Source organism: Citrus clementina, unplaced genomic scaffold, assembly GCF_000493195.1.
Source record: "Citrus clementina cultivar Clemenules unplaced genomic scaffold, Citrus_clementina_v1.0 scaffold_5, whole genome shotgun sequence".
Classification (NCBI taxonomy): Eukaryota; Viridiplantae; Streptophyta; class Magnoliopsida; order Sapindales; family Rutaceae; genus Citrus; species Citrus x clementina.
In genome coordinates, this window is record NW_006262201.1 from 14995529 (window position 1) to 15064738 (window position 69210).

At 32.2% G+C, this 69210-nt stretch overlaps 4 protein-coding genes across 4 annotated transcripts; 3 read left to right on the forward strand and 1 right to left on the reverse strand.

Moving 5' to 3' along the window:
* Positions 1–28152: 28152 nt before the first annotated feature.
* LOC18040407 lies at positions 28153–31388 on the forward strand. Its single transcript, XM_006431977.2, has 6 exons — positions 28153–28560; positions 28674–28874; positions 28965–29078; positions 29247–29429; positions 29868–30032; positions 30741–31388. Exons 1-6 carry the CDS (start codon positions 28318–28320, stop codon positions 31095–31097), a joined length of 1263 nt encoding a protein of 420 aa, XP_006432040.1. The 5' UTR covers positions 28153–28317; the 3' UTR covers positions 31098–31388.
* Positions 31389–43169: 11781 nt separating this feature from the next.
* LOC18040467 (putative B3 domain-containing protein At5g58280) lies at positions 43170–47230 on the forward strand. The gene is made up of 7 exons (XM_006431979.2): positions 43170–43348; positions 43465–43539; positions 43615–43713; positions 43853–43914; positions 44014–44173; positions 44280–44486; positions 46759–47230. Exons 1-6 carry the CDS (start codon positions 43280–43282, stop codon positions 44421–44423), a joined length of 609 nt encoding a protein of 202 aa, XP_006432042.2. The 5' UTR covers positions 43170–43279; the 3' UTR covers positions 44424–44486; positions 46759–47230.
* Positions 47231–53625: 6395 nt separating this feature from the next.
* On the forward strand, positions 53626–56766 carry LOC112097962. Its single transcript, XM_024183556.1, has 6 exons — positions 53626–53816; positions 53904–54543; positions 54667–55491; positions 55603–55959; positions 56044–56331; positions 56479–56766. The coding sequence occupies exons 1-6, from the start codon at positions 53626–53628 to the stop codon at positions 56764–56766; spliced, it is 2589 nt and encodes an 862-aa protein (XP_024039324.1).
* Positions 56767–57286: 520 nt separating this feature from the next.
* On the reverse strand, positions 57287–59370 carry LOC18040468 (60S ribosomal protein L10). Its single transcript, XM_006431980.2, has 4 exons — positions 59183–59370; positions 58299–58800; positions 57865–57946; positions 57287–57676 (listed from the first exon to the last, which is right to left on the reverse strand). The coding sequence occupies exons 1-4, from the start codon at positions 59190–59192 to the stop codon at positions 57608–57610; spliced, it is 663 nt and encodes a 220-aa protein (XP_006432043.1). The 5' UTR covers positions 59193–59370; the 3' UTR covers positions 57287–57607.
* Positions 59371–69210: the final 9840 nt, after the last annotated feature.

Below are 69210 nucleotides of genomic sequence, written 5' to 3' on the forward strand. Positions count from 1 at the left end.
TGATATAAACTTTCTAGTCTTGTGCTTACCTTTAAATTGTTGTTGTAATGATCACATTCTTCTTTGATTTTACTCAATTTGAATAAATCTTTTTCTCCCTTATTTTAGTTGCATGCCACTGGGCTAGGGCACTTTATCAGTGACTGTTAAATGAAAATCTTATTGTTGCTGATGAATTGCAATTAAGCTAGAGCCTTCAGCAATGGGAGATCCTTTTCTCCATCAATTATTTTTTGTTTTGTTATTAAGATTTCAAGTTTCATTCTGTGCACACGATGAGTACCGAAAAATTTGCTCTTCTCATCCTTATTTTTCTTGAATATTTTATTGTTAATCAGTCTTTTCCTTACAATTTACTTGCTTGATAATGCAGGCCGGCATATCTTTCTCTTCCATCGGTTCATTAATTTGAGTGAAAAAGGATATTTCCTCTGTATGAATCATATATAATATAATTTGCATTTGCATGTGCAACTTGTTAAATTTTAGATGAAATTTGGCAACCACATAAGGATAATGATATTCCCTTGTCTTTTTATCTTCATCAGTGTCTCCTTTGCCTGCAGTCTCTCTTGATAGGGTACATGGTAGAATTATTTTGGTGTTGACATTTCATACAACAAAAATATTGATATTCACTGGTTCAATCTTTCATTGGAGTTCTTTCTTCCTTCCAAAAAAATATGAAGTTGGGGTAGTTTTTTAAGCTATGTTCTGCATATCTCTGAATATTACTATAAATATAAGAATTTAAATTTTCAATATAAATCCTAAATTATAATATATTTATAGATTATAACCATTAAGGGAAAGAAAGGAATTAAAAAAAGCCACCCCATTCAAATTTATAAGCTAGATGTTCAACATCAATTGATAAGAAATTATTATAAGCAAATTAAAACTGGAAGTCACCAGCATCTGGATATCATATGTATCTATGTATCTATGTACTTACACACACACACATTATCTTTCGATGTTGGCATGCCAACGTTTCAATTTCAAAGTAGCACCTGAAATCTTAAATCATATTCATGCATGATGTGTGTGTGTGTGTGTGTCTAACTCCCTCTAAATATGGGCTGTACAAAGGTTGAATTATACTTTTGAAAGAGCTTCCTCAGTTAGGGGTAAAAATGTGTACATAAAGCAGATCAGCAGGGAGCACAGTCGCTCGTCTTTATTCCTTTGGTCAGGATCAGCCACAGGCATCCCATTCGCATGCATTCAGAAAAAAAATAATAATAATAATAATTACATGCTGCCGCAGTTGCCCCCACCGCCAGTCCCAGTCTCTATGAATTGAATTGGGTTGGAACTTGGACCTATTTTTTTTTTTTTTCCTTTGTGGGTTTGTTGGCATTCGTGATTACACCCTATATCTCTCTCTCTATATATATTTTAAATTTTTTATTAAGATATATTGAATAAAATATGCTAACCCTAGAATTAGGGTTATTCTGCAGCTTAGTGTTATCGGATTATATGATTAATTAATACCTTATTAGGGTACGGATTAATCATAATTAAGTAGTCACATTGGATTTCATCACTTCTTTTCTTGAGCTAAACTCAAAAATAACACTTTGATATGCATATAAAGTAATAAAATATCAATTAAATTGAGTCTTGAAATCACACATAAAATTAAAATAAGCCAGTTCCTTGCTGCGCCTTTCGAGATTGAAAGTACGCTTGAACTTCATTTAAAAAAAAAAGGGAAGTTTCAGAGTAATGGTAAGTGTGCAAATAAAGGCCAGTGCGAGCCATTATTAGGATCGTAGCCTGCATTTGAGAGAAATAAATTTGAGAAAGAGAATACCTTCATGAATTTAAAAATTTTTTATTTCATGAAGTTGCAATTATTCATTGATCGAGTAGAATTCAACTTTAAAAATTTATTTGGAAAATTTTTAGTTTACTCCCTTCAGGTTTACCGTATTTCTACTTTGATAGAATATGCAAGCGTACGTATTGTTAGAAACCCCCCATACTGTTGATATTCGGTTATTTAAATCATTAATTGATCGAATAATTAACTAAAAAGCACTTGTATCATAAAAACAAAATCTCAATGAGATGAGCGGTGCAATAGGTCGTTCAGTCGTTGTGATGAGCAGGGTAATAGGTCGTTGTGATGATAAAAGATCTCACTCTCTTTTTTTCCTCATTTTCTTTTGGACAAAACCAATATATCATGATCATTCTTATCATGTGGTAACATATTTTTACCATTTGCAATAAACTGCAACAATCACAGACATCATTTCTAAATTTGCAAAAAGGCATTGAAAACGAAAGATAGATTTGTCACATTGTACTGCATTACAATGTATTGCATTAAATTATAATACAATGCAATGTTTGATGTGCTATGGACTATATACATATAATATTGTAATATTATTTTGTATTAGTATTAAAATTAAATTAGTATTTTTTAAATTTATTAATGTTTTAGTGTTATAGTATTATTTTTTGAAATTAATTATTAAATGATTATTTTTATACATTAATTTTATAACATAAAATAATTTAATAATATATTATTATAATATAATACAATATATCAAATTTTTAACTTAGGTATAAATTAATTTTTATTTATTAATCCCGAATATAATTATTTAATTTAAATTATTTTTAAGTTTAGTATTTAAGTAAATAATAAATGATTAGATAATTAAAATACTTTTTTTACATATTTAAAGTAAAATAATTAAAATGATTTTATGTAATAAAAGTAAAATAAAGTATCATCATTTGTTTGTTAAATATTTAGGTTTATTAATATTTTATATTTGATATTATTTTTAATTATTTAATTAATATAAATATAAGTTAATATTTAATAAATTTAAATTTACTTTAAATTATTGAATAATAAAAGTAAAATATTAAATTTTAAAAATGATCGGTATTTTATTGCAATACAACCTAAATCTTATTTCTAAAAAGTTTATTTTATACTCCTTTCATTATATAACCACTTTTTCAATACGAATTTACATAAAAAATAATATTTTAATGAAATACAATTCAGTGTTAAAACAAAACATGAAATGCACCCTACAAGCAAACCCACACAATTACTTCAGCAAAACCTCCCAAAAATTAGACAAATAGCCCCAAACAAAACTGCAGGAATCCAACTCTTCATCTTCCACCAGAGGCATGCCAGATCCATATTATTACTTCATCTATAGCCTCATAATTAAGTCTTCCTTGATTGAAATATATATAAAGCTGCTGTCCCACAATCTGCACTATGCATTAGTTCAAATTTATGAAAATTTTAAACAAATTAAGTACCTTAACAAACCATCGTCGTCATAAACCATTACCAACATTTCACAAAATCCATCTTCAGTTATAGCCAATGTCATCACCAGGGGAGAAAAAATATACATTTAAGAAGAAAGTTAGAGTTACCTGGTACGCGGCTCCATTGCAGATGGAGAGTTTCTGAGTCGTCACCGTAATCGCTAACGACAGTCCTAATAACTGGAGCTCTTCAACTAATTCATTTTCTTATGAGCAGCAACAAATTTCTTTAAAGCATTTGCGAGGAACTGAAATGGACTCTGAGAATTGTTGTTTCGAATTTGGTAGATGAACAAGGTTTTCAGTTGAGCTACTAATCTCTGGCTAAAAGCATGCTTCCAGTGGTTATTTGAGTGTCTTAGACACATTAATTCTTGAAAACTCAAGAAAAGGACTCACAAAAGAGAAAATAGAGGTGGCTAACGAGCCGGGTGTCGCATGGCACGTTTATTATCCAGCGGTTATTTGAGTGTCTTAGACACATTAGTTCTTAAAAACTCAAGAAAAAGACTCACAAAAGAGAAAGTAGAGGTGGCCAGCGAGTCGGGTGGCACATGGCACGTGGCACGTGGCACGTGTCACGTGGCACGTGTCACGTGTCACGTGACACGACACGATATGAGTATATTTTGGTAAGACATGTGATACGGTATCACACACATGTAAGCCAGGCGAAGTTTAAATTTTTAAGTATGTTGATCTTAAAAGTACAGCACGATAAGCGGTGGGACAAAGCACAACACATGAAAAGGTACGTAATAAACACGCTTTATTGGTGGACTAGTACGTGACCCGTGAGCTATCAATAGCATGAGGACCAAAATATATCAAAGTAAAATTTTTTAATAAAAAGTAAAAATAAAATATTATGATTTTACAAATATTTTAAAATTAATTTTTTAATATATTTTATTAAATTAATTTTAAGTCTTAGTTTTAAAAAAATTCTAATTGTTTTATGTTTATCATTTATTAAATGAATAAATAAATATCATAGTTTTAATAAATAAAATTATAAATATTATGATTTTATTAATGATATATCAAAATTTTACGACAATTAATATTTTATTTATGAAATCATAACTTAGTTAACAGATATATTTTTCATTCGTCATTTGTGAATAAAATATTTTTTATATTTATACACAAAAAAATAAAATTATGAACGAAATATTTTTTACTTTTTATGATAAATAAAAAGATGCATCTTCATTCAATAAAGTTCAGGTCCAATTATAATATTAATAGTTCAAATAAAATTAGATGTAATTTGCTCAATGTAGTTCAAATAATATTGTTGTGTTATAATTGAATTGGTAATTGTGAAATTAAAATTTTAAATATATAGTTGTGAAATTGTGATAAACTGATAATAAAATGTTAATTGTTCTCTTAATAATTAATAAAAATTATTGTTGTTGTTGTTGTTCTTCTTATTATTATTATTAGATGGGCTGATGGGCTTGGAAAAGCATGTGAGCTTAAAAAAAAATTTTATGGGCCTTTTTTGGGCACGGCACGATACGACATGCCAATTTGCTAGGCCCTGCCATACTGGCCCGTAGGCCTTCATGGGCCTTGGTTTATGCCGGTATGACCTGTTGGCCACTTTAGGAGAAAATATCTCAATTAAGAAATACTAATATTATTGATGAGAGGCTTGTGTGTGTTACCACAAACTACGAATAACAAGCTTATATATACTAATAGCTAACTTAATCCTAATGCTTTTCAAATAAGAGAAATAATCTCACATTCTAATTAGACTAAAATTACAAATATGACTCAAATAAGTCTAATAAAATAAGATAAATCCTAATAAAATACTAAATTTTAAATTGACCCAAATATTATAATTTCTAATTTATTTTATCTAATATGCTTCCTACATCAAAGGACTACTTTGCCATCCATTTATAACCATGGACAAAGCCTAATGTAAATAGAAGTAGGGATGGCTAGTTGATGGGCTGGGCCAGACTTTTTCAAGCCCAGACCCAATTCCATGTTAGTGAACATATAAGAGCTGATTATGTGCCAGCCTGGACTTCTACATATTTTTTAATCTTTTTTAAATTATAATAATTAACAAGTTGTTATATTCTACAATACATTAAAAAAATAACTATTTCAAGATAAAATAGTAAATAAAGAAAATAAAACAAATAAAAACTTGTTGATTTAGCTTTTATTATTGAAATCTTTAATTTAAGCACATTTTTAATTAATTAAGACTTAAAAAAGAGTTTAGTGTTATAACTGTAGGTTTTTTGAATCATCATTAATTTATGAATAAGGGATTTAAGTTTTCATTTTTTTCATTATTTTTGGATTTTAGTTTGTTATTTTAATTTTAATTTTACATTTAAAACTATAGTGTACAGCTTGGCCTGGGTTATTTTTCTTAAGCTCTAGTCTAGACCTTTAGGTGAAAGGTCAGAACGAGCTTGCATGACCTTTGACGGCTGGGCTGACCTTGGCTTTTTTGCCGAGCCTAAACAAAAGGAATTTTAGTAATATGTCCATACTTTCTAGGGAAATTTACAAAAATGGCCATAAAAATTTTGCGTTTTTCAACTTTAATCCCCCAAAGTTTTTTCTATCATAACTAGCCAAATACCCTATATTTGGACTACATTACCCTTGTCACTTTCATCAAATTTACAAAGGCATGCCACTTTTTCAATTCCAGCAAAAGTAAATACAGATTTTCCTCAACAACTTAACAAACCTTCATCACTCTCAACAAACTTCATCATTCTCGATAAATCAATTGCATAATCGAATATATAATTATCAATGTGAGAGCTTCTTAAAATTAGTTTATGCTCTTATACAATGTAAACCTTTAATCTATTAATTTTATCAACTAAATTCGAAATTAAAGTGGGTTTTGTTGTAAATATTGTTATTTTTCATTTATAAAACAATGTGATTTGTTAAAGTACTTAGTTTGAGTTGAAAAATGAAGAAAAACCATTGAAAACACAGAAAAATCGGGCAAAAAATGAAGTTCAGAACAAGTGAGACATGCAAGTGGGACAGGTGCATGTCTCACATAAACGCACTGCATTTATGTGCGACAGGCACCTGTCCCACTGCCTGCCGCACATAAACTCACGGATTTTATGGAGTACATTATTTTGAATTTGATTTGTCTCGTCGTAAGCTTCGAAACGGTATATTATACGCCTAAAACGGACATATATAGCTCAAGTTATGGCTTTCGAAACATAAATGAAATTTGGTGAGACAGGCAAGTGGGATAGGTGCTGCGTTTATGTGCGACAGGCACCTGTCCCACTACCTGCCGCACATAAACCCACGGATTTTATAGAGTACATGATTTTGGATTTGATTTGTCTCGTCGTAAGCTTCGAAACGGTATATTATACGCCTAAAACAGACATATATAGCTCAAGTTATGGCTTTCGAAACATATATGAAATTTAGTGAGACATGCACCTGTCCCACTTGCCTGTCTCACTAAATTTGTTCCTATTTGATAGCTGATGTCCATGGCCGTCAATATGTTGGCATGGGTGACTTTGTAGATCGTATACACTGCCAAGTAGTTGCCCTCCTTAGTGTTTGCCATTCGTGATGAGGACTTTCGCTAAGAAATACTTCTCGTAATACTAATTGTTATGCACACATTAGGTAGACTTATTCCTAAAAGCCAACTTATAAGAGTAGGAGGCCAAGTGCTTTAAACCCACGTATAAAGCCTTACTTAAAAAGGTGGGATGCAATTTGACTCATTATAAATTATTTGAATAAATTAATTATGTAAATTGGTCATGTATCTATCGTAACCCAATCTTTTTGTTCTAGCGCATCAAGATCCATTTATTTTTTAAACATATTTGGGATGGTAAAGCATGGATGCCATAACTATCATAGATCTTGTAGGGATTAGGGACTTTTATTGAGGAAGAAGGAAGAGTGCATGTTATTTTTCACTTAAGGTGGTTGTTTCCAATACAGTGGGCTAAAAAATCGTGACCCAAGGAACCAAAATGAATTGGCACTTTAGTTTAGTTTTTAAATTAAGAAAAAATCGAACTGAAAACTGAATAATTGTAAAAAAAAAGCAAAGGAATTGATGGTGCATTTACTAAACAAGAATAGGAATGATCTGGAATGAGAATAGAAAATGGGAATTAGAATAAGTTGTTTACTTAAACTGTATGAATCAAAATTAGAATGAGCTTCGTTTCTATTGAAATGTTTACTTTATCATGAAATCAGAACGAATTGTTTCAACTTACTAAAAATACCCTTGTTAATTGTTATTCCTAATATTATTTGTATCTATTATAATATTAACAATAAGAATAAAAATAATACTAAAACTAAAAATAATAATAATATAGACAATAATAATAGATAACAATAATAATTAAAATAATAAAGTAAATAAATTTTTATAATAATGATAATGATAACAACAAAATAATAATAATAAGGATTAATTTCATCTTACCCCCTTATTTGATTAACATACTTCAATTCACCCCCAAAAGTATAAAACTTCAATTTACCCCCCAAAAACTGTTAACTCTATGTTAGTTTCAATATCCAAAAGGGTAAAATTGTACTTGTATACATACCATAATAGGCATTAGATGTAGAGTCTTGTGCATATTAAATCAATGTCAACAACACTGTACACATCATATATAAGCCCTTAATTTTTTTTATTAAGTTAATTTTAAAATAAGTATTTTAATATAAAAATATTTTAATTATTTTGAACTATATCACCATCCCTTTGTATTTCACGCATTGCATCTTTTTCACATGGCTAACAAAGAAGCTTAGAAATAGAGCATGATAAGAATGACAAAAGACAAGAGAATTCACTACTAAAAATTGCGTGAAGACCAAACATTGAAGGCTACTTTAGAGATAGAACACTCTTATGATGGTTCAGGTTAGAAATTTCTATTAAAATCCTTTTTTTTTTCCAAGTTGAAGGGTGTAGTAAATATTCAAGATTATGGATGACAATGTTAAGTACCAATAATCAATGTGTTAATGGGATCAATTATTGTTGGATTGACGTTGTAGAAAAAAATTGATGAACAAACCCTAGGTTAAGAAAATTTGTGTTTTTTTATTTTATCAATCATTTTGTTAAAATTAATACTTTCATTTGTGAAGATTTGTTAGTAAAGAGAGGATAATCATGCTGGTGTTGTTGCTACTTTTAATGATCTTGGTGTTAATGAGGTATTTATTTTGTAATTAATATGATTATTTTTATTTTTTTCAAAGTATTTTGTTTTAGGCTAAACTTTATACACCTTTTATATTTGTATATGAAATTGAATTTGTTTTCAAGAAGAAACTATTTTTGGCAACCTCTCACTAGAAATTCATTGAGTGTAGACAAGTGCACTTTATATTACTTATTCATGGTAAGAATTGTTACCAAAACAATTAAATCATCTTGCCTCATCTTTTTCTCCTAGATCATACTCAAGTGATTATCCTCACAAACTTTCATCAAGGAACTTCTCCACCATTCCTTGATTGTGGTACCTACAAAGAAAACATTCACGTTGTGCCCTTTGGTACCCAAATACTCTTGAATCATTGAGTGCTAGCTTTAGTTCATTTTGGAACCCAAATACATTTGACTCCATAATATACATTTCTCTTAACTGGACATCTAAAACTCATATGACCATTTTGATTGCAATAATGACAAACAATTTTATGATCACTTTTGGAGGTAGCCTTAACTAAATAATTCTTATAATATTTTTGTTTCAAGTAAGGCTTATACCCAAGTCCTCCTTTATCAAACACACATTTTTTAGTGCTTAGTAATTTTTCTGAGTTCTTTTGACCATTTGTGAATTTTAACACAATTTCATTGAGCTCATTAGTCTTTTTCTTAAGCACATCATTTTCTTTCATCAATTTATCAACATGTGATTTTTCATGCTCATATGAAGTACTTTATTTACATTTAAATGATGCAATCCTATCATGTAACATTTCATTATCTAATTTCAATTCTTTGATCTTTTCATCTAATGAATCATTACATTTTTGTAAAGCATCCTTTTTCATTTTTCAAGTTATCTACATGTGATTCTAGGTGCTTGTGTGAAGTGCTAAATTTCTCATTTGATAATGCAACTTCATCACACAATGTTTTATTCCCTAATTCTAATTCCTTTATCTTATCATTTAATGAATCAATGCATTTTTGCATGGTATCCTTTTCATTTGTAAGTTCTAGCATTTTCTTCTTAAAGCATGCATTCTTTTTACCAAGTTTCATCAACTCATCATGCAATTCTTTAAAAGCATCATGTAATTCATCATAGGTAGGAAGATCATTTACTTCATCAAGTTCATCATCCGATTCATCTCCAATTGCCATAAGTGCCAAATTCGACACTTCATGAAATTCCTCCTCGTTTGTAGTCTCCTCATACACAATTTCAAGTTTTCTCCAAATTTCATAAGCATTAGAACAATTTGAAACTCTATGAAATTCCTTTTTATCTAAGGCACAAAATAAAGCATTCATAGCCTTGGAATTTAAAGACATATTTTTCTTATCCAATTCACTTAAAACATTCTTCCTAGGAATGAATGAACCACCACAAACTATTTCCCATAGTTCATAATTTAAGGCTTGTAAAAACACTCTCATCCTAATTTTGTTGAATGAATCATGATAAATGAATTTGCGAAAGTATGCTTGTATATTTGCATGATAGAACTATCATTGTGTATAACATTAAATGGTTTATCATGATGCCTTTGTTTGATTTTGATGATTGTATGGTCTTTAATTTTATCTTCTTAATTGTCTATCATCATTGTCCATCTATTATATATGTGTGAATTCATACGCCATTAATTGTATTATATCATCATTCATTTATAAAATTGACATAATTGTTTGATATGATTTCATATGTTTGGTCTTGTATGCATATATGTTTCATGCATTAAATGGCTTATTGAAAAGTTTTAAATATCAAAATGATTTAAAATTAATCAATTTTTTAGGCCAAAAATGAAATTGCGTGTGTTGTACAAGTATAAGAGCTAGCTAATATTCCACTTCCACTCATCCGGAAAACCATTATTTCTTATTGATTTCTCTCGGGACAAATTTCGGATAACCGAATTTTCAATCCAGAAAATCAGATTAGCTTTGGTTGCTCTCGGGATAACATTCGGATAACCGGTTCCTCTAATCCGGAAAACCGAATGCATTTTGAATGCTCACTGCCTCACAACCGGCCTACCGGTTCTCAAAAATCGGCAAGCCGAATTCGCGTGAATGGATTTGTTGCAACACAACTGGATTTCCGGTTAAAGGCATCCGGCAAGCCGTTTACGGGCTTCACGATTCTGCCCAATAACCAGCTAACCGGCTAGGAAATCCAGCAAGCCGGATTCGGGTGTTATTTTAACTATTCATCTTCTCCCTCTCTTTCGGCATTCCGGTTCTCTCTCTCTCACTAAAAGCCGATTACTCCTCACTTGATTTCATTTCAAAATCCATCATTCTTATTCGTTTTCAATCCAAATTGATTCATATAAATTATTCCCCATCCATTCTTGTGTCTAAAATCATCTTTAAAATCTATTTTCATCATAAAACTCACAAGTAATCTTTTATACTTGTATTTGGACTGTTCTATTTTTCCTTTTATTTTGCATTTTGGATTATATGGATGTTTGTTATGATTTTTGAATTATATGTTTCTTCTCACCTTAAGAATTTAATTTTGAAAGATCCATCACTAGGTGTAACTACTATATCATCACTTAAAAATATATGTGAGCATTTGTAATAACGGATTTGATCACTTGTTCTTTAACTCATAATTATGGCTTTTCTTAATAGTTATGTTGATTTTGATGATCTATATATTGGCATATGTTGATTTTGATGATTTATATTTTGCCATTATGTACTTATGTTTTTACTTAAGTTTTGATGATAAAGAATGTGCATTGATAATTACATTGTATTTGATGAAGCTTTGATCTTATGCAATCTATGATTAGTGAATGAATGCATTTTTTGTACTTTATCGATGTATTGTTGAATATGTCTTACTTGTTTTAAATGATAATCGAAAAATAGAGAAATACATATACTTCGAGAATTTTAAGCATATGAGATTTTTTTTTGTTATATTGAAATGTCACATTAGATATTTGATGAGTTTAGTTGTCTTTATTTATAAAAATGTGATTGATAATTATGGAGCTTGAATATTTGGTAATATGCATGCCAATTTGGTAAAGAAATCAAAACCTTTTTGCGAAGAAGAATTTTCAAAAATTCGGCATAAACTTGGAATGATTTGATTTCTTGATGATTTTGGTAATTGATGATTATATGTGCATTGCTTGATGAATTGAAGGAGTTGTTGGTTGGTTATTATTGTTTAAGCTTATATGGAAGTGTTTTTAACCATGTTGTGTATTTGAGAATTTGTTCATTTTTAAGGGGGAGACAAATATGATATGTTTTTTGATAAAATCTTTTCGGTTAAATTTTTAAATTGGCCATATATTTAGGGGGAGCATATAATATGATTTTGGAAAATATACATTTTGAATTTTTTTTATTATTCAAAGGGGGAGACAAAATAATATATCATTTCAATGTTATCAAAAGGAAGGAGAATAATATGCATTTTGAGTAATTGTTTTTTATAATTGATATTTGATTATGATGATGATTTTGATGATTTTGATGATTTTGAGAGAATGATGATTTGATTATATGGGTGTTTTATATGATAATTTCATGTTTTGAGTTGTTGATTCGATAATTAATGGATTAATAGTTCATGATCATTTTATGGTTGATGGATTATATGATGATGATAATTTGTGAGTAATATTACTAAATTTGTATTTGAGGTGAAACTTGTTGTTAGGGGAAGTTTCTTTCAAAATTTCTTCTCAAACAACATGGGTAACAAATTTGCTATTTTTATTCTTTTCCTTTAAGTTTTCTTTTTGATGATGAAGGGGAAGAATAATGCATATTTTTAAATTTATAAAAATTTACTACTCTTTTTCTTTGCTAATTAAGTTTTCTTTTTGATGATGAAGGGGGAGAAAAATCCATGTATTTAAATTTGTTAATTTAGCTAATTGGCAAATTGTAAAAGAAGATTATATTTAGGGGGAGCAATTTGTGGAATCATTCTTTAAATACATGAAATGTTTGTCATCATCAAAAAGGGGGAGATTGTTAACATATATGTTTTCATAATGTTGATTTTGATGATAACAAACAAGATTAAGAATGATAAATCTTTTAAGCTCAAATTATTTTTGTGGAATCATTCTTTAAATACATGAAATGTTTGTCATCATCAAAAAGGGGGAGATTGTTAACATATATGTTTCCATAATATTGATTTTGATGATAACAAACAAGATTAAGAATAATTAATTTTTTAAGCTCAAATTATTTAATATTCTTTTTAAATAAATCATTATTTTTACATTATAAAGGTTTTATATTTAATGGAAAAATGATTTTATGAAATTGATTGTTTTTATTCTTTTTAAATAAATCATTATTTTCACATTATAAATGTTTTATATTTAATGGAAAAATAATTTTATGAAATTGGTTGTTTTTCAAAGTTTATGGTTTAATTGAAAGAATTTTGAAAACTTTGAAATAAACAAGTATTGCTTGAAATTTCGGATTTGGACCTATTTGAAACTATTAAAATATTTTTAGGTCATTCTATAATTTCACAAAGTTTGGGCAAAATCATAATTTCAAAAAGTTTTAGGTTTAACAAAGCATTACTTAGAAATTCTGAAATTGGACCTATTTGTACAATTTCATAACGTTTTGGGCCATAATATAATTTTATAAAGTTTTGGAGTCCAACTGTAAATTTGAGAAATATTTCACTGTAGCACTTACTGTAGCAAGCGGCTATTCGGATTTTGACAAACAGAAGTCTGGATTTTAGGCAGAATCTATCCGAATTGAAAGCGGCTAACCGGATCCTGACAAACGGAAATCCAGTTGTTGGGCAGTAAGCTACTGAGCATAAGCGGAAATCCGGATTTGACAAAGCGGCAATCTGGATGTTCAAAAATTCAAAGTTGTGGCTGTAACGGTAACATTAAGCGAAATTCCGGATGTCCATAACCGGCAATCCGGTTATGACCAAAATGTGCATAACGGTTAGTTTTTGAGCTCAAACTATATAAACTCAAAACCAATTCATTTTTGGTAATCCAAGCAAGCATAAACAAGTGCACACAACATATATTGAGCTTCTATTTCGTAAATCATCATTTGTTGAATCATCATTGAGCTATAATTTGTATATCCACTCTTAAAGAGAGATTCATTGTTGTATTTTTCATTTCTCATCAAATTGTGAGAGTACAAGTGTGAGAAACACTTGGGGTGAAGAGATTGGAGATATAATCTCTTGTTATAAAGGTTTATTGACACCTTGGAAGTCAATTGTAAAAACTTGAAGCCTTGGGAGGCTTGGATAGTGAAATCCTCAAGCGGGTGAGCTTGGAGGCGTGGACGTAGGCGGGGATTGCCGAACCACGTAAAAATCCTTGTGTTTGTTTTCTCTTCCCTTACTCTTTTAATATTGTGCATGATTGAATTTATTGTTTTCAATTTGATTAAGGCAATAAATTAAATTGTTGTGTGGTTTGCTTAGCTTAAATTTTAAAATCTCAATTCACCCCCCCTCTTGGGTTGCCAAGTTAGTATTTCAACAGCTACGTACGAGAGAGGAAAATCAAAGGTCTTTTGAGTAGAAACACTTGAAACTTTCTGCAATTGCACTACACCATCTAATGGGAAACTCTGTGTATCAACAAGGCCCATGCAACACTATATCTAAAAACCAAAGTTGTATTGCTATTCTTCTCAGCTCTAATTTCTAAAAATTGAGTTGACCACAAAGCAATTGTCTTTTCCTTAGGAAGCTACAATAAAATAAGGTTACTCAATAAGAAAAATAAATAGGATATTTGGAAGCTATAATAAAATGTAATTCGATTTTATACAAATGAAATAATTGACCATTAATTAGTTTTGATGAAAAAAAATGAGTTGAAAAAAGTATCTAATTATATATATATAATAATTTAAAATTATCAAACAAAAAACAGGGGAATGGAAGAGAGCCCCTGTTTCTCCTCTGTTTTCTTTTATTATTTTTAAATGGGGAATGGAAAGATTAGATCTTATTGCAAGTGCAAATTTTGTTTCTATTCTAAATGATGCATGGATTAAAATTAAACCTTACATATGCTACCACTATGAAGCCCAACACTTTAAAAAAAAAAACTTTTCTATAATGTTGTGAAAAAAAAATACTGTAGAATATCAGCCTAGCAGAATAATTCTTTTTAATAATATTCAACATAAATTTAATGTTCTCGTAAATAAATTAAGCATCTATCTAATTATGCCATAAAAGCATTATGAGCATTGTCCTGTACTATTTTATTTGAATAAAGATATTTTATCAAAACAAGCTAAAAACCAAATGCTTATAACACTAGTTGAACAAATAATGCAGAAGTTGAAACACAAGATCTAATTGTATTTTGCGTGCATAATGATAAATCAATCTTTGTCTCCTAGTAGAGAATGCATCCAAAAAATCCAAAGTGTTTTACAAGTCTGTAGCATCACAAATTAACTGTAAAATAAGCATGTTGTTTCATATTAATAAAAAGACTAATCCGGTGTACATAAGACTACACCCAAACCTTATCTGATCACGTTCTCTGATTTAATATAATCAGTTTTCAGGCAGTATTGAAGACAACTTCTCTGTGAAGCCCTTCAATATAATTAGCTTCTCTTAGGAGTAGCACCTGTTATTGAACTTAAAATTCTCTTCATCTTCTTTTTCGTTCAAAATCAAAGGTGCCATATTCACAAACAAAGATAATAGTATAATTTTATTTAAAAAATTATACTATTATCTTTGTTTGTGAATATGGCACAAATTAATTTTTTATCCTTTTATTTTCTTTTTCAGAATGAAACACAAAATTGAAAACATAGATGAATGTATAGCTATACTAATGAAATCTAAATTATTAATTCAAAACTAAAACATAATAAAAAGGAAATAAAAAAGTGAAGAAGTGTTACCTAGGCTCAAAACTCTAGCTCCTATTCCTGCAGCCACCACACAATAGCCACTGCCGCTACTGCTTTTAATCTTTTATGTCGATCCCCACCACCATTAGAACCATAAAGACCCGCTTATCAAATCCCAGTCGTAAATACCACCGATTTGCTGCAAGAATCACCAAACACGACTACCAAATAGCAGCAAAACCTCCACCATCGTTCACTATCTTCCAATGCGGTTCACTAGCAACCACCAACAACACATTACTCGTCATTAGCTGTATTTATCTGGTTACCTCCCTCTTCCAGCCCCTTCCCCTTTCGTTGGAATTAAAGCCAAAAATCAACACCGGCTCTTTCGTAATTTTCGATCAAATGCTCGCGAATTGAAGAGAACCTTTAGCAGGATGTCGACTTGTGGCCTATGGGTGGGATTCGAAGGTCAACTCTTTTACTTGGGTTAATTGGTTGTGAATGTAGAAATTTTGTTTGATCGTGAGTGAGAAGGGTTTGAGCTTCTAGGGTTTCAATTTCTTAGGTTGAGAGAGGGAGTGATGAATGTGTTGAGTGAGGTTTTATAACTTAGAATATTTTGTAGTATTTTGCTAAAACTCACCGTTTCAATTCCTTCATTTAATTTTTTACATCATTTAGATTATTGATAAAATTATAACACATTGTTTTCTTTTTCTTTTAATAAAATATCACACCAAAATTTTGGTCAAATACGGTCAAATTAATATTTCTATCATAATTTCTTGATAGAAAAAATTTCAATCACAATTTTATTATGAATTCTTGATAGACAATAATTCTATCACAAAACCATTATCAATTCATGAAAAACCAAAATTCTATCATGATTCAGTCATACTATAATGATATAAGTCAAATCCGTCATAAACTGTCTGTCATCTATTATCAGTTTTCTTATAGTGGTTTTAGATCACTTTGTTCTTTGATTATGTGTATGATTGTAGATGATCAAAAAGCTCAAACTTTATAGATGGAATGTTGCAGCAATAAACTTGCAGAAATTAGAAAGAACTTGCCTGCAGATAAACTAAAACAAGTCTGGATCAGAGAAGATATTGTAGCAATTGCTGCAGTAATCATAGAGCAAATGCAGACAAGACTACCCACATATTAACTGACAAAGTAGTGACATGCGGCACAAAAAGATATGCGATAAGAGGTTTCCAAAAAAGAGACACATGGGCACATGCTTTTGGTTGTCCCTAATTCCAAAATATAAAAAGAGCACACGTGAAAGAAAAATGAGGAGGCCGCCACACAAAACAACAGAGATAATAAGAGAGAGTTAAGGGTTACAGTAAGGGATTTTTTTAAGAAAAAGAAGAAGATTGCAAAAACCTAAGAAATGGACGTCTTGTATTAGTGAATATCAATTTCTCATCTTTATTTGCTTGTTTTTATCTCTCTATGGGAATGTATTTGATAGAAAAAAAATGTATTGTTACTGTTTTATCACTTATCACGAACTAATATTTGATGTAGTTGGGTGTTAAACAAACTTAATGATTATTTGACTTATATATGTGTGTTGCTTAGAATTTACTGTAGCATTTTGTCTTAATTTTACTTATTACAAATCTCTATTTTGGTTGACTACCCATTTAGTGGATACTAGATAAGAAAGAATCTAAAAAATGTCTGACTTGGTGGAACAAATCAAGACAATACATGGTTTTAGATTGGGTTTCCCAAGTTGAGTTAATCTTAATTTGAATTGGGTCATACTTTATCTAAGGTTAGTGAAGAATTAGACATAGGGATTCACCTTATAGGATAACTAGAATCTAGAACACATAATGTTACATCTAATATTAACATAACAACCGGTCACTATTAGGTTGCATATAAATATAAGATATCCAACATGCGACAGATGCATGAAGGATTCTACCCAGTGTTGTAGCAACAATATTGCAATTAAAAAACAGTCAATACCATTAAATGAGTTCAAGCACTCAACTACTCATTTCCCATTGAGTATATCTTTGTGTCTGCCTTGAGATTTTTTCTTATTGTATTATGTTTATTGCATTTTTAATTTGGTTAGATCATTAATGTCATCAATTATTTTATTTTAATTAGACTGAATTTGCACTGTTAAGATTGTTGTAGCAAGTCCTATAACATCAATCCCTATGGATACTCATTATTATATTACTTATTGTATACAATTGCACATTGAAACTTATAGCAATACGCATCAACACCTTCATTTGAACTTCAGCCTCAATCCCAGTTTAAACCTCCACCTGAACTTCATCCTCAATCCCAACCTCAACCTCAACCTGAATTTCAGCCTCAATCCCAACCTCAACTTCAACCTCAATCCCACCATAACCTTAACCTCTTGCTCAACCTGAACCCGAACCTCATCCACATTACCAAGGCACACATACTATATTTGATAATGCATCTATTTTTTAACCATAAAGCACTGAAGATATATTATAAAAACTCAGGCTAGCCATCACTACTATTGAGAATTTAGCTACGCAGTTCATTACTCATACCAAAAAAATTGTTGCTGAAACATCAACAACTAAACTATAATTTGATTGTACCCCATACCCAATGCCTATAGTTAACTCTTTGTTATAGCAAGAAACACCATGTAATGAAGGTGCTGCACCATTTGAACATGAAGCTGCAGACAAAGCTAATGGTTGTGAAACTAATTCCTTCAACCTCTCACAATATAGTGACTATGTATGTGACCTTGAGGTTGAGGATGCTGATGACTTGTCTGAATTTCCTTCATTGAATGATAAGGATGGCATTGATCTTGATAGGGAGGTAGTTGATCCACCAATATCTCAGTTTTTCAAGGATTATCTTTCACAACCATTTTCAGAGGATGTTATCCTTACACAAGACTTGGCATCATAGGTTGACTAAGTATATTCTTCTAAAAAAAAGCAAAGTAATCATTAGCCCTAAAGAAGGCGGTGAAAGTTTCACAAAAAGAAGCTGACAAAAGAAAATTTGCATCTATCAAAATTAGGGCTTCTCAAAGGCAAGCGAGTAAAAGATAAGTTGCAACTGATCCAAGGATGGTTCAAAACAAGAAAGTAAAGGAAACAAAAAAGAGAAATGTTGTAGATTTAGAGCATGTAATGAGTAGACCCAAGACAACCAAGAAAAGGAAGTCAAGCATAAATATGGATTATGGTACTGGTCCTTCATCACGAGCAGTTTGTCATGATGATAAGTTATCACAAACAATATATGATTTCTAGAGATGACCATAATGCACATGATGACTTATTGAATGGATATAGAAGTGACAATGGAGATTATGGGTCAATGCCAGATTCTGAAAATGAGCATCCTTTTAGCAGAATGTCTTATGTGTTGGGTGGTCAAATATTTGTAGATGGAACAGAACCTGTTGAGTTCAGAGTTGGACAAGTATTCAAAAAATTTCAATCTTTTGCATAGGGCTCTGAAGGATTATTATATAAAATAAGGTTTCAGAGGTAGAAGAACTAAGTTTGAGAGAATAAGAGTTGTATGTAAATGTCCCCTTTCAAAGTATATACAACACCTTCAAAGATTTAGACAATGTTTTCAAATTAAGATCTTATATAGCATACACATATGTGAAGGTCTTGTAAAAAATTCAAAGATGACTGTTGGCTAGATTGCAAGAGAATATAAGAATAAATTGATAGGTGATCCAAAGATTACTGTAGGCAGTCTTGTTGATGATCTCAGGACAATGTATAGAGTAGAGGTAGATCCCTAAAAAGTTTATAGAGCAAAGACAAAGATATTAGAGTCAACTGCTAATGGAGATCGTGTTGAAAGCTTCAGGCAACTTTGAAAATATGCTAACATCATCAAACAGTAAATGCCATGAATTTTAGCATTATTTAAAGTAACAAAAGAAGGCACATTTACAGATAAGTACAAATTTCAAAGGTTCATAGTGAACTTTCAAGGTCTAAGAGATGGCTTCAAGGAGGGGTCTAGGCCATTTATTAGACTGGACGATTGCATTTAAAAAGCCCTTTTAAAGGTATTTTACAATTAACTGTCACACTTGATGCAAATCAAAGTACTTTTTCAATTGTAATATATGTTCGCGAGTTTGAAAACATTTAGAGTTTGTCTTGATTTTTGAGGCATTTGCAAGAGCATTTGGTTGTTACAAGGCAACTTACCTTTATGACTGATAGGCAAATATGTGTTCTTACAGTATTGAACTTAGAATTTAGTGGATCATATTACAGATTTTGTGCAAGACATGTCTTCGCTAATCTGTTGAGCTAAGGAAACAGTATTGGAGGGCTGTTAGAACATCAAATAAGAATGCATTCAATGTAACTGTTGTGCAAATTTTATTGAACTCACAAGCGCACGAATCTATTGTAGAATAGACTAATGGTGACGAGTGTCAATCCCACGAGGAGGTGGATTTTAATTGTGTGTAGAATTAATTTTGTAAATGAGTGGTTGGATTTGTGGTGAAAATAATTTGGATTATGCTAAAACTTAAATTAAAATGGCGAGAATAAATTCTGAAATTGAAATTGAAATGGCGAGAATAAATTGAAAAGAATTATATTAAAATGACGTACTTGGGTATCTGGATCTGTATCAACATGCATCATGGGCTAAATAATCCCTATTAATGCCAATTAAATAATGAGGGGGAAATCCACACTTCATGAACCACGCTCTAATCAATATGGTGCTAAGGGCTTATCGTGCCAAATAATAATAACCTTGTACTAGGGAGCCGGTGAAACCAAGGCGGTACTAGACAAGATTAGTATTATTTGTCAACGAGAAGTCAAAACATCCACAAAAATTAGAGGGGAAGAGAAAATAAATTTACCAAATAAAGCCTATGACACATGTTGAGACTTCACCTTCAACCCAAGCTTGAAAGAAAATTAGCCACTCATAATTGAACTAGGGGCAAAATGAAAATTTATTAAAATACGAAGAAAATACGAGATGGAGAGAGAATTACAGAAAATGGAGTCCAAAAATGGATTCAGAGGTATCAAATTAGGGGGGAGAGGCTCCCTTTTTATAAATACATGGAGTAAATCAATGCCATCAGATTAAAAACAGTTTGGACGCTCAAGATTGCTCCACGTCATCAGTCAATAATACGCAGTTTGACCACGTGGATTAACAGTAACACGGTTTGACCCGAGTGAACAGTGACGCGGTTTGGTTGAAAATAATCCTGTGTGATGCATGTACCGTACGCGAGATTTTTGGTCCACTGATATACTGCCACGTCACTATTAACAGTACATAAGAATTTTAGTCCAACAGGATCGTGACACCTCATCAGTCAATGCCACATCATCGGTCAATGCCACGTCATCGATCCGTCTATGTAAACAGTGTCATGAACAGTAACGTAGACAATACCGTACACGTGAATAGTACCGTATATGTGAATAGTGTCATTTTTCATTTTATGCTCCTCCTAAGGTTTTCGACTGTCCTGAGTTCAAAAGTGATGTCCGTTTTGCCGTCTGATCTCTCGTTTATTGTGAAATGACCATGATGCTCTTAAAATACATAAAATACTTAATTAAAATAAAACACACGGAATTAAATCAAAAGAAGGTTAAATACATAAAAGTAAGGGTTGTTAGTAAGACTTGAAATGTAAAATGATGGTTTTCTCCTTTATAAATATATATTTTCTAACACTCAACAGTAACAATGAAAGGCATACAAGATATTAACACTGATGTATTTAAGTAGCTAAGAAAATTAAACCTCAAGTACTGGTCAGTCTATGCTTTTGATAAATTTATCAAATATGATTATACAACGAATAATTTGACTAAGAGTTGAAATACATGGATTGGTGAAATGAGGAAGGCACCCATAATCACTTTGGTAGAGTACATAAAAAAAAGAATGATGAGAGCAATAAATGATAGAAGATAAACTATTCACAATGGAAAACTAATGTTTTTGCCTTCATCAACAACAAAATGAACCAGGCATTTTAAAAGGAAAGGAAACTTAGGATTACACTAACAAGTGATGTGCTCTTTGAAGTTGAATCTGCTACAAAGTCATGGGTTATCAATTTAGAAAAGCATACATGTGACTGTGGGCTATGACAAATTAGTGGCTTACCTTACAGCCATGCAATGCCTTGTATAGTTTATATGAGGGGTACTTATAAGAAGTTTATTGCTCCTTGTTACTCAAAATAGGCATATTTAAGATGTTATTCAAGCATGATTCATCTTTTACCTAATAAGTCTAAATGACCACGTATAGAAGTAGAGGAAATCTTGCCTCCGAAGGTTCAAAGGCCACCTAACAGGACCAAAACATAAGAGATGATTCACTATATGCTGTAAGTTTTGTGGAGTCATTGGCCATAATAATGCATACAAGAAAACAAGGAATATGTTGGTAAGGATGTGGTTAAAACATTCTATAATTTCGTAAAAGCACAAATAATAATGCAAATGTTATTTGATTTTTGCCTTATGTTTGAAAAAACATATGACACACTGGCAGCAGTTTCAAGCTCAAGTGCATCACTTATAGGAGACCATGCTGGTAGGAACTCATAAAATGTTGGCGCTGCTGCCAGTGGCTCTATGCTTGGTGGCTTAGTTCATAGTAGTACCTGTAAAAGTGCATCTCAGCCTAGTAGATCTATATCAAGTTCGTAATGTTATTTTTACAAGTTTGTAATTAATATTTATGATTATTGGTTCATTACTATCAACATTTACTAACTTTAAGTTTTGAAGTTGACTTTTGATTGAGGTTAGATTGATGTTTGTTAGTCTAGTTAGGGGTATTTTGAAGTATGTTAATCTAGATGACGAATTGAAGTTTATACTTACTATTTAAATATATTTTTTCCTCATTAATCATAAAGGCACAACAACTCAGACCTCACCTTTTACATCAACACAAATGTTAGGTAAAGGAAAAATGGGTTCAGTAACTAAGAGAACTACAAGGAATACAACAACAATTCAATAAGGCAAAACAAATACCTAGGACATCTGTAGGAGGGATTCTCATTAGAGAATGTTCAACATTTGCAAGGGTTACTCCTCAATCTACACTAGCAAGATCGAGAGACTTGAAAGGCAAAGGTAAATCATTGCTTTAAAGTGGCTGGTAAGCATGTTAGCTCACTGAATCACCCATATATTTTTCTCTTAAAGGTTGTTAATTGTATTATAAACTGTTTGCCTACTCATTTGTTGTTGTGTTGTTGGGCTATGAACTGCCGTTGCAGAGGATATCAAATTCAGCCAAAATAAAGTAGAGGCAATATCAAACTTATGCTTTATTGTTTACTACTGTACAATGATGTTGCTGATTTTGTTCTTTTGTTTGTGTGTGTAGTTAAGTGTGAAGACAATAGTTATGTTGAAGCTTAATAAAGTTCATGTAATTATTTTGACTAAATTTTTTGGGGTGTTGCAAAGAATATTTGGTATGGATATTGGAGTTCTTCTAATTGTAGCAGGAAAGATAATATAGTTAGCTGTTGTTGAATATTAATTGCAACACTTTAATTAAATATAATATATGTATTACAAACATTGTGATAAGCTTACAAAATGCAATACATGAGCTCTTTTTTTAAATGCCTTGTGTTCTTCAGAGCTAGTTTTCTATCTTTATTTGTTTCTAGCACAGCTAAACCTTAATAATTTCTAAGAAAATTGCTACAAATACAAAATACACAGTATCAACATTATAAGGACATAAAGAAAATTGATATTTTATAACAAAATATTTAGTCACTAAATATAACGAATTAGTCATTTTATATTTTATATGACAAAAAATAAATCGTCATACATTAGTCGTGGAAAGATCATCTTAAAAAGTTCTAGCGACCAAATTATTTTCATTATTAAAAATTTACCTTTTCGTGACTAAATGTTTCGTTTCTAATTAAAGTTTGAAAAGTCACAAATAGTATTAAAAAAATGTCCAAATAGTGGTTTGAAAACATATTTGCAACAACATTTTGTAGTCATTGAATGTTACCTTCAGTGAAGAAAACACTTATCGTCTCTAATTTTTAGGATTTGTGACTATTTCTTTTGTTACAAATTATAATTGTTTATTTTGTAACTAATTATCTTGTATTAAAAGATTGTTAGTAATTTTTTTTCTTGTTGTTAAAAACACTCTGCGACTGAATAATTAGTCTAAACAAGTAAAAGGATTCAAACATCAATAAACCAAAATGTACAAATGGCAGTAAGATGAAATAAAAAGATAGTTAAAAGAAGTTATCATACAAATTCAATTACAAAATGCACAAATGTCAATGATTTAAAGTATTACATTGAGAAAATTGAGAAAGATAATTAATTGTCTTGGTCCTTGGTCTTCATCGATGAATTCCTTAAAGGCCGAGTTACTCTTCAAATGCTTTTTCTAGTTGTGGTAAATAATATTTTCATAAAAAAGTGGAATTAGTGATCAATTAACAAGTCTCAAAACAAAAATTGTTGGTTATAAAATAAGAAAATTATCATTCATATACCCTATATTTGCTCTGTTATCAAAAATACTACAACACTTTGAGGGTGTTTCAATCGTTCACCCTTAGTTGACAAAATGTATCAGCCGACCACCAAACCGTTAGTTGCCGTTTGAAAGTTAACAGAATTACAGTGAATTGATGATTTTACCCTTGAAAATTATCACTTGTATACCCTTAAATTCTCTTTTTATCACTTGTATACCCTTAAATTATCACTTGTATCATATGAAAAGATCAAATTACCCTTCTGACGTCATCATACTTAAACGGCAACTAACGGTTTGGTGGTCAGCTGATACATTTTGTCAACTTAGGATGGACGATTGATACAACCTCAAAGTGTTGTAGTATTTTTTATAATGGAGTAAACTAAGGGTATATAAATGATAATTTTCCTATAAAATATAAAATAAGTCAGGACGAGACTATTGGCTATGATTTCAAAAAAATTTTACAATAAGCACCATTCTTTGACTGAAATTAAAATTGTTTAAAAATCATTTTCTTAAAAAGTCAAATTTCTTGTAGTGATAATTTGCAGCAGCCTTATCATTGAATTTAATTTTGCAACAAGTTTGTTAACAAGTTCCAAAACCTTGTGCTCCTCAGGTACTACCTCATTATTATGTTCAAAACCATCATCTAACAATCTCACTCCTCTAGCAATTATTTTGTACTCTTGCTTAGTCGGTTCCCATCACCTGAAGAAATTACAAGTTTTTCGTTTCACATTTGTAGTACAACCTTTGAGGATTTGGAATAGACTCTGAGATTTTCACCGATACTCAATCACCATAGTTAGTGCAAATTTTGTTTCTAAACTTGATAACTTTATCATTGATTTAGAGCTCTCCATTTTCATCTACATAACCACTCCAGTTACCTTTAGATGATGACATTATTCTTGTTTTTTTGCTTTGCTTTTTTGATATTCTAATGGCGTTAACGATTTTATGGCCACTGAAGTGTGTTGAGAGTCGGATTTAAGACATGAACTTGCCAAATACAATTTTGAATTTTGAATTTTTGTTGTTTCTTCAACCATCAGTTGTTTTAACTCACTAAGATGATGGCACGCAATGTAATATGTTTGACTTCAAAGCCCAAATTCTATTAACACTAATGACAATCCTTGTAATTTTTTTAACTTCAAAGCCCAATTGACAAATAAAATTAATGGCAATCTTCATAATTTATTTAACTTCAAAGCCCAAATTAGGAATAAACATTACATTTTTTGTCCATTAAGACATTTTACTTTTTGAATATTTAAATCTTATAAACAACTTACTTTTTCATATTTTATTATTTATTTTGTAAGTATCCCATGTCCTCTTACAGACATGTCAAATCAAATATTACTTTTGAACTTATACACTAACGTTAAGAGCTTATTCCATTATAACTTGAGGTATTTTCGTATTTTAATCAGTCAACATTAGTTAGGTGTTAAAAAGGGTAATTTTTAAAAACCTCCCCTGAGGCTTGGACTTGTTGCAAGTAGATGGCGAGAATCTGTTTATTTATAAAAAAACCCCTACTGTCAGTTAACTTTAACATTGACCGTTAGTTGACTGTGCAAAGACAATATTACCCTCAACAACAATTTGTAGACGGAAATAACTAAAAAAAAAATTAAAATTGTTGGCGCGAAAAGCACAAACCCTATTTTTTGACAATTTTATCCTTGTCAATCCCAAAAATTTACAATATCATAGGTAAAGATTATAACTATTTCATTTTCAAGTTTTTAATTTTATCTTTTTTGTAGAAACTTTAAGAAAATATCAATAATTTAAAGAGGATTTTTAAAATTTTTAATTTTATCTTTCTTGTAGGAACTTTAAGAAAATATCAATAATTTAAAGAGGGTAAAATAGCCAACAATTTTAATTTTTTTTTAGTTATTTCCGTCTACAAATTATTGTTAAGGGTAATATTGTCTTTGCACAGTCAACTAACGGTCAATGTTAAAATTAATTGACGGTAGAGGGTTTTTTACAAATAAATCAATTTTCACCATCTACTTTCAACAAGCCCAAACCTCAGGGGAGGTTTTTAAAAATTACCCGTGTTAAAAATAACAGTTTTTGGGGGGTAGATTGAAGTTTTCATATTTTTAGGATGAATTTAAGTATGTCAATTTAATAACGAGATGGGTGAAATTTACCCTAATAATAATAATAAATGATAATGATGCTTTCTTTTTGTATTTATATTTTTCATTTAAAGGGGCATTTTGGAAATATTAAAATGTTAATGGTGGTAGAATAGGAACTTCAAGAAATGTGATATTGATTCCTACCCCCCGAGAATCAATCTCCCATTCTTCATTCCCAATTTCAGGTGGGCCCTGCAATTTCGATTCCTGCCTCCATTTTGTGAAGTAAATACCGTCAATGACTTTGATTCCAAATTCTGATTCTCCAATTCAGGAAATAAATGCACCCTAAAGGTAAAAAAAATAATTGCAATGGAACTTAATCGAAATCCAACCTTATCTTTTTTTTTTCTTGGTTCATTATCTAATTTTTTTTTTTAATTTGGTTTAGCTTAGTTCTACAAAAACCAAACTAAAGATAATTGTTGCCAGCTTTAGTTTGTAGAAATATTTTAAGGGTACGATTATTTGAACCCATGATATTCCTCTCGACACCCATTTAATTTTAATTGTTAAAAATTGCATATTAAAAAAATTTCAGAATTACCTTAACTCATTTCCTCTCTCAACTTCAAGATTTGTATTTTCTCTCTCTAGTATCATATTAAGCAATTTGAAATTAATTTTATTTAGTTGTTGCTCATTGATCCTTTTGTTTTCTTGGTAAACCAAACTATATTTCTTTCTTTCTATTACCAATTTTTTTTCCTTTTGTTCATCTTTGAATTGTTACAATAAATACTAAAACCAAAGAAAAATTTAAAATTTTTATCGATGGTGAAAATTTATTGGCATTCATTCTCTAATGGTGGGTTTTGTTTCTATGAGTTTGTGATAGCTTTTGTGAAACCGATTTTGAAAATTTGAGAACTAAGCATCAATGTTTATTTGCAATTGAAAGAAAAACATTTAAAGTGCCTAATTCTAAATTAAAGAATTTTCAGAGAAAAAGAAATATGATTAATTAAGTAATTTCATCAAAAGTTATTCTGAAAATAAAACTCGTTCCTGTAAAAAAAAATTAATTTAAAAAGAAGGTTTAAAAAGAAAATTGATTGGTTCAAATATCCTCACCCATATTTAAATTTTGCGATTGGCTATTTGCATGCTAATAATTACTTTGAAGATTCTAATTTTAATTTAAAACTTATTAAAAAAATACACATCATGTGAATTATTATTAAAGATGATTTATTATAAATCAATATTACATAATTACTTTGAACACTCATATAGCACACTCATCATTCAATGTATAATTTTCATGCCTTAAACCCTAAAATTTATATTTTTAAAATTTTAATCAACACTTAGATGACAATGAGGAAATCAATTCAATATTTTAATAAAAAATGACTATAAAGTATGTATGATAGTTTTATTTTTTAGAAAATAAAATAAAAAGTACTATAAGATTGCCATTATTTTTTTTAACCCTTCTTCTTTTTCGACTTGTTCTTTTCTCCTTCTTTTTTCTTTTTTATAGTATTTATAATTTATTTGCTATTATTATGTTCTCATTACAAGATATTTTAGTTGAAAATCCAATATTGAATAGAAATAAAAAAAATTAAAATTTTGTTAAATAATTTATTTTCACTTGCTTTATTATATAGTGCAAATATATGTTAAATCTCTTTAAAATTACATGTGCTAAATAGTTTTATTGTTGTTTTAAATAAATAAAGTTAACTAATTTAAATAATTTGAGTGATTTTTCTTTTAAATTTTAAAACAAGTATAAAGAAAAAGTTAATTTTTTAAAATTAATAGAGTGCAAATAGATGCATCCTTATTTAAATATTGCATATCTTTCTACGATGGTGTTTATTTAGTGGTGTGGCTTTCAAGACACTGAAGGGATGTTACCAGCACAACTCACGTTGTGTTCACAAGGGCCTAACCCGAACCCATTAGAAATGAGAATTGGCCCAATGTGAAAGATTATTTACAGGGGAAAAAAAAACCCAAGTACAAATCACACTCTTATCGCCGGTGAAGGGATCTGAAGTCTAAACGACGCGTTGACAGAACAAATGAAATGAGTGAGGATTGAGGAGTCGTCTTTGTCTTCGAATCGAACTGATTGGGGGTGTGTGTGAAGTTGTGAAGCAGAAAAATTCTTTGATGAAATCTAAATCAATGGCGTACAGAAGGAGGCAGCAGGAGAAGGGATTATTTTCAACAACAAGAAAGACATTAGAAGATGATGAAGAGGATGATGACTCGAGTTCAAATTCAAATTCATCTTCTTCTCGGTTAGCTGCCAAAGCCATAAGAGCTTCATCTGCTCATAGAGATTCATCTCTCTCCTCTGCTTACAACCGCACCACCAGTTCTTCTTCTCCTTCTTCTCCATCTCCACTTCAGGTAAAGTGATGAATCCCTTTTATCTGCTCTGTTGCTTATCTATCTTGGCCAATTATACATTTTAATATTTTAACTGGGTCTTCGTATTGGGGGTGGTGGTCTTATCAATATAGGATTCCAAGCCTTATGAGTACACATCAATGAAAAGTTTAAATGAATCCAAACATGGGTTTTGGAGTAATCTTGCTAGAAAAGCTAAAGCTGTTATCTTGGATGAGGATGATGATGGTGATGGTGATGTGCCCCAACAACAGCAGCTGCCTCAAAATGCAACACATCACAATCACATGCCTAGGACTGACTCAAGACCCAAGGTGAGAAAGAGATTTCATTTCAGCTATGACATTGTTTAGAGTATGTTTGACATTAATATGCGGTATTATATTTCTGATTCACACTGGCAGTTCCGTGATCAATACCAATCAAATGACACCCATCAAAAATCAGAAGGTCCTGCCTTACAGAAGGGATTTGATGCGATTACATCTTCAATAAGTTATATCGGTAATGCTGTTGAGGTGAGCTTTTGCCAAATATTCTTTATTCCATTATATACCTTGGCTACTACAAGTTGTATTGGTAATGCTTTTCATCTATGATCTTCTTCCGTATGTGCAAAGTTTTATACTAGTGTGTAGATGTATATCTCTCCTTTAATTTATGACTTTTGTGTTTTGCCTTTTTAGGGGGGCCTTACTATTGTGGAAAACCGAACGTCAGGCATCATTCAAGAAACTCGTAAGCATATCCGCAAGAAGCCTGGCATTTCTGCCACACAGAACCAGGGGATTAAACAACCTCATGTACAGGCCCAAGTCCAACCCTCTGTGCAAAATGATCAAGAACTTCAATTGAAGGCATCTCGCGACGTAAGGTGGCAACTGTATGTCACTGGTTCATGTGATAGAAATATATTGCATGTTTGGGTTGCCCAGCCTTGTCATAATACTACCACTTGTGGTGTGTTTTGTATTTGGTGTGCCTCTCTGAATTACAGTATGCAGCACTTGCTGTGAGCAAAGCCTTGAATGGCTCTAAGATTTCAAACTAGATTGAGTTTAGTCATTGGCTTTTTTCATAGTTAAGATGCATGTTCCATCCAGTAGTCTATTTTAGGTATTGATGTCTAAAAGAAAATTTAGTGGAAACACAAATGGAGGCGGGACCAGAAAAGAAGGGGTTTTTCGGGGCTTAAGGTGGCTGAAGTATTTTAGGAACCAAAACATATCATTTATTATTTTTCATTTTCAATGTAATTGCTAATGTTTCTAGATGATGTGCGTGATTGCTTTCTGGTTGTGCAATAGGTTGCAATGGCAATGGCTGCTAAGGCGAAGCTTCTTCTTCGGGAGTTGAAAACTGTGAAAGCAGATTTAGCTTTTGCTAAAGAGCGATGTGCTCAGCTGGAGGAAGAAAATAAAATCCTTCGGGAGAGTCGTCAAAGGGGGGATAACCCAGAAGATGATGATTTGGTAACCTATTCTCTTTTTCTACTTTCCTTTCTCTTCTGTTGAGTCTATCTGTATGGTGATGTGTATCTGTTTTATTTAGTTAGTTTTGTCAATGGTAGATTTTAACAGATATTACTTTCTTAAAAGTGAAAATCTGAATGATGAGTCTTGCTGATCCGTTTGTTCTTACTTTGTCACTTTTTACTTTTAAGTGCCATTATTTGGATAGAAATACAAGTTCTTAATTTACAGTATTTGATTTATAAGTGCATCTGTCTAGTATATTTATGATATCTTACTTGGCTACTATGAACCAGAAAAGGAAGGGCAAATATTTGTATTACACTACTGGCTATGAGTCTTTCAATCTGCTGCCACAGTCAGTTCAGTGGTTTTTTGAACTGATGCATAATGGATTCATGTTTTTGTAGTTGTTAATGTGTTTGTCCATCTGCCTGTACATGTTTAGTTTGTAGAGTGTGTTTGTGTCTGAGATATTTAGTAATGAGGTACAACCAAGGTATAAGCTGTTGCTGTTACGCACTTAATTATTACTTATATCAATGGCATCAGGATTTTCAGGTCAGTAGTCGAGAGATGAATTTGTTGTTTGGCAAATCTTAAGTGGATCAGCTATTGCTGGTAGTTTATTGTATTTTTCTAAGATTGAATTAAAATGATCTCAATGCACTGAAGAATCTAAAACTGATGTCTGCGTTTGTCCATCAGATACGGCTTCAACTAGAAACACTTTTAGCAGAGAAGGCTCGATTGGCGCATGAGAACTCAGTGTACGCACGTGAGAATCGCTTCTTAAGGGAGGTTGTTGAGTATCACCAGCTCACCATGCAGGATGTTGTGTATTTGAATGAGGGTACTGAGGAAGTTACTGAAGTTTACCCAATTAAGGTTGTATCAAATCCAGAGTCTGTACCTGGGCCACCATTTTCAACCTCCTCACTGCCCCATCATACAAGTGTGCAAGTGACTCATGATGGCTTGCCTCGCCCTTCACCACCACCAGAGGTTGCCCAAACTGCTAGCGCACCAAGCTCTGTGTCCCCACTATCAAGCCAAAGGATGTGACGACACACATTATATCTGTTTGAATTGTATTGCCCTGTACCAATTCTTGTCACCAGAGGTTAGAAATTGTAACAGTATATATCCATGTTCTTATATTTATTTATTCCTTGGTATCAGTTGTTCCCCTTGTATGGGCGATTAGATATTGATATATCCTTGATTATGTATTTTAAGACTTCACTATACTCATTTGTTGAACTCAAAAGTCAGAATGTTGCTGTGATAATTTCCCCTCCGGAGCTCATTTTTGGCTTTCATACAATAGTTCAAACAAAATTGATCCCTCACTTATCTTCAAATGTTAGATTTGTGAGATTTGTGTGATTCTAACTTTTCAATAGACATGTGAATCCATGTGGCCATTGGAATTGGATATTGGCATGGTACATCTGTGACATTGATACTCAAGATAATTCAATTATTTGTTTTTGTTATGTGATGAGGTGACGCCTGGAATTCTTGTGCAACAAACATGAACTAGGGATGGATCCAAAAAAATGTGTTGTGCTAATCAGTTAGAATTTATTTATGGTCAGCTAGTAAACCTTTTTAGGTGGTACAATATTTTTTTGGTTTTTGAAATTGTTCTTTATGACAATATGAAGTCTACTATGAGTCTAGATATTTATACATGTAGTATATGTAATATTGTGTTTTGCTCACATTATAGTGATTAAGGAACTTGTAACCCGCATCACTTTGGAAGATGATGATTTGAGATCACCAAAATTTTCCTAATTTTTTTTGTATCTTTTCTGCTAATTGGGTCAATTATCAATTTATCACAATGTTTATCATTTCTTGGTATGCGACAGACAAAAAATATCTATTGTTAATTTACATAAGAACTCTGGACAGCTATTATTTAATTTCATGTTTAGATAGATATTTATTTGATTATTTCCCCACAAAATAGCTCATTGATTTTACATAAGAACAGAAGAAGGTCCAAGACTCCCAAGAGAACAAGATGGTGTCGTGTTTGAACTTGCGATTCAATGGATCGTCGAGGCATGATGGCTCAATGTTTTGGTTTGTGACATGACATAAAGGCATAGATAATTAATTTAATTGTTTTAAATTATTACAATTTTTTTTTTCAAATTCAACCATGCGCTTAATATTAGTGGTAAACTGTCAAATTAAGAAAATTTTGGTAACTGAAGAAATTAATATATGGCAGGCTGCGCCGCGTCCGGGGGTGTTAATTTTTACATTGACCGTTAGTTGATTATGCAAAAATAATATTGCCTTTAATAACAGTTTGTATACTGACATAACTAAAAAAAAAACTGAAATTGTTGGCGCGAAAAACACAAACCCTATTTTTTAACAATTTTATCCCTGTCAATTTCAAAGATTTACAATATTATAGGTAAGAATTATGACTATTTTATCCTTTTAAAATTATTGATATTTCCTTAAAGTTCCTATAAAAAAGATAAAATTAAAAATTTGAAAAAAAATAAAGAAGGTGTTGCATTATGACCGTTACAAACCAACAATCATATTGCAAGTCTCCTGCTATTTATAAGATTGTAAAGCAATTTAAAACCTTATGCACAGCACACAAAAACAATTTATACTTCTCAACATGTCATTCTTCTTCCCTTATACTCTAAATGTTGTCATTCTTCACAACATTTCTCATCATCATCACATATAACACACAGTATTTCTCATCATCATCACATATAACACACATGCAAAAGCTAGATTTAATAATTTTTTTTTCAAATGAAACCATCCAGCACTAGTACAATAGCAGCAGTATGAGTTCTGGCCACTCTATACAACCTTCACACAACAGGCAATAAATACATTCATTTTTTCCATTTTTACAATTGATAACCCAGCAAGCACCACCAAGCTACTTGTATTTGGCATGATTACATAAAGACAATGGATTAAACTGTACTGCATGAGATCGAATTAATTTTCGAGCCATACATCATTGAAAATATATTTTTGTTAGCTTTCCAATGAATTTTACTAATCTAAATTTGGAGCTATCTACAGTAAGTTATGATCAGTTAAGTGCAGACTGTTCAGTTTTGAGAAGAATTTCTTACATTAATCAAGTGAGCAGAATTTATGTGCAGAAGGGGCATCTTTGGGAATTAAACTGTACTGCATGAGATCGAATTAATTTTCGAGCCATACATCATTGGAAAGATATTTCTGTTAGCTTTCCAATGAATTTTACTAATCTAAATTTTGAGCTATCTACGGTAAGCTATGATCAATTAAGTGCAGACTGTTCAGTTTTGAGAAGAATTTCTTACATTAATCAAGTGAGCAGAATTTCTGTGCAGAAGGGTAATCTTTGGGAATTAAACTGTACTGCATGAGATCGAATTAATTTTCGAGCCATACATCATTGGAAAGATATTTCTGTTAGCTTTCCAATGAATTTTATTAATCTAAATTTGGAGCTATCTACAGTACGTTATGATCAGTTAAGTGCAGACGGTTCAGTTTTAAGTAGAATTTCTTACATTAATCAAGTGTCCAGTGTCAAATAGCTTGGCTCTTATTATTCCTTCCACTAACATTAAACCAAAAGCCAATTCTCCTATAAGCTGTAAACTCTAAGGCTTAACCATTGTAAGTCCACGACCATATGCAGCAAATGTTATATATAAATCAAACAAATTTTGCCTTGTTTTACTGCCATTACAGAGCCAAATTTTTCTAATTTCAATTCTAATTGTACCTAAGCCATGTATATAAATCACAATATCTTTTTGAGTTATCTACAAATAAAAAGTAGATAAGAGCGTGTTTTCAAACAACTCACCTCTGATTCGCTTCGACATAGATGTTCGTGCTTATGGGTCGCCGGCGAAACTCACTGCGATACATCATGGACTAGTGGTTCGTGCTTGTGGTTTGTACTGCTGCTCGTTGCCACTGTAAGCTGCTGCTCATCAATTCGGTAATCCTCTGTGATGATCAGAAATCGTCTTTGTATCCAGGATTTTATATGATGATGGTGGTGGTCATATTTGTTTTTGCTTTCGTTTTTTGTTTTTAGTTTTTAAGATTATTAAAAAAAACGATAGCAAAGAGATGCATTGTTTGAAACGAAACCAAACTTCTTTTTGCAAGTTTGGTTTTTATTTGTGTCAGAATATTAGTAATTGAAAATGACTAGCTACTGTTCTCAAGGCAACGAAAGTTGCCAAAAGATTTGTTTTATTGCGAAATGTCAACAATGCCCACAACAACCCAAACGGCAACCAAACAGAGCAAAAACGTAGGGGGTTTTTTTACAAATAAACGGATTCTCGTCATCTAATTGCAACAAGCCCAAACCTCAGGGGAGGTTTTTAAAAATTACCCATATAAAGCTTTGCCTGACACAACGCTATGGTCACTTGAATAATATGTTGTGCCAATTCTAGTAATACAACGGTAAATGGCCCGTTAGGGGTGGGCAAATTGGGTTGATCGGGTTGGATGAAAATTCATCCAAACTCAACCCGAACTTATAACCTAACCCGATAATTCGGATTGGGTTATAAGTTTGAGTTGAGTTCGTATCAGATCGGATGTGGGTTAGATGCGGTTCGGGTTAGATTTGAATCAATTTGGATTATTCGGGTCTACTCGGGTCGGGTACAATTCAACAATACATAATTACCTATTATTAACAACCACCAAATACCAATTAAACATTAATCTTTCACACATAATATATAATATACATCTATAGCATCACTGTCAAAGGCTCAAAGCTTCGAATGGGTGTTGTCGGGTTTGAATAGACCCTGAATCGGATTGGGTGATAGTGGAGGATTAGAGATATGGAGGTGGCGCAACATATCTGGTACTTCGTAGCAGTAGATCGGCAGATTGGGTACTTCGTAGCAGTAGATTGGCCTCGGTTGGCGTCGAATCTTGGCAGTTACTGCGTTTGGCATTGGATCTCGGCTTCAGTTGGCGTTAGCTTTGATTGTGTGTGTGTTTGTGTTTCATTTATTTAGGGGAGGCTGGGGGTTGGCTATCGGCAGTGGGCTGCGAGCGAGGGAGGCTGTGGGTGGTGGGTGAGTGGCCGTGTATGTGGGCTGTTGCCGCTGCCGTGCTGCGTGTGCTGTTGTTAATGTGTTATTTGTGTGTGTTTGTAATCCTTTGTGTGTGTGTGTGCCCTTTGTGTGTAGTTGCAATCGTTTATGTGTGTGTGCCCGACTTGTGTTTGACTTGTGTTTGTGTGTATTGTGTATGTATTGTGAAATGTAAATATGTTGTTTGTGTGTGACGTGTGTGTTTAGATTTAGATTTTTTTTTTAAAGCAACCCGATCGGGTTTCACCATTTTCATCCGATCGGGTTTCTTTTACAACCTGATCTGATCCGAATCCGAAATGTTTTGGGTCGGATCGGATCGGATCAGGTCGGGTATTTTGCCCACCCCTATGGCCCGTTTGGCATTGCTTTTAAGGCTAAAAAATGACTTTGTAAATTTAAAAGTTAATTTTAGTCTTTGATATAGAAATTAAAAGCCACTTCTATTAAAATCAATCCTTCTCAAAGAAGGAAGGATTAACTTTTCAAATATAATTTTGAGAATCAGTTTTATTATTTAACACAATTTCAAAAATATCCTTACAGTTATTACCTAAATCCAAAATTATCCTATTCAAATTAGAAACAAAATCATTATTGCATTAAATTTTTATTATAATTTTTTTATAATTCACGCATTCATTTACCCTATTTCTTCTTCATATTTTTCATTCCATCAAAAGTTATCTCCATTACACTTACAGTGCGTTTTCTTCCCGGATTGGGGAATCAGAATGATTGACACGTTTACTTCGCAAAAATGAAGCAGGAATCAGAATCAAATTAGTGGGGCCCATAACTATTTGGAAATGGGGAATGGGAGATTGATTCCCATGGGGGGAGGTGGGAATCAATCTCCCATTCCCGGGACTTCCCATTTTACCCCCACTCCGATTCAAATATTCCTAAACTACCGTCATTTAAGTAAAAAATATAAATACCGAAAATTAAAAAAAAAAAAGCAAAATCCCTTGAACCCGTGAGCCGTGACCCGTGTTCTCCTCTTCGAAGCTGAATCGCCAGCCGTCGGTTCTGAGATCACACGTCGTTGCCGTTGGTTCTGAGATCGTCGTCGCAGCTGGTTTGTCGTTGGATCTTAAATTGCCAGCTCGTGTTTGTTGGTCTCGTCGTGGGTGTGGGCTCTGTCGTTGCCGGTTTTGATTCCGTTCGTTGGTCTCGACTTTCCCGCCCGTTCACCGCCGACCGAAAGCTTCCAGTCACCATTACCGCCCGTTCGTTGGTTTTGATTCCGTTCGTTGCCATTTGTTGATTTTGGATCACACAAATTTTGTAATAATAATAATAAAATTAATTAATTAATAAATAATAACAACAACAACAACAACAATAATAATAATATTATTATGATTCATTATTAATTATAATAAATCAATAATAAAAATATATAATTAATAATAGTAGTATATATCAATAAAAAATATTATAACTGTTGTTATTATTATTAGTTTAATATTATTTTTATTAACAATAAAAAATTAATAATTATTATTAATTTTTAACAAAGACCAATAATATATTACTATAAATTATTATTTTTTATAATTAATGTTTTATTATGAATAATAATATTTTATTAATTTTATTATTATTATTATTATCCTTATAATAATATTATATTAATTTATTAATTTTATTAATTTATTTTATCATTATAAGCAACAAGGGGTATTTTAGTAATTTGAAACAGTTCATTCTGATTCCAGCATAAAGTAAACACATTAATGGGAATGAAATTCATTTCGATTCCGATTCCAACAGCTTGAGTAAACAACTTATTCTGATTCCTGTTTTCCATTCCGATTCCAACTCATTCCGATTCCAACCCATTTCCAATCCGGGAAATAAACACACTATTATTATTATTTTGTGCCCCAAAAGTATGCAATAAGATAACAATTTTTTAATTTCATAAAATTTATTCATTATTTACTTGAGCATACATTATTACTTTATTAGCCCTTATTTATAAAGTATCTGATTTATGTATTAGGCATGTGATGCCAATACTAGAGATATAAATCACATGTCTTTGATAAATAAGAGAAAATGACAAACACACCCTCAACGTTTAGACAAAAAGACAAAAACCCTCCTAACGTTTCAAAAAAGACATTTGCACCCACATTCACTAACGAAAACAATTACTTTTAACGGAAATAGTAATTTTAACATATAATTACCGTTATACCCTTCTAGCACATAAAAAAATACTTGTTAATTGTCTAATTTGTCTATATATTGTGAATAAAATTACAAATATACCCTCATTGCCCAATTCCTCTATTTAAATTTTTGTCAAATTCTCTCTTCAAGCCAAATAAATTTAATCCATTATCAATTTTTATGCCTATTGGATAAGTTATTTAATACAATTAAGATAAGATTTTTGTAATTATTATTGTAACCAGCCTTTTTTTTATTTTATTGATTATACAAGTGTAAATGATTAACATGTAGAGAATTGTTATTCTTATGGTATTAATAACTAATTTTCTTTATTTTTATTTTTGAGTAATTGATTAAATTTATTTGGCTTGAAGAGAGAATTTGATAAAAATTTTAATAGAGGAATTTGGCTATGAGAGTATATTTATAATTTTATTAACAATATATGGATAAATTGGACAATTAACAATTATTTTTTTATGTGCTAGAAGGGTATAACAGTAATTATATATTAAAATTACTATTTCCATTAAAAGTAACTGTTTTCATTAATGAATGAGGATGTAAATGTCTTTTTTGAAACGTTAGGGGGGTTCTTGTCCCTTTGTCTAAATGTTGGGGGTGTGCTTGTCTTTTTCCCTATAAATAAAAGATTATTCACAACTATTAATGAATGGGCATTTCATTATATAAGGCTGAAACTATTCTACTTCTATTGTGAGTTATTTTATCTTGATTACTGAAGTTGAGATTTCAAGTAGAATTAACATATGTATATGTGATATGCATATTAAACTAGACTATAGTGAATTACTGAATTATTATCTAGTTTAACAAATTTCATTGATCATAATTTACATAAGCTTTAATAAGCTTAATCAACCTTAGTCCTGAATGGATAATGAACTTGCATTCATATATTATATCTTTTGAGTTATCCCGGAGTGAGATACACATAAATGGTCGAAAACCTTGATAGCTTAGAAATGTAATTTCATTGATCATGGGAACATATACTTACAAGATAGAATCTATACTAATGATGCTTATTTAAATTTCTTGTGGTAACTTGATCATTTAAATATGTGGCCACAATTTATTTCGTAAATTATTTATTGAATAATAATATTTATTTGTAAATTTATTTACAAATATAAATATATTGAAAGTGATCATTTGAATAAATAGTAAATCAAGGGTAAATATGTGATTTACAAAGGCACAACATTCATCATGAGCCTATCTTTAATTATGAGCATTAGATAGAGGGTTTATTAAGTGGTTATTATTAGTCAAAGACGAAGGCTAAAATTAATTAAAAGGAGTTTTACTTAATTGAGCTTTTATTTAATTACATGGGTTACTAAAGTACAATTTGGGTTTTAGTGAAATAGCCTGGAGTTAACTTGGTAATTTTGACATGTGATGAGATGTTTAGGCTTTTAATATTAAGTTGGATGTAGAAAGCCCATGAGTCTGTAGTCCCAATGTTAACTCAATTCATGGTCAAACTTGACTCTAGTAAGTGCTTATATAATAGAGAGGAAAGTAGAAGAGAGAAAATATTTTTCTTATAAGTTTTTCTTGAAAAAGAAAAAAGACACAATTCTAAGGTTTTCATCTCCAGCACAAAAGTAACATTCTTTACACGCCTACTCATGTGAGGGAGACTATTGAGGATAACAGAAGAGATTGTAAGCTTCTTCGACAGTTCTTCACTACGAAATTAACGTACTTCTCCAGTCCTATACATGTATAAATAATAAAGAAAAAGTTCTTGGCTTTCGCTGATTTTATTAAATAGAAAATTTATTTTTCTAAGATATGATTTACCAACACTCTCTTGCGACCACCATAGAAGCAATATCACCATCAAACATATGTGTTTCGTTACCCTTTAATTAACTTTCGTTTATTTCTAAAAATTCCATGCGCAAATCAATAGTTTCATGTATATGGGCTATGGGTGTTTTTTATTGTTAGTTTTAGGCCATCTATTAATACTTTTCAATAATATTATTGAATATTGTATGTCACTTTTTTACCATGTATTATGTCTGCCTTTCATTTTCCTTTTTGTTCGTCATAATTTTTAAAGTAATGTTTGTGTTGAAATATACTTACAATAATGTAGATGGGCAAAAATAAGAAAATTATCAATCAAACTTAAACTAGAGATGACCAACGGGTTAGGCGGCATGTGGCACAGCACGGGCACAACACATGTCCGTAGAGCACAGCATGACACGAGCACATTTTGGTGGGACACATGGCACGACACAACATACACATAGACTAGGCTGAGATTAGAATTTTAGGCATGCAATCTTTAAAAGCATAGCATAATTAGAGATTGGCTAAAGCATGGCACGTGAAAGGCTCGCAATAAGCATGACTCACTTTTTAATGAAAATGAATTTAAAATTTTATGATTTTACAAATAACTTGAAATTGAATATTTTTAATTTATGTTTTTAATTCGCACAAGTTTTTTAAACTCATTTAATTCTTAATTTCCCAAAAAAACTCTAATTGATTTATATTTATAATTTATTAAATGAATAATTGATATTATGATTTTAATAAATAAATTATAAATATCATGGTTTTATAAATATGTATTAGTGTTATTATGGACATAATATATGACTCTATGTAAGTTTAAGTTAACAATTAAATTAATCCTTAAGAAAAATTCATTATTATTGTTGTTGTTATTGTTGTTGTTGTTAAGTATTAAAAAGGAATTCTAATACAATAGGGTCCAGTTTAGTAATTAATATTCTCTTACTATTATTAGTTGATTATTATTGAATATGGACTTAAGTTTTGAATTTTTGATTCTATTGAATTTGACTAAAGGAATATAGACCTACTAAGTTTGAAAAAAGTATGGTATGTCCTCTTAAAAAAATTAAACAAAAAAAAAAGTTTTTGTACTTTTGTCTTAGGCATGACATGGCCCACGATATGGCACGAAGCACATGGTGGGCCCGGCATGGCACGGGCACGAATAAGAGCACGCATGAGCCTTCCTATTTGCCAGCCCGACTCGTTGGCCATCTCTAACTGAAATTGAAACTAATAATGTATCACTAGGTAAAACTATTTAGGACAATGAAACTACTTTTGTAAAACTTGTGCATCGTAGAGGTAAAGGAAGTACATCGCCCTTGGACTCATTTCACTAAATTAGGATGGAAAAATTCAGTCAAAAATAAATTTTACACCAATGAAGAGATAGGAAAGATATCAATGAACTAGAAAGTCAAGAAGAAAACATATTAACAAATGAAGCAAAAGAATGAGAAATGGATTTTAAGAAATAATATTGTTAAAACTACAATGACAAAGTGGTATTACATGACAATTTATTATTTGTTTTCTTTTTGAGATTTTTTAGCTTATTACATTTTTTTATATTTTTTGTGGAGGAATACCTTGTTATACTTTCACTATACAATAACAATTTTATTTGATGAAAATTATAGTTGATTTTTTAATTATCAATTATTTTACGATAACAAAATAAAATAACTAAAATCAATAGAGTATATTTTTTATTTTTTAGTTAAAATTATTATAAATACACAATAAAAAATATTGTGTGTACATATTTTTATATTTATAAGTAAATTTAATTCTACATTATATCTAATTTAGTTATTTATTTTCTTATAAAAGTTTAATCAAACACATATACTTGTTTTCAAAACTCATAACTTTTGGATCAGGCACTCACCATATGTTTTCATTGTTTAACTCTTTTATTACATGAGAAACCCATTGTTCAATTCTTTGACAACAAAAAAAAAATATCAAAAGCTCTGCCCATCCTCTTTATGTATACGAGGATCGGTAGGGCAGACCTCCGATCGAGCTAGGAGCATGAATTGTTAGGCGGCTGGGGGGATGGGCTGGCTTGGCTGTCTTTTCCATAAATCTTTGTCCACTTAATGTCGCTATTAGTGCGAGTTGTAAGAAGTCTTGGTCTCCAGTTGAGCTAGGGCGTTATTTCTTGCATCTCTCAAGCCCTGGTTGGCTATTGACTTCTTTCACTCAACAATCGTTGAATCCGAATATGAAAGTGACTGAACTCCCTTTTGAGCTAACTAAATTAGTTATGTCGACAACAAATATTCTCTTCCTTAAAAAATAAAAATTTACTAAACACTAAACTAATTCTCTTTATCGCTCATTGTTTCTATAGCATAACTAACAATAATTATTTTAAAAGCTTACAATATTATCAAACTAGCCCCAGCATTGTCAAACTAGCCTTAAATTGCTTAGAAATTTAGTAAGTAAACCACGTAATACCCTCTTATACCCGATTCTCCATTATTCAGTGGGCACACTCTATTTCCACACAATTAGCTTCACAAGATGCCATCCAAAGTCGCAACACAAGGGTGATCAGGCCCAACAAACACTTGAGGAAGCCCGTGAGTGTAGACCTCTTTGAACTTGGCACTTTATGGATCCTTAGCAAAATGGTTTACAAGAACAAGACCGTCTCTCCTAAGGTTACTGTTCATTTATTTATTAGATAATGAATTTTATAATTAATAAAATTAATATTTTATCATCCAAATCTCATGTTAGTTGAAAATCAAAATTATTGAGGTCCATAATATTACTTGTCTCTTAATTAGCATGAGACATGTGAAATGATTGATCGAAGAGAGGCCGTGATATAAGTTTTTGCCATAATTCGGGACTTTCCAACTAAAACCCATCGAAAATTGTATACCATCCTAATATGCCCCAAACATGCAGGTAAACCAAACAGATAATAAAAATGTAATATCTAATCTCATTTTTTCTACTAAGTTCTATTTGATATAATTTTTCAAACAGAGTTTAATGAAGTAGAGTTTTTTTCTTAAAAAAAATATTTTAATTGTTTTGCTGTCAATGAGAATTTTTATTAAAAATTATTAAATAAATTTAATATCCTTCAAAAAAATAAAATTACTATAGTTGATAAATTTTTAAAGTTATGTTATACAAAGAATGAAATAAAAATGTAAATTAAACAATGAAAATTTTAGACAATTGAACTTTTTAAAAAATTCTCCAACTTTTATTTTTAAAAAGCTAAAATTTGAGTTTTTATTAGTGTATGCTTGGTTGTCTTATTTAATAGTCATAAGTACTTATTTAATTTCATAAACTCTTTTCAAAATTTTGGTTATTATTTGTTTGCTTTTTTAAAGTAAAATTTTCGATGATTAAATAAACTATTTTACCTCTTCTAACAAAAGCTCAAATTTTGTGTTTTTGAGAATAGAGGTTAAATTTTTTTTTAAATATTAAAATATTTAAAATATTATTTACTTATTTAATAATTTTTATGTCTTCCATTTATAACATAACTTTTACAATATTTGTCTATTAAAATGATTTTATAATTTTTAATAGAAATTCTCATCAGCAACCAAATAATCAATTTTTTTAATAAAAGTTTAATTATAAAAATTCTACTAATAAAAATTTTACTTAAATAAATTTTATTTAAAAAATTATACTAAATGGAGCCTTAATAAAAGTAAAATAACTTATTTAAGCCTTAAAAATTTTATTGAGAAAACAACTAAATAACAATAAAAAATTAAAAAATAAATTATAGAGTTAAACAAACATCTATAATCATTCGATAAACTAAACCAATTAAGCACTAATACAACAATGAAACATGCCCCCTTAAACGCTCAGGACAATATTATTATGCCTCCTGGGACGAAATCGTGTATGAAAAATTCATTTAAATAAATAATTATTGTTCGTTGGCTTTAACCCAAGTTAGCAGCTTTATTATTATTTTGAAAAATAGGAATTTGGGCGCCTACTACGATGCAAAAGACATTTGAATTTCAAAACCGAAAGAGACGAACAGTGTGGTGACTGAGAACATTAACTTCAAATATGGCGAAGACCAACACTTACGAAGAGGCTCGTAAGAAAAGACTAGAAGAAAACAGTCAGAGATTACAGGTCTTGTGCGGTTGCTTGTTTTCTTTCTTTTTTCTTTTTTCTTTTTAATTTTCTGGTTTTGAATGCTTGAGCTTGACAATAATAATAAGAATGGACAAAACTGCATTGAATTGCAGGAATTGGGTATTGAAAAGATCTCGAAAACTTTGTCACAGCTTTCAAAATCTGTCAAAAAATCCCCACAGGCCCAGGTATTGTTCCAATCTTTGTTTTTCTAACGAATTATTAATTATTTAATTGTTGAACTAAAAATTGTACAATTTCAGCGACATCTTCCAAAATTCAAATCAGAGAGTGTTATTAGCATAGTAGAACCAAGGCGCTCTTCTCGTGCTCGTAACTCTGTCGTTTCCTATCGTGATGATGTAAGTTCTTTCATCAAACAACAATCTTACTAGGACATGCTTTGCATTTGAAAGTGTTTTATAACATACCGTTGATGTTGGTCTTTTGCAATATGTTCTTGCTAGATTGATATCATTTCTTTTTTTGCTTCCATTGCAGCTTGACATAGACCTTCCCCCTTTACGGAAAAGGTCAAGATCAAATTCTTCATCATGGGCGAGGTTGATTGATTTATTTTCTTTTTGTCGAGTTAATAATACCAGTTTTCTATTTTAGTTATTAATTTAAGTGACTAATCTATGGGTATATAAATAATATAGTTATCTTGCGAGGCCATTGGAAGAAGTCAAAATGGCATCTTACGAAGAAAGGGCTCGAGCGTTGAAGTCTGCGGAGCAACTTCAAAGCAGCCTACAATCTGGATATCCATCTTTTATTAAATCAATGGTTAGGTCTCATGTTTATAGTTGCTTTTGGTTGGTAAGCCTTGTTTGACTTGCTCAAATGAACAATTTAGCTGAAAATAAAATGCATAAGTTGGGTTTATTTCACTAATTCATTTGTTATTCTTTTCCATTCAATCAAGGGGCTTCCTAATCAGTTTTGCAAGCAAAACCTTCCAAAAACCGTGACAGAAATGGTTCTAGAGGATGAAAATGGCAGGGAATTTGAGGCTGTTTATATTGGGCCAAAAAAGGGGCTTAGTGGTGGGTGGAGAGCTTTTGCATAACATCACAAGTTGGATGATGGTGATGCTTTGGTTTTTGAATTGGTTGAACAAAAGAGGTTTAAGGTACGGTTTATATATTTATAATTTTCAAGTAACCAAATAAGCTTGAATGCTCTGTTTTTGCTATTGTACCTGATTTTTATTTGTAAGCTGCTTTGGAGTATAAATGAAGTCAATGTAGCACATCAAGTTTAAATATAAGCATGTGACATTATGGTATTATTTCCTAAATTTTAGTTTATATAACCTGACTTGCTATATTTTTGTTTGTAAGCTGAGGTCTAATGGTTTTGTTTTGTGCGGCTAACTCAGTTCATTTTCTAAAACTCTTTTTCTTGCATTTGTCTTCTTATTCATAGTTTGTATGCAACAGACGCTTTAGATACAAATTTCTGTTTAACTATCTTATATTTACAATTGTTTTTGTGTCATATCCTAGCAGAAGTTATATTTTATCAGAGATTGTCTAGTTTATAGGAACATAAAGCATTCCAGATTTTTTTATTCCACCTTTTACTGTTTTAGTAAAAGCCTTCGTACATGCATGGAGTTTAATTTGTTGTACAACTGATAAATTAAACTCTTTAAATTCATCAAGATATTATGCAAGGTAGTTAAACTTGTGTATTGTATTGAGTTTAATTTGTTGTAGAATTGATAAATTAGGCTACCACTCTATTCAGATGTTTAGCAAAACTTTTAGATAAAACCATGTGTTTCTTCTTTCTATTCTTTTTATCTTCTGTAATTGCTATAGATTGAATGACTTGGGCTATCCATTATATCTTTAAGTTATAACCTTCAGGTTGGACTTAGGGAATTTAGGGATGCACAAGTAAACTAAAGTTTAGATCTTTCTATAAAATAATCAAATTTATATTAAGCAATAAGATATCCATTAAGTTTGGTTTAGCTTTTCATTGCTCTTGACACTGTTCAGTGTGGAACAAATTTTCACTCTACAAGCATGATCAACAGATTGGGTTGAGCCAAGTTTATTGAACATGAGACCTGAACCGACACAACAGGATATTAGCCAATAAATGAGTACACAACATAACTTAGTACTGCAATTTAATTTTGAAAAGAAACGTGCCATTTTATTTACAAGATCAACCCAAAAACAACATGGCAGTGTTTAGTTTCAAGGGGATAAAATGGTAATTTCATTTCATTGATACCGGGACACATAGTGACATGACAGAAAACACAGTATGGGCAGAAGGATGACATAGCATGGCATGATTCACCTCTGCAAAACACAAGCCTTTCTCCTACCATTCTCTAAATTTTGATACCACACCCATTTATTTAGAACTGACACACTATTTACTTCAAATACCATAGCAAAATCTATAGCTGGTGATAAGTTGGTCGTGCAACTTGATATTGTCTTCAACCAGCTAACAAAATGGCCAACCGTTTTGCCGCTGCCAAGATCTAACCTTGAAGGATCTTTCAAGTTGGGTTTAATGTTCTTGTTTACTACTGATTTCTTGTTGCTGGGTGATCTTGCAAAGCACAAAGAGCATAAGAGTAAGAAAATTGCTCAATTGTCCACCTGAAAACACCCTTACAACTATTATCATGCCTAACTTCTCGTAAGAGTGAGAAAATTGCTCAAATATCTACCTCTAAACACCCCTTGCCACTATTATCATGCCTAACCTCTCCATTCTTGATTTTTTAAACATTTAACACAACTGGTACAGGAGAGGTGGGAGCCTGATGTTCGGTAGCTGCAATTGCTGCTCTATCAGGTTGGGGCATTGGAATTCTCCCCTGGCTCTTGCATAGTCCTGGGCCCTTTATCTGTAGGAAAACAATGGCCTAGCTTTTTTATCCTTTCTAGGATTTGTTGTTGCTCTTCAAACAATCAAATTTTAGTGTGCTTACATTGTTGCACTTGATCTTCCATTGTCAATTCGTAATACCACTTTGACATTGAGACATTAAAACTCTCCTTTGGACCTATAGCTGGAACAATAGATGAAGGAAAAGAATAGAACAAACTAACTTTTTGGCTAATTCAAAACCACAATCTCTGTAGTAAATCCTGTTTTGACGCATTTTTGGATCCTTCATCTAAACACTAGTTACCTAAGGATCAATGAGATAACGCTACTGAAATAGAAAAAGGGTTTTCCTATTCAGCTAATAATTCCTTTCTACTAAGGCTAATCTGCCATGGATGACTGAAAAATAATCTGAGGATATATACAAAAGATGTCTTGATCTCTCCAACTTGATGGGTCATCCCTGCTTATAAAAATGTTTATGTTTAACCATACTATTCTAACATTAGAGAGTCATATAAATTCTGGTGCGACTGCAGATATATGTAATTAGGGCATCATCACTTTCTAGTCAAGAACATGATGCAGATGCCATAGACAATGGATTTACTTCTACAGCCAAAAAGACAACAAGACGCATGGAGCTTGACGTCCAACCAAAATGTAAACATGAGAATGAAGAAGTATCAAGTCCCCAAGAGCTCCAGTGGCAAAACATGATGGAGAGTGGAGGAACAAAGGTTGCAGAACCAGAAGAAGAGTCTGGATCTGCACCCAAAAAGGAAAAGGTAGTATCAGTTGAAGAAAAGGATAAATGTGCCCAGAAGACCCCAAAGTCATTTAGAAAGAAAACAAATTAGACAAGGGGGAAGTTGGATCTTTCTCCTGTGATTGTGCTCCTTTTGTTGTTTTTCATATCTACAAAGTAAAGCACTCTCCTCCATCTGTATTATTATAAATTATTACTGAATCTTCATATGGTGTGCATGAATGGAGTTGTCTACTTTTAACAGCTGAATCATCATTTTCTTTTATCAGCAAAGCATTGGGATTTTAGCTCTTGAGGAAATTTAACAAAAGGTATTTGGCCAAGCGCTTCAGTTGTCCGATGTTCAATTATCTTTTTTAAAATCTCATCATTTTGCGCAAACCGATTTTGAATTAATAATCATTTCTCAAATTAGTTTACATTCAACCAGCTTTTTCTGTAACATTTTCATACTGCATCAATAAATATCTTAAAATGTAGATAAGAACTTAGCAATCAACCCAAAAATTAAAATTCATAGTTGGCAACAAATCAAATCCACTGATGGTGCATTAATCAATTAATAATTAAAATGAGTTAGAATTGAAATGGGGTAGAATGGGAATGAGGAATGAAAATCAAAATAAGTTGTATACTTGAATTATAAAAATTGCAAAAAGCAAGTATTCCCGTTGATATGTTTATCTAAGAATCGGAATTAATTATTTAAATTATTAAAATATCCTTAGTTAATTATTTTTATTATTATTTATTTAATAATTGCGATCATTATTATTTAAAAAATATTGTTAATAACAATAGTAATAATAATAAAAATAATAATGATTATTTTATTAATATTGTATTCATTGTTATTACTATTAATATTATTATTGATATTAGGGTAATTTATCTTCAGCCCCCAATTGTTTCGACAGTAGCTCCGTGCACCCACATCTTTCGACCATGTGCACCGCGCCCTCATTTCCGTAAAAAAATCGGTTAATTCTAACTATTCAACTGCTATTAACCTAAAAGACCATACTACCTTGTTTTGAATTGAATTAATATATAAATACTAAAATATCCCTTACAACTTATAAAATTTACATCAAGAAATAAAGATTTATTATAATGATATTCATTTTTATATTTTTTAAAATTGAATTGAAACAATTTTTTTTAATTTCATTATCATAACAAAATTGTAAAACCGATAAATTTCAAAATAAGAGACAAAGCATGATTCCAAAGGGAAATAAGAAAATCAAACACTGAATCATCATCAGATTACAGAAAAATTTCAATAATAAAGAAACCTAATCTAATTACACCAAACACGTGCTGATAATACAAAATTATCATTTTACCCTTCTTTTATGTTTAGTTAATGGTAGATTGATGGAAATGGGGGCGCGATGCACATGGTCGAAAGATGTGGGTGTGCGGTGATAAATGTCGAAACAATTGGGGGCTGACGATAAATTACCCTTGATATTATTATTATTATTGACAACAATAGCAATAACGAGAATAATAGCAATAAAATAAAAATATAATAATTTTTAATGAGAATAAAATTGTAATTTTTTTAATTTAAATAAGGTAAAATGACAATTAGTGGGAACTTAATTCTCAACCCCTATGAAAATCAAGCTTCAATTTCTTAATCTTAAAAAATATTTCATTTTCATTTTCCATTCTATTTTAACAAGTAAACACTATCAACTATTTCCATTTCGAATTCCAACTCTCCAATCCATAAGTAAACACACTATTAAAGAAAAGCAACAAGTTGCACTTGCAATAAATTTTTAACATTTTCAATTTTCCCTAAATACAGGGTTCCTTTATGATGCTGCTTAAAAATCCCAATATCAATGGTGCCATTAATGTAGCCCATTGGATGGACTTTACTGTTTACAATAATTAAATAAGATTAAATAAAAAATTAAAGTGTCTATTGTGTAGGTAACTCTTTACTAGTTAAATAATTTAAATTCGATAAAAAGTAAGAAATCATACCAGCTAAATAGGAGAGAGAGAGAGATTTACAACTTGGAAAGAAAAAGAAACTAATACAAAAACAACAATTAAAGGCCACAAAAATCTGATTATTTAACACTTTATACTTACAAAATATAATTAATTAGACTATTTACTTATAAATGGTATAAAAATTACATCATATAAATTCTTTCTTATAAGTCACTTGTTAAAAAAAATTTGATTACTCATAGACAAATTGTATTTTCATCTTATATAGAGTGAAAAGTTAAAAAAAATAATCTTCATATATAATGATTTATCTTATAATTGATGAAAAACATAAAACTCATGAGATTCATTTTAGTAACCACAAATGCTCGATTTCTATAATGAATGAATTCTTTCGAAAAATGGATAAAAAAAAGATGGAAATGAGACAATTGATATGGTATTTTGGAATTTGATTGATTAACAAAAATTGAAGCTATCTTTTATAGTGAATCTTTGTATTGACTAATAAAGAAAACGTTAATAAATCGTTTTATTTTCAGTAGTATTTTATTCTTATGAAATCTCAGTAATGATTTTTATTGACTAAACATACAACTATTGACTCCCCAAAAAGAGATGATCGAACTATTGATACACAATCCTCTGGTATGTTGCTTTTAGATCCTAATATTTCACAAATTAAAGGTAGAAAGAGAGAGGGCAGATTGAAAAGTGGCATTGGGTTATCCCAAAATAAGAAGAAAAGATTTTGTGCCTTACGTGACAAGTCAGGACATGATAAACGAATTTGTCCTTTGAATCCAAAAAGAAAGAAAATTGAGTGAAATAACCCAGGTACTAATTATTTATTCCTTTCTTTTTGTTTCGTTATCAAATTTTTCATCTTGTCTTATTAGTTGTTGTTAATCCGTTTCCATCAAAATTGCAGGCCTTGAGGAGAAATCAAAATTGGATCAAGCTATGAATAGTGATGCTGGGCGCAAATTGTGTGAGTTCAATTTCTTATCACTTTTTTTTTTCTAACACTGTTTGTTAGCTAATTGTAATAGAAAAATGTTAGTGTAGAAGGAAGGTAGTTTGTTAGAGCATGTATGGTTTTATCTTGTTAAAAATATATATTTTTGTCCTTTTTTTTTTTTAAGAAAACACGTTTTTATTCCTTAGAAAAATAGAATGAATTGTGCATTAATTATTATTTTGAATCATTATTATTGGGTATATACTAGCTAACACAATTTATCTTGAAATTTTTGTAGGCGTATGAAGGAGGTAAAAATAAGTTGATAACGTCTTCGCTGATGGTCAAATTTTGAAGTGGAGCACTTTTATTGATGAGATACATTTTTTTTTTGGGTTCTGCACTTGGTGCTTTGGAATTTTTTTTTTCTTTTATTGAGTATGTCTGATTATTAAAATATCATTTTGTAAAAAATGAACTACTTTATTTTGTAACAGCTGAATTTGGTCCTTCCTTTTAAAATTTTTACTATACACAAGAAATTTCCAGGCATAAGGCACTTGTGAATTACAATACTGAGATATGATGCAGTTTCTACGGCAGCCAAAATAATACAAAGAAATTCAATGTATTTAGGCCTTATCGTGAAAAAGTTAGTCGTGAAAAAGAGAGAGCATGAGTTTGTAGTTTTTGAGCTAGACTTCAAGAATTAAACATGGACGAAGGTTAAGGATTTGGGAAATAGAGCTCTCTTCCTTGGTCTTAATTCTTCTTTTTCTATTGAAATATTGGCCTCGTCTATCTGCAAACGAAATTGCATATACTTTACCAATGATTCTGATCAAATACAAATAGGGTTATTTACTGATAAGTGGAACATGGGAATCTACGACATTGGACGTGGTAGCAGTGTCCCCCATTTGCCAAAGTATTGCAAAGAAATTCAATGTATTTAGGCCTTTTAAATACCACAGGCACGAATAGCAACCCAGGTGGTTTTTGCCTTTCTTCTACAGTACTTTTTTCTCTGAAAAAAGTACTAGAATGAAAGTGGTGTGTGAAGCCGTCATGGCTTATCTTTTGGCGACCCCTTGATTGGGTGTTTCGTTTTTCTTGTTCATTTTTTCTTTTAACTATCAGCTACTTCCATCTTTTGTTATCTTTAAATTTTTGCGGATCATTCAAAGAGGTTGGAGATAGTTTTGCAGGTGCTATTATTGTTGGTATTTCTTTTTTTTTAAAGATGGATGCAGAGGAACTGGTTAGAAAATGCCAAGCAATAACTCTAGAAGGAGAAGAGGAAGATATTGTTACTTTCATGGGAAGCATGAAGACCAGGGGGGAAAAAAGGCTGCTAATTACTTGGTTGGAAAAGTTTTACTCACGCGAAAAGTGAACAAAGAGGCTGAAAGTGGCCATGCAAAATGCCTGGAGAACAGTAAAGGAGGTTAAAATTGAAAGCATGGGGGAAAACAAATTTTTGTTTAAGTTTGGTTCAGAAGAGGAAAAGAAAAGAGTGCTGATGGGGGGACCATGACACTTCGATCGAGCATTACTGGTGCTTACGGAACCAGATGGCATAGGGGATATTAAAAACCAACCATTTGCGCACTCATCTTTCTGGGTTCAACTACATAACATTCCTATCATGTGCATGAATAGAGAGACTATCCAGGAGTTGGGGAAGAAGCTAGGGAAAGTAGAGGAAGTTGAAACGGGAGTGCATATGGCTATTTGCTCGAGCCCGAATTTCCATCAATATAACACATCCATTAAAAAAGGTTGTTTATCTACAGGAAGGTGAAGTAAAAATTCCAATGCCCGTTCTGTATGAGAAATTGCCGGACTTCTGCTTCTGCTGTGCTCACATTGGGCACCAATTCAGAGAATGTTTGAAGTGTAAAGGGCAGCCAAAAGACGATCTTCCTTACGGAGCATGGATGAGAGCAATATCACAGGCAGAGAGGGTGAAGCAAAACAGAATGAATGAGAAGAGTGATAGGGAGCAAGCCCAAGCTAACGAAAGCTTCATTGCAGTCAGCAACCCAGAATCACAAAAAAACCCACCAATGCCAATATCAATAAACAACCAGGGGTTAAACCACAGCCAAGGAGAGAATGAACAGGGAAACGATGGTAACCCAAAACGCAAAAACTAGGGGCAAGTAACTGACAAAGAGCCATCAATGATAGATCCAGAGCTGACAGAAAAAAGTGCAGGTGGAGACTCAGAGTAGGGGAAAGGACATAAGTAAGATGCTAGTGGAGGTGATTGACAATGACAGCTACTTCAGAAATAAGAAAATGCAGGCGAGAAACGAAAACTGGAGGGAAACAAATTTAGAAGACAACCTGAAAAATTTTGCTGAAGCCAAATTAGACGAGGATGAGGTAGTGAATGGGCCAAGCAAGGAAAAAATTAGACCTAAAGCTAGAAAGTGGAAACTACATGCCAGGAACCAAAGGACCTCCACCATAAGTGTCAAAGGGCCTATGTGCACCAAAAGACCCAACTGTGAATTAATAGCGCCCAGTCCCGAAAATAAAAAGAAAAGAAGACTTAGTCCCCAAAAACAGCCAAGCAGTGGCTGTGCTCTCAGCTTTCACCGAGCAAAAACCCAACTAAAGTTAGTTGACGAAGAGCATGATGCAGATATGGAACTGGAGGAAATGGCAGACAACAAATCGGTGGGAGCTGGTGGCCAGCCCCGCCGGCAGAGATGAAGCTCCTAAGCTGGAACGTTTGAGGTATGGGGAAGCCTCGAACGAGATTAGCCATCAAAAAAATTCTCCACCTGCATAGGCCAGACATTTTCTTTTGCTGTGAAACAAAAATGAGGGCCAAGCAGGTTAACTTTGAAAATAAACACTTTAATTTCGAAAATCATTTTGCTGTGGACAGAAATGGATTAGGGGGAGGGCTAGCTTTATTTTGGACATCGAATGTTGAGGTTGAGATAAAATCCTACAGCTTACACCATATAGATGCACTCGTGAAAACTGGAAATGGCAAGGTATGGAGGTGCACCGGAGTGTATGGCCACCCAGAAACAAACCAGAAACACCACACTTGGACTTTGCTGAAGAGGTTAGCAGGTATATTCTCTTACCCTTGGTGTTGTTTCGGTGATTTCAACGAAATATTGAATTTACAAGAAAAATCAGGGGGGAAGGAAAAAAACATAGATATGGTAGTAAAGTTCAGGGAGGCTGTTCAGGCTTGTAATCTAGTCGATGTGGGGTTTAGGGGGGCACCCTTTTACGTGGTCAAACATGAGGTATGGCCAGCACTTCATTGAGGAGCGCTTAGATAGGTTTCTGTGCAGCAACGACTGGAGTGAAAATTTCCATGATATTGCAGCTACGAATTTGGTGAATTGGGTCTCCGATCACTGCCCAATCTTAATGGAAGTTAGAGAGAGAACAAAAGATCGGAGTCAAGGCAAAAAATCAATCCACAGAGAGCATTACGAGGATATGTGGAGCTCATATGAAGCTTGTAAGAACATTGTGAGAAATGAATGGGCTTCCATGGGGAGAGGGGCTCAAGAAAATCCAGTGAAGCATTTCCAACAGGCTACAACAAACACTCTAGCCAACCTTAAAATTTGGAGTAAGACTGAATTTGCGGATAGGAAAAAGAAGCAGGATCAGCTAATCAACTAACTCAATCATGCAAAGCACGGCAGTGCTCAGAGAATGGATGGAGATCAAATCAGAAGGATTGAAAATCAAATTAATGGCATGTTGATGGACGAGGAGATTTATTGGAGGCAGAGATCAAGAGCAGAATGGTTAAAGGAAGGTGACAGAAACACCAAGTATTTTCACTCAAAGGCATCAGCAAGGAGGAGAAAAAATAAGATTTGGGGCATCGAAAACTCTCACAGGCAATGGACGGAAGACCAAGGGGAGGTACAGAAAGAATTTTGTGAGTATTTCTAGAACCTATTCACAACATCCAGTCCAAATCACAGCCAAATTCAGGATGCTTTAGATGGAATTAGTCCAAAGGTGACCACAAGTATGAACCACCAGCTGGAGGAGCCATTTACTGAAGAAGAAATTGTGGAAGCCTTGCATCAGATGAGCCCAACTAAAGCTCCAGGCCCCGACGGCTTGCCCGCTGTTTTTTTCCAGAAGCATTGGCAGACAGTTCGGAGCAGCATGATAGGAACTTGCATGCACATCCTCAACGAGGGAGGTAACTTAACTGCCCTTAACCACACATTTATTGCTTTAATCCCCAAAACAGCCAAGCCAAAAAAGGTTACTGAGTTTAGGCCAATTAGCCTTTGCAATGTGATATACAGGATAATAGCTAAGACTATCGCAAATAGGCTAAAACCAATCCTTTTGCAAATTATTTCCCCCACTCAGAGTGCATTTATACCTAATAGACTCATCTCTGATAATGTGATTATTGGATATGAATGCCTCCATAAAATAAGACATAGTCAAGGAAAAAAGAAGGGGCTGGTGGCATTAAAGTTGGACATCAGCAAAGCATATGATAGGGTTGAATGGTCTTTTCTGAAACAAACAATGAAGAAGCTTGGTTTCTCAAGGAAGTGGCTGGAACTGATTATGGGCTGCATTACTTCAGTTTCTTTTTCAGTAATCATTAATGGAACCCCAAAAGGTTTCTTTCATCCAGAGAGGGGCTTAAGGCAAGGCTGTCTCCTCTCCCCATATTTGTTCATCATCTGTACATAAGTCTTCTCAAGTTTGTTGTTACAGGCAGAAAAGAAAAAACGCATCAGCGGCCTAAGATTTGCGGAGGATGTCACAATATCCCATTTACTTTTCGCGGATGACAGCTTGGTCTTCTCAGCTGCATCAGTGACTGAATGCAAGCACCTGAAGGGAATTTTTGATAGATATGCAAAGGCGTTGGGACAAATCTTTAATTTTGATAAATCATCAATGTTTTTTGGAGGCAATATTCCTGAGGAGCAGAAAGCAGCAATAAGAAACATCTTCAACCTCAAAGTGGTTTCCAAATATGAAAAATATTTAGGGCTCCCATCAATGAAAAGAAGGAAGAAGACAAGCTTTTTTAGAGAAGTCAAGCTAAAGGTCTTAAGCAAGATTAATAATTGGCAGCACAAAATGTTTTCAAGTGGAGGCAAAGAAATCCTTATAAAAGCTGTTGCTCAAGCCGTCCCTGCATTTGCCATGAGTGTCTTCAAGCTCCCTAAAGGCTTATGCGAGGAAATTCAGAGTGAAATCGCAAAATTCTGGTGGGGTTCAAAAAAAGACAAGCGGGGCATCCATTGGGCTCGATGGGACAAACTGAGTTGTGCAAAAAGTAGAGGCGGATTGGGATTCCGAGACTTCATAAGCTTTAACCAAGCTATGGTGGCAAAGCAAGGGTGGCGGCTGATTCAATTCCCAAACTCCCTGGTTTCCAAAGTTCTTCGGGCAAGATACTTCAGAAGCTGCTCATTCTTAAACGCAAAGCCTGGCTCCAACCCATCTTTTATATGGAGAAGCATCTTATGGGGCCGGCAAGTGATTCAAAAAGGAGCGCGGTGGCATATTGGAAATGGCAGTAACATTTTGGTGTATAAAGACAATTGGATACCAAGACCGGACACATTTAAACCGATCTCCCCCCCAACCTTGCCAATTAATACAACTGTAGGTGAGCTGATGGATGATGAAAACAACTAGAATGTGGCAAAGCTGAACCAACACTTTATGCAAGAAGATACAGAGGCTATTATCAAAATTCCTCTTCCAAGAAGCCAGAAGGTGGATGAGATGCTGTGGCATTATGACAAGCATGGAGAATACTCAGTAAGAAGCGGATATCAGATAGCCCTTAAACTCAAAGCCCCTGATGAGCCTGGCAGCTCTGGATCAAACTCTAAAAGATGGAAAGTTGTATGGTTTGTGGAGTTACCAGAAAAAATGAAAATTTTTATGTGGAGGGCAGCTAGGAATTTATTGCCAACGGCTGAAAATCTTTGGAAAAGGAAATGCTTGAAAGATCCAATATGCCAGGGGTGCAACAGGGAGGTGGAGACAGTCAGTCATGCACTCTTGGATTGCAAAGCAGCAAGGAAAATCTGGTATCATGCCACTTCTTCAGTCCAAATACCAAATGCCTAGAATCATGATATTCTAGAATTCATCTATGAGGTGTGGAGCACTTGGGGAAAAACAGAGGCTGAGCAAGCAATAGCTTTCTGTTGGGCAGTATGGTTTGCAAGAAACAAAAGGATTTTCGAAAGAAAAAAGTTAAACCCAAGAGCCTTAGCAGCAAAGGCTGAATCACTTCTAGAAGCATACCATAGAGCTCGAAAACCAGATGCATCTCACATTCATAATGTCAAAAGGATTGTGCAGAAAAAGTGGGAGCCCCCACCTAGAAATTTCCTCAAGGTTAATGTGGATGCAGTAATAAATAACAGGGACTAAGTAGCAGGGTTGAGAGCTGTTATAAAAGACCCAAGTGGCAAGATAGTGGCGGTAGGCACAAAGCAAGTTCCACTGAGGGAGGGAGTGAGCTTTGCAGAAGCTGAAGCGATGGAGTGGGGCTTGCAGGTAGCAAAAGAACTCTCTCTATCCGCTTTGATCATGGAGGCAGATTGCAAAGAAGTGGTGGACTTACTTAACAACACCAAGGGCAGTAGAACAGGTATAAGTTGGGTTATCTCAGACATCCAGGAGAAACGACGTGACTTTAAAGAGGTCAAGTTCAGACATATTCCAAGAACCTGTAACACTTGTGCCCATTCCTTGGCAAAGCTTGCTATAGTAGCAAATACTTCAGCTGTCTGGCTGGATCACATTCCAGCCGAGATATTGAATGTATTAAACAGTGTTGTTTGATTTATAAAATGATTACTTTCATTCAAAAAAAAAATACCACAGGCACAAATATTTCGAGCTCAAAAAGTTTATAAAAGAGAAAGAATGCATAATAATTAAAAAGAAAAAGGGGAAATACATTATATGAGAGAGAGGAACGGGCAATCAAAATTTAATTTATAAAATTAAAAAAGGCATGTCATATTTAATCTCAACCCTCAATTATTTCTAATCCAATGGTCATAAAATTGTGTCTAAACTTGTGTTTAAAATTGTGTCTCTTGAACCTACCAGTTATTTCTAAATTAAATTAAAATTTAAAGGATTATCTATAACTCGAGTAACTGATAAGATGTTTCATTTTAAATCAAATGGTTCATAATAATCCACTATTGATGCTATAATTTTGGAGAAATCCCTAGGTAAGACGTTAAAATAATCAAAATCCAATTAAGGACAGATTAACCATAAACCAGATATACCAACTATCCTGCTTTAGGGATAAAACAAACCAACTGGATATAACTAAAAGGCTCAAATATTTCGAGTAAATTTTCAGTCAGTACATGTGGCATCGGATAGATCATGCCATTTTACCCGATTAATATTTGCTCATAAACAACAGAATACCATCAATATCAGGTAATGTGCACAAAACATTTCAAAATGTCAGTATTCTCAAACTTGTTCAAAAGAAACTACAATTGCCAGAAATCTTAGCTTAAACTTAAAAGTGAAAAATCCAAGTGTATGATAAAAAATGGAATAAAGATAACATAAGCATTGCAACAAGTACTTGACACAGTACTAAATGCCTACAATTGGAAAATTCTCTCAAAAAGTTGTGCTCAGGCGACAAATCCTAAGCTGTGGCATGTAAGAAAGCTCTTCCTGGTTGGCGACTCGCCAAGGGTCCATGACATCCAAGAAGCTGCAATAACCAATGCTAGAGTCAATAAGTTCATTCATCTTGTGACAGGACAAGTGAAGGAAAAAAATAAAGGACCAAAACTAACACGCCTACAATCTACCGTGAAGGTACAGTTCATATGCAATACCACAATAATTACTAAATTAAAATTGGCACAACAGCATGGACCAACAAAGTGAAAGACAAACCTTTGCATTAACACCATCGGGCACAATACGGTTCTCTGACTTGAACCTCAAATAATCACTGCGGCTAAACTTGGTGAAACCCCTGTAATTGAATGAAAACAATGGCATCCGAAAAACTGATTAAAAGGACATCCATAGGTCAAAGTTTTTGAACTAATTACTAAAAAGATGCAAATTTGTAACATCACAAAGTGGGCTGAGATAAATAAGATCTATAAGTACTGAGATCTATGACAAAATAGAATTGAATGTAGATTGAACGTAAAGGAAAGAAAAACGGATGAGGTGCGGAAACCACAAACTAAATATAGTGAGAGATGTGGTAAAACAATACTACAAGATAGATTGCCTTGATTAGTTAAAAGCTGAACAAAATAAACTACCAATTAAAAACAAATCTACAGGAACCTAACAAATAAGATTAGTCCACATACCACTTTCTGCTGACAATGATTTTTTGGCGACCAGGAAACTTGAACTTTGCACGACGAAGAGCCTCTTGAGCATGAAGACTATTGCTATCCTTGCAGCGAACTGACAGGAGGACCTGTCCAATGGCAACTCTAGCACAAGTGCCCTGTGGTTTACCGAAAGCACCCCTCATACCAGTTTGAAGCCTATCAGCTCCAGCACATGAAAGCATTTTGTTGATACGCAAGACATGGAATGGGTGAACACGGACTCGCAAATGGAAAGCATCTTTCCCGGCAAACTTGGCCATATATTTGTTGCAAGCAATTCGAGCAGCCTCAAGAGCTTCACTAGATACGTTCTCCTTTTCCCAAGACACCAAGTGCACACAGAAAGGGAATTCATCAACCCCTTTCTTCTTCATTCCAACATCATAGATCCTGATCTTGGGATCAGGCACACCACGACAAAAGCGTGATTTCGGATACGGCTTATTTTTTATCTGGCGATAACACCTAGCAGGTCCTGTAATAACAAAAAATCCCCTTTAAACATTGAAACTAGTGAATCTCCCATAAAACTCAAAAAACAACCTAAATCCCCGTTTTGATACGCAACAATAACATGACATACGGATATTGATACCCAAATGAGTTTTATTTAAGAACCAACACCTGCCTCTAGTCATGATATCCCAGAATTAAATACGAAAAAGCAAAAAAACCAATCTAAAAAATGCAAATAAATTTTTTAAGGTTTATAGCTATAGCAATCAATCAAAAGTATTAATAAGAAGAAATTTCAGATTAATAAAACAAACATATAACATACGGAATCCGTCAATTAGTGTTCATTGAATATCCATGAAGAGGATACAAGAAATAGGAAAGAGAGAAGGGGTGCTTACTTCTTCCCATGGCGAAAGCCCTGGTAGGTATTCAGCAACTAAACCAGAAACCCAAGAAAAGTGGGAGAAAAAAGAAATGGCTTTGGTATATATGTGGGTGTGTTTCCCAAACCCTAATACGCCCGCGCTTCCGTCATGTTTCGTGATTTTGGTCCAAGTTCAAAGCTTAGCCCATAAGAAATATTTGGGTCTGCACGACTTAGTTTTGCAAATTCCCCTTTTTCACCCATTTTTTGTTTTCAAACATTAAGTACAATATTATCAAAAACGATAAATTGAAAAAAAACATGAAGTACAATAAAATCTTTATAAATTAATAGTAAAATATGTAAAATTTATTAATTAAAAAATATTAATTAATTGATAAATAGAGTGTATTTTCAATTAAATTAACGTACATTAATCAACTAAAAATTTATTAAATTTTACCAATCTAATCAATTAAATATAAATTAATTCACTATTATATATTAAATTAATAAAAATAAATTAAAATTATCATAATTTGAGAATTTAACTGTAGAACTTTGAATCCAATAAGAAAATTAGAAATAAAATCTAATTATATTTAAATTTCAAGAAAAAAGTAACAATATAGTCATAATTTATATAATAAAATATCATTAAACTATATTTATAATTTTTTAAATAATTAATTTATAATGTGAACGGGACCATCTAGTTAACAAGGGCATTAGAAAATTATTATTTTATTATTTTATTAAAATAACTGCGGACGGCTTCCGACCGAGCAGGGAATGACCATTGAGCCATGCAACAGTGTATTGGATTAAAGAGGCGGCTATGAAAAAAGAAGCAAAAAAAAAAATAGGGTTTTTTGGTGATGGTTTAGGATCCGGTTCGGGTTAACGCAAACGTCCAACCCCGACCTGGTCAATAGTTGACCGTTGACTTTGATTGTTGACCATTGATCAAACTTTGACTCAATTTTTTATTTTTTTAAGGATTATTTTTTTGGTATAATTTAAAATTCAGATATTAGTATGCTAATTTATATTTTAAGATGAATTAATTGAAGTAACATGTCGCCAAAGTGACCTCTCATGTGGAAATTAATTTATTTTGGAATATAAATGGTTGTGTGTATGTAATTTTTGTGAATATCAATTGGCCCCAAGGAAGGTCCATATTTGACAGAATTGCATATGCACCTACGGTAATAAATACGTGATGATTATTCAGATTTATATGTAAACAATAAATCAGCTCAAAGGAAGATTATTATTTGACATGTTATTATCAATGTTTGATTACTACACCAAGATATCATTTACAACTTAATATTTTGTCCAAAGATAGAATATTAAGGGAGTGTCCGGTATCTTGAGATGATGTTTACATTTATTTGAATTTATTTTCATTTTAAGACTTATATGAGCTTGTTTTGGCTTTTTGTTGTTCTTTGTTCAGTTATATCTGTTGCTAACATCACTACCAACATCAATCATATTCCTATGCTAAATGGCTTTAACTTCAAGTCCTAACAATAAAACCTTTAAATAGTTTTTGCAGTCATAGATCTCAATCTTGAGTTAAGAGCTGATTCTCCCTACCTCTTACAGACGAGAATACGTCTGATGATAAAAGGGAAATAGAAAGGTGGGAAAGATCAAATTGCATGTGTACCATGATCATGAAGAAAGCCATTCCATAAGCATTTGGGAGCTCAATATCTGAAAAGACGATTATGGCTAAGGAGTTCTTTGCAAAAATTAAACAAAGGTTTGTCAAGAATGAAAAGGCTAAAATTGCTACGTTCTTGATAAGCCTAATTTCAATAAAGCATAATGGCAAGGGCAAAGGCAAGAAAAGGAAGAAGGACAAAAAAGTTGCAGATACAGCACCTCAAAAGAAACAACAAAAGAAATTGGATGATCTAGAAGATACTAGTTGTTTCTTTTGCAAAGTTGAAGGACATAGTATAGTTTGTTTGAAAGTTAATTTAATTTTGGTACCTAGACACACGTGATAAATAGATTTTGGTGCAACAACTCATATTAATGTATCTATGCAGGGTTGTTTGAGTTGCCGAAAGCCCAATGATGGTAAAAAATACATCTATGTGGACGATGGCAAGAAGGTTGAAGTTGAGGCAATGACAAAATTTAGATTATTGTTAAAGACTAGATTTTATTTGGATCATGATGAAACTTTATTGTTCTGTCTTTTTGACGGAATTTGATTTCCATTTTTGCTTTGGACAAATCTAGATTTTCTTGTTCATTTAGAAATGAAAATTTTAATTTGTTTCATGATTCAAAATTAGTTGGTTTCAGTTTTTTGTCAGGCGATGATGATTTTTATATGCTTGATATGATTGTTTCATTTAATGAATCCCTGCAATTAAGTACAATAATTTTAAAGAGAAAATTAACCAATCAAAATCGGCTACGTTATGCATGGGAGATTAGGTCATATTTCCAAATGAAGAATATAGAGACTTGTGTTAGATGAAATTTTTGACCCTTTAAATTTCACAAATTTTGATATTTGTATTAACTGTATCTAGGGGAAACAAACTAATAAAAGGAGATTTGAAGCCATTAGGACTTTGAATGTATTAGAACTCATACATACATATATTTTTGAGCTATTCCCTACAATTGCTTGGAATAGTCAATAATATTTTATGACGTTCATAGATGATTTTTAAGATGTGACTACATATATTTTCTCCATGAAAAGTCACAGTCCTTGGATATGTTCAAAAATTTTAAGGCTGAAGTTAAGACTAACTCGGTAAAAGGATCAAAAGTGTCAGATCTGACCATGATGATGAGTATTATGATAGATATAATAGTTCAAGTAAACAACATTCAGGACTGTTCGGTAAATTCCTAGAGGAATCCGATATTGTCTTATAGTACACTATGCTAAGTTCGCCTACTATGAATGATGTTGCTGAAAGACGAAACAAGAGTATGATTTGTCATTCTACCTTACTAGAATCACTCTAGAGAGACCGCTTAAGATTGCAGCATATAACCTTAATAGAGTTCCAACTAAAGCGATTGCTAAAATCACTTATAAGCTTTGGACGAAGCTTAGTTTAAAACACTTGTATGTTTGGAATTTCCAACTGAAGTACGACCTTATAGGTTTAATGAGAAGAAGTTGGACTCAAAGATGGTGAGTGGCTATTTTATTGGATACTTCAAATGATCCTAGGGGTACAAGTTTTATGATCCCACGATTAAGTCGATTTTCTAGTCGGGAAATACTCAATTTTTTGAGGATGCCGAGTTTGTGGGGGGAGATACGGCTAAGGACTTTGTCTTAAAAAATGAATATATTGATATTTCCATAGGTGTCAGTTGAAATACTATCTAAGCAACCCAAGAGGAGCGAGTGAATTGAGTTTCTAAAAGATTTGCAATGCTTGAATAAATCTTTAATGCAAATATTAAACAAATTTAAAACAATAATAAATAAATCAACCAAAATATGAAGAGATAAGGGAAAAGAGATTCAAACACAGAGATTTTTACGTGGTTCAGCCAACTTTGACTATGTCCATACCTCTGAGCTCACCGGGCTTGAAGATTCCACTAATCAAGCCTCCAAAGCTTCAAGACCACTTACAATTGACTTCATAGGTATCAATCAACCTTTACACTAAGATTATCCCCAATCTCTTAACGCAAGCGTATCCCAACACTTACAATCACTCAAAACAAAGATTACAAATCTGTTTTTCTCTCACACAATATATATGATTACAAATGAATGCTCAATGTGTGAATATTTGAAACAAGAACAAATTTAAGGCTCAATGAATGTTGTATTCTCAATTACAAGCTCAATGATAACTCTTTATTAACCCTTATTTGAATTTGATTGAGCTTATTTATAGTTGGAACTGAAAACTAGCCGTTATTGACTTTCTGACTGAAATCAGATCGCCGTTAACTGTTAGCGGTTAACTGTTTTAACTGGTCCAATTGACCATTGAGCTGATGTTCAAATAATCAGTTAACCATTTGCAATTATCGGTTCGCCGTTAATTTTCAAAGACCTATAAAATAAATTTTAGCTATCCGTTCTTACTAAACGGTTCAAGGTTAGCATGAAATTTTATTCTGGAAATTATCAGTTAGCTGTTTGTAGTTAACGATTCGCCGTTTATTTCCAGTAACTTGCAAAACAAAATAAGCTTATTCGTTTTTGTTAAACAATTCAAGATTAGCATATGATTCCATTCTGGAAATTATCAGTTAGCTGTTTGATATAAACGGTTCGCCGTTTAATATAAACGGTTCACCGTTTAATTCCAGAATCCTGCAAAATAAACTAGCCTTATCCGTTTTTGCTAAACAGTTCAAGATCAAAGATTAATGTCTCTCTGAAAATTATCGGTTAATCGTTTTGATATTAACGGTTCGCCGTTTAATTCCAGAATCACCATTTTTATAGAATTTCGAAGAGAATGATTTTTCGATTAAAGTTAATGATTATCCAGATTTTATGAACATATTTAGAAATATTATACGGCTTTTAAAAAATTATTTATTAATGAAAAACTCCAACATTTTTTTATCAAAAATATATAAAGTTTGTTATCATTAAAATCAATACTATAGACATATACATGTTAACATTCTCTCTCTTTCTAATGATGACAAACTTTCCAATATTTTCTCCCCCTAAATGTGTGCTCCCTATAAATATATGGCCAATCAAAATTTTTGACCAAAAATAATTTTTAACGAAAATAAATTTATCCAAGCATATCATATTTATCTCTCCCTTCATCATCAAAAAGAAAAAAAATAGATAGGTGCAATTTTAACTTGATCATAAAAAATAACTAGATGAAGATATTATCCATTTTGTGCGAGGAAAAATTTCGGCAGAATTTCCCCTTAAAAATGAGTATATCCTCAAATACAAAAAAATGGTTAAAACACTTCCATATAAGCTTAAACAAATGTAACAAACCAACAATTCTATCAATTTATCAATCAATACACATATAACCATCAATCATCAAAATCATCAAGAAATATCTATGCAAGCAAAAAAGAAATAGAAAAATACATATGTCAAAATAATATCATCCGAAACATAATAGGAAATGTATGTGAGAAAAGCATAATCAGAAACTAAGAGGAGAGCTATGAAGACGAAGAACCACCAGGAGGGGAACCAAGAAGAGCAAGAATACAACCCTATCCATCAAGAATTTCTTGCTGCTGATCGAGAAGCTGTTGCTACTGAAGCTGAAAAGCAGCAAATTGGGACTGAAGCTGCTGCTGCTACTCGGAAATACTGTGAACATCCCCAACCAACTTCTGCAAGAGGTCATCCATAGCTGGTGGATGCTCTGGAGCTGGAGAGTGATCAGTATCCATCTCACGCTCCTCAGAATCAGAATCGACCGGAGGCTGGGATATAGAACCACGATGAAGAGGTGGAGGTTGAGCTCCTAGCCTAAAATCGGGTAGCTAATTAGGAGGGTAAACATCGTTAAGCATGCGATTGTCTTCTAGAGCAACAAGGGTGTCTCGATTCTTAGAATTAGATATCTTGATCCATTCCCCGTTCTTCCGAGAAAAACCAATGCTCGTCATAGCTTCCGGACCAATCGTTTTAGTCTCCTTTTAGACTGCGTCTCGAAGAGGTACTTAAAAGTGTTGCAATATCTTAGAAATGATACTGCCATATGGGAGCAAGCGATGGTTAACCACAAGAGTACTTAGCATGTGCCTCAAAATAACATAGCCAAGATTAATAGTTCACCCCTCACCTCAATAAGACTATCTAATAATCCGACATCCAACCTTGTCACTTCATCTGAATGCCCTTTCCTAAGAGTAACAACATGTTGTAATATAATGTGGAGGATTCGAACTTATAGAGGCAATAATTGTGACTAGAAAGAAAGAGCACAAATATCACTAGTAAGATCTCGACGCCAACAAATGTTTCTAACACCACAATTAGAGCAAAGTCGGCAAACGAGAAGGCATCATTCCTAGATGTATAAACCTTGTGACCAGCATCCGGAATTCCTAGGATATTGTTTAAGTCCTCAACATCGAATTTTATGGGAACATCCCCAACATGAGTAATTATCCTATCTAACCTAGTTGCGGAAATTTCCATGTTTGAGTAAAAAACACTGACTAGATTAGGAGACACCTATTCATCAAGATCTAAAGCCATCTCTCAAGGTAATAACATGTTTCTAACACTTCTACCACATACAACCAACTCCCTAAAATCCTTCAAATTCATATAATAAGAATCAATTACTTTTTGTCCCATAAAGTGGTCTTCGAAGCATTTAGCCATCAGAGCTGTAGGGAAATGGATCCTTTCAAATTCAGAAGTTTCCCGTGGTGGTATTAGATTCCTACCGGGAACACTTTTTCTCTTTCGAGCAGCCTTTGATGATGCAACCATAGACACACTAAGGAAATTGGAAATTTTTGAAAAAGATGAAAATAAAGGAAATTGAGCCGAATAAAGAGATAATGGAGAATAAAGGATGTGATTAGGAGGCTCAATTTGGCCAAAAGATAACAAAATCAGGCCAAAATTGAAGAAAACTGTTTGACTATTCTTAGGGTTTTAATTTAAGAATTTTTAATTTGAGTCTTGATTTGGTGTTTTGGATCGGTAAAAATAGTCTAAAGATGCTTAGAAAGGTTTCTATTGGATTGATTTTTCAAGAAATTGCAAGAAAAATGAAGAATCTTATAGAGAGGGGGAGCTTAGATATTGCAGTTATGGAGAAAACGGTGAGAGGGTAAGTGAAAGTGAAGAGGAAAAGCTGGGAACAATATATATCACACGAAAACAGTGAGCCGATAAATTCTAGAGAGCTCTCAATGGAAAACGGTTATCCGGTTGTCATTAACGGTGAAGGAGTAATAAAAAAATAGCTCTATGTTTTTAATCGGTTCACCGTTTTTAACAAAAGGTTTGCCGATAATTTGCAAATATCATATCCTAGTTTCTGGATTTAAACGGTAAACTATTTATTACCAAACGGTTAGCCGTTTATTTTAACTATGATTTCGCACAATTGTTTTAATTTTTGGCCAACAATTAATACATTTCAAGATCATTTCATTGATCCGAAATGTTTTAAGGACCAATTTATTGCATGATTTATGAATGCACATAATTTATACAACCAATAAGCAATCACATCAAGAAAGTGAAATAGACTTGATATCATATGAAGCTATGCTATTGCGCAATATTAATAATTCTAAGTTCATGCCTAATTTTAGTAAAATGTTCTTCACTAAAGGGTTTAGTGAAAATATCAGCAAGTTATTTGTCGGTTGAAACAAAAATTAATGAAATATCCTATTTTTGAACTTGATCTCTTAAGAAATGATATCTAATCTCTATATGCTTGGTTCTTGAGTGTTGGATAGGATTCTTTGAAAGATTTATAGCACTTGTATTGTCACACATGATAGAGATTTTATCAAGGTAAATGCCATAGTCTCTAAGTATTTGTTTCATCCATAAAGCTTGAGCACAGTAACTTCCAGCTGCAATATACTCAGTCTCGGTAGTTGATAGTGCAACCGAATTTAGTTTCTTGCTAAACCAAGAGACTAGAGAGTGACCTAAAAAGTGACATGTTCCACTAGTGCTTTTCCTATCAACTTTATATCCGACAAAGTCGGCATTCGAATAACATGTTAAATCTATATGTGTTCCCCTAGGATACTAAAGACTAAGATCTATGGTTCCATTCAAATGACGAAAAATCCTTTTTACCACAAGCAAATGAGATTCTTTAGGGCATGATTGAAATATTGCACACAAGCATACACTAAATATAATATCAGGTATATTATCAGTCAAGTAAAGTAAGCATCCGATCATACCTCGATATGTTTTGACATCAACTTCCTTATATTTTTCATCCTTATCAAGCTTGATGGTTGAGCTCATTGGAGTACTTTTTATCTTTCCATCTTCAAGTCCGAATCTCTTGAGTAAATCTCTTAGATATTTAGCTTGATTGATGAAGATTCCTTCTTCAGTTTGTTTTATTTAAAGTCCAAGAAAGTACTTCAATTCTCCCATCATGCTCATCTCAAATTCCTTACTCATAGAAGATGAAAATTCCTTGCACAAAAACTCATTAGTAGATCCAAATATATATCATCAACATAAATTTGAACAATGAGAATATCTTGATTCTTATACTTAATAAAAAGAGTTGTATTAGCTTTACCCATTGAAAAACCATTATCCAATAAGAAAAATTTAAGCCTATCATACCATGCTCTAGGTGCTTGTTTTAAACCATACAAAGCTTTTGTTAACTTATAAACATGGTCTAGAAATTTTTCATTTTCAAAACCAGAAGGTTGTTTCACATAAACTTCCTCCATAATATAACCATTTAAGAAAGCACTCTTGACATCCATTCGAAATAAAATGAAATCTTTATGACATACAAATGTTAAGAGCATCCTAATAGATTCTAATCTAGCTACAAGTGCAAATGTTTCATCAAAATCAATTCCTTCTTCTTGGTTGTAACTTTGAGCCACTAATCTAGTTTTATTCCTTACAACCACATCAGATTCATCCATTTTGTTTATAAATACCTATTTAGTGCCTATAATGGATTGATGTTCCAGTTTAGGAACTAATTCCTACACATTGTTTCTCTCAAATTGATTTAACTCCTTTTGCATTGTCATAATCCAAGATTCATCATTTTCCGCATCCGCAAAGGATTTTGGTTCAATTTGAGATATGAATGCAGCATGCTCACAAGTATTCCTAAATGATGATCTAGTTGTTATGCCTCGTGAGGGATCTCCTAAAATTAAGTCTTTAGGATAAGAAAAAACATACCTCCACTCTTTGGGGAGTGATTGAGAAGTACCTTTATTTTACTCTTCATTTGTTTCTTCATGTGCATCCTTTTGGTTATCCTTTGATGACTCTTCTTGTAGTTCTTCATCTGCATCATTATTAATAACAACTTTCTTCGCAGAGGAGGGGTTAGATTTATTAAACGTAACATGCATTAATTCTTCCACAACTAAAGTTCTTTTATTATAAACTTTATAAGCTTTGCTTGAGTTTGAATACCCAAGAAAGATGCTAACATCAGATTTTGAATCAAAATTTTCAAGGTTATCTTTTGTATTTAATATAAAACATTTGCATTCAAAAATTTTGAAATAAACAATGTTGAGTTTTCTATCTTTCCAAAGCTCATAGGAAATTTTATTGAGATGAGATCTAATCAATACGTGATTTAAACATAACAAACGGTATTGAAAATTTCAGCCCAAAAATACTTAGGCAAAGAATTTTCATTCTGTTAGCATATATGTATCCATAATGTTGATTTTGATGATAACAAACAAGATTAAGAATGATTAAATTTTTAAAAGTTCAAATTATTTTTTATACATTTTAAATAAATCATTATTTTCACATTATTAAGGTTTTATATTTAATGGACAAATGATTTTATGAAATTGGTTGTTTTTCAAGTTTGTGGTCAAATTGAAAAAGTTTTGAAACTCTGGAATTAGACTTATTTGCAAAGTTTTATGAAGATTTTGGCCATAGTATAATTATATAAAGTATGGGATAAAATTATAATTTTAGATAAAAGTTTCACTGTAGCAAACAGCTAACCGTTTATTGAAAATGGCTAATCGATTATTTTTAGAGAGGTATTAATTTGTTTTGTAGGTTTCTGAAAATTAACGGCTAATCGATAATTCTAAACGGCTAACCGTTTATTTGAAATTTAGCCTAACGGTCATTTGGACTAGTCAAAATGGTAAATTGATAAAGTTAACGGCGATCCAATTTCTGTCAGAAAGTCAGTAATGACTAGTTTTCAGGTCCAACTATAAAATGACTGAATTAAATTCAAACAAAGAGAGATTTAAAAGCTATCATTGAGCTTGCTACTGAGCATATAACCATTATTGAGCTTTAAACTTGTTTTTGTTTCTTTGATTCACACATTGAACATTTATTTGTAATTAAACACATTGTGT

What these genes read in the sequence shown, in the direction of transcription:
- LOC18040407 (XM_006431977.2), top strand. Translation starts at nt 28,318, where the DNA reads ATGAAATCTAAATCAATGGCGTACAGAAGGAGGCAGCAGGAGAAGGGA. An exon ending in GGACTGACTCAAGACCCAAG is followed by an intron (nt 28,875 to 28,964) that starts GTGAGAAAGAGA and finishes TCACACTGGCAG; the next exon opens with TTCCGTGATCAATACCAATC. An exon ending in ACCCAGAAGATGATGATTTG is followed by an intron (nt 30,033 to 30,740) that starts GTAACCTATTCT and finishes TTTGTCCATCAG; the next exon opens with ATACGGCTTCAACTAGAAAC.
- LOC18040468 (XM_006431980.2), bottom strand. An exon ending in ATCATTGTCAGCAGAAAGTG is followed by an intron (nt 57,947 to 58,298) that starts GTATGTGGACTA and finishes ATTCAATTACAG; the next exon opens with GGGTTTCACCAAGTTTAGCC. An exon ending in CCGATGGTGTTAATGCAAAG is followed by an intron (nt 57,677 to 57,864) that starts GTTTGTCTTTCA and finishes TGGTTATTGCAG; the next exon opens with CTTCTTGGATGTCATGGACC.
- LOC112097962 (XM_024183556.1), top strand. Translation starts at nt 53,626, where the DNA reads ATGGATGGAGATCAAATCAGAAGGATTGAAAATCAAATTAATGGCATG. An exon ending in GGCATCGAAAACTCTCACAG is followed by an intron (nt 53,817 to 53,903) that starts GCAATGGACGGA and finishes TCCAAATCACAG; the next exon opens with CCAAATTCAGGATGCTTTAG. An exon ending in TCAAGGTTAATGTGGATGCA is followed by an intron (nt 56,332 to 56,478) that starts GTAATAAATAAC and finishes TGGGGCTTGCAG; the next exon opens with GTAGCAAAAGAACTCTCTCT.
- LOC18040467 (XM_006431979.2), top strand. Translation starts at nt 43,280, where the DNA reads ATGGCGAAGACCAACACTTACGAAGAGGCTCGTAAGAAAAGACTAGAA. An exon ending in AAAACAGTCAGAGATTACAG is followed by an intron (nt 43,349 to 43,464) that starts GTCTTGTGCGGT and finishes ATTGAATTGCAG; the next exon opens with GAATTGGGTATTGAAAAGAT. An exon ending in AAAAATCCCCACAGGCCCAG is followed by an intron (nt 43,540 to 43,614) that starts GTATTGTTCCAA and finishes GTACAATTTCAG; the next exon opens with CGACATCTTCCAAAATTCAA.